At 51.1% G+C, this 60,948-nt stretch overlaps 2 protein-coding genes across 3 annotated transcripts in view; both read right to left on the minus strand.

Moving 5' to 3' along the window:
• The window catches only part of MLEC (malectin), a 14,558-nt gene extending 4,135 nt beyond the window's left edge, over positions 1 to 10,423 (minus strand). Inside the window, exons 1-5 of the mRNA XM_036449456.2 lie at positions 10,024 to 10,423; positions 3,758 to 3,936; positions 3,063 to 3,239; positions 2,900 to 2,957; positions 1 to 1,246 (exon numbers count right to left, since the gene is read on the minus strand). The exon at positions 1 to 1,246 is cut by the window's left edge and continues 4,135 nt beyond it. Coding sequence (XP_036305349.1) covers positions 1,017 to 1,246; positions 2,900 to 2,957; positions 3,063 to 3,239; positions 3,758 to 3,936; positions 10,024 to 10,252 — 873 coding nt within the window. The 5' untranslated portion in view covers positions 10,253 to 10,423 and the 3' untranslated portion in view covers positions 1 to 1,016. The remainder of the gene's footprint in view (positions 1,247 to 2,899; positions 2,958 to 3,062; positions 3,240 to 3,757; positions 3,937 to 10,023) is intronic.
• Positions 10,424 to 24,455: 14,032 nt separating this feature from the next.
• Positions 24,456 to 45,595, minus strand: CABP1 (calcium binding protein 1). 2 transcript variants are annotated; one of them, XM_036449454.2, is made up of 7 exons: positions 37,374 to 37,514; positions 32,248 to 32,427; positions 29,380 to 29,410; positions 29,060 to 29,203; positions 28,022 to 28,131; positions 27,646 to 27,793; positions 24,456 to 24,896 (listed from the first exon to the last, which is right to left on the minus strand). In XM_036449454.2, the coding sequence occupies exons 1-7, from the start codon at positions 37,416 to 37,418 to the stop codon at positions 24,871 to 24,873; spliced, it is 684 nt and encodes a 227-aa protein (XP_036305347.1). In that variant the 5' UTR covers positions 37,419 to 37,514; the 3' UTR covers positions 24,456 to 24,870. The 2 variants fall into 2 exon arrangements, with proteins under 2 accessions (XP_036305347.1, XP_036305346.1); XM_036449453.2 differs by lacking the exons at positions 32,248 to 32,427; positions 37,374 to 37,514 and adding an exon at positions 44,816 to 45,595.
• Between the last annotated feature and the right edge of the window lie 15,353 nt (positions 45,596 to 60,948).

Below are 60,948 nucleotides of genomic sequence, written 5' to 3' on the forward strand. Positions count from 1 at the left end.
CAGCAAGACCCCACCAAAGGGCCAGTAAGAGAACTGCTGGGTCAGGTCCTCCTGCTGCTGGCTCAGAGACCCAGGGAGGGAGGGACCATCAAGATGAAGTGGCAGATGACAAGACATTCAAGCAGACGGAATCCCAAGTCCTCACATCTCCTTCCCTTCTTGGCAATAATTTAGTGAGATGGTTGAGAGAGACAAGAGATTTCAAATAAGCCAGTTTTGAAAAAAAAGAGATAGAGAAGAAATCAAGTCTCCAACAGGCACTGAAACAAAAATGACTTTTTGTGGTAACAAGTCAGAGGCAATTTGAGGACCCGACATAAACTAATCGTCTTGGGTACCAGACAGTCCTCTGACTGGCACATGTTACGGAGACGAGCAATGATAAAGCTCAAACACTGAAGGTGGAACCATCATAGGCTAAAACCAGAAAGGCTTCTAAGTAAGAAAGTATCGACTTTTCTTTCCTTTTAAAAACCCCCTTCTGTTTTCATCTTTATCATACAAATTATACATCTTCACACACACACACACACACACACACACACACACACAAACCGCACATCTGCTCAACCCCAGGGCATCCGGAAATGTATCTGGACATCACTTCAGAACATACCCAACCCCCAGTACTGGTCCTCTCAGTAAGGAGATGGCCTTTCCCTGCGGTTAATTCTAACCTAAAAAGAGGTGTCTGCTCCAAGTTCAGAGTCCTTTCCACTAGGTACACAGACGAGGATCCTTGAACAGGTCGGACCCAGGTTACACTCAGTACCTAGAGGAGAAAGAAACGGCTGGGCCAGCCACAAGCAGAGGACTGGGACTGAAGCAGGTCTGGGACCAGGTGGTGAACGAGGGCTGCTCTCTACTCAATCTGCCTCTTTTTATCTCCTTTAATTTTTTTTGTGGTTTTGTAGTTTGTTTGTTTGTGTTAATCACTATGAAAAATACAGAAACCAAACCAACATGTTGGTTTCTTTCCCACACCCCTCCACCCTGCTCAGGATGACAATGTGCTCTCACAACCGGCAGAGGCAGAAGAGAGTTGGAATGAAGACTCCGAAGGCCACCAGGATAGGAAACATGAGGCTGCTGTTGTCCGAGGCGTAGGGGTTGGGGGTGCGGGGGCCTGATTGCACCCGGTTCTTATTGGTCTGTCTTTTGAGATTAGATCCTTCATCGTATTCTTCTTCCTCCTCTTCCTCTTCTTTCTTCTCCAATCCTGGATGAGGCTGCAGCTTTGGTACATCTGACATAAAAGAGGATATCTTTTAAGTAAGACCCACAGCATCTAAGTGAGTCACAGTAAATGAGTCACAATAAGAAGCTATGGCCTAACCAGGGCCCAAAGGAAGGAGCAGAAGTAGCAGAAATAGCTTCTGGCCTGGAGAAGAGCAGATTCCTAAAAACATTAGCCTTCTTTAGATTTTTTTTTTTTTTTTTTTTTTTTTTGCCTTCTTTAGATTTAACTAAAAAGTAGTAAAATCCCTCACACCAGCCTTAGTTCTCCAGATCCCCAAGAGGACAGACTGGACAGGGATGACACAACACCCAAACTTAATTTTCCCAAATCCCTCCTGGTCCCTCCCATAATCCATTCCCTTTTGATTCACAAAGCAGGTGAATTCTGAGTTCCCACACATACCACCCCTCTGCTCTGTCTCCTCCTTAGGGCCCCGGCTACAAATCTTTGGTAGCAAGACCTCCGTCAGCATGTGGGGGACAGCAGACAACAGGATGCGCCCTGGCCAGGTGGCTCTGTTGTGTGGAGCCATCCTGTGCACCAAAACGTTGCGGGTTCAATTCCTGGTCAGGACACATACCTAGGATGTGGTTTGATTCCTGGTTAGGGCCTCCCATCATAGGGCTAAAACCAGAAAGGCTTCCAAGTAAGAAAGTATCTACTTGCGTATGGGAGGCAACAGTTGATATTTGTCTCTCACATAGATGTTTCTCTCTCTCCCTCTTTTTGTTTTTCCCTTTCTCTCTCTTAATCAATAAACATATCCTTAGGTGAGGGTAGAAAAATAAAAATTAAACAAAGACAACGGATGAGATCCTTAGTGCATTCAGTTTGGAAAAGGTACAGAGGTGGATGGGGAGAAAAGTCACTAAAACACAAGCTTTCTCTGCAAAAATCAGCTTGGGAAACTGGCGGCCAACATAGTCTAAACATGAGAAAAAAATATCCCCTTAGGCCAGATCACAAGGGTAAGGAGACATTGATACATGGACTTTTGTCCAGTGCAGTCTGGCAACGCTGGAGCCTCCAGAGCACCCGAAACCATGAAGAACTCCTTTGTCCCCCTGCCACCCCCCGAGGAAACAGATATCAAAGAAACAGAATAAAGAAAAGTTTTATTTATTATCATTTTTAAAAAATTTTTATTGATGTTTTACAGTGAGAAAGGGAGAGGGATAGAGTTAGAAACATCGAAGGGAAAAACATCAATCAGCTGCCTCCTGCACACCTCCCACTGGGGATGTGCCCGCAACCAAGGTACATGCCCTTGACTGGAATCGAACCCAGGACCTTTCAGTCCACAGACCGAAGCTCTATCCACTGAGCCAAATCAGTTGGGGTTAAGAAAAGTTTTAGGCAATTCCAAATGACTATAAGAGTCAGAGCACACCAACAGGTGCCATTTACAATGAAGTTAAAGGAACTTGTCCAAAACCAAACAGCTGATTAAATGACAGGAATAAGATTTAAACACAAGCTCATGCTCTAAAGCTTATGGCCAGCACCAGGCTACACTTTATCACAGCGATCTGACTCTGAGTCTCCACAATTTGGCTTTAAGTAATAGTTTCAAAGTAGTGAGCAGCTAAATCATTCCTCAAGGGTTTTCTCAACCACATCCTTCAGCCCAAGTCAAAAAGCGGATCAAAAACAACTTACCATCCACTGTCCCCGACATGATGTAGAGTGCACAGACTTTGGGATTGTCATAGTACCCCTAGGAAAAGGGAAACGGTGGTCAGCCCCACACAGCAGCAAACACCCCCCCTGCACCCATTCCTGGAGCTTTTCCTCCGCTGGGAGGGCAGAATAGGGGCATTACCTTGACAAACTCGATGTAGAGTTTTCCTGTGAAGGTGGATACCTCCCCCTGGACGCTCAGCTTCCCTTTTCTGATGCTCATAGGGATGATTTCATCGTGAGCTGTGCTGTGTCCAACACGATCGAAGATATCCAAGTCCTTCACCACGACATGGCCATTCAATCGCACATCAAATACCTTGAAGATTAAAAAGGAGACAGTGTCAAAACCATCAATTTCATGCCCTTTCAGCAGCTGGATAACAGGCACCTGCTTGGGCTTCAAGTTCAAAAATAACTTAATAACAGGGCTAGATTTATTCTAGGGTGACTGGAGTCCTTTACCTGATCCAAATCAAGTCCATGTTCCTTGTCAGGAAGGCCTCATACTGGCCTTAGGAAAAGCAAAAAGTTCAACATGGAAAGGGAAATTCACAGGCAGGGACAGAAAAAGAACAAAGCTAAAAACAAGAAGGTGTTGACAACGAAGAAGGGAGAAAGCACCTGGAGGGCCTCACAGGATCAGTCTGTAGCCAAGAGCTGGGACTCTGGCATTGCTTTCTGTCACCAACCCCATGGAACACCAGCATTTTAGGGGCAAAAGGAACCCAGCTTTTCCTTCAAAGCTCCTCTGTTCTTCCCTTCTGGGAGGCCCACAGCAGACTATCCAAAAGTGGCCATGTCTCACTGTGGGGGCGGGGGCTGACCAGGCCTCACCTTCTGCTGGGACTGTGCAAAGTAGACCTCAGCGAATTTCAACACCAGCACGTAGTCCCCTTCCTCCTTGATGGGCACTTCGTAGCCAAAGGTCTCCTCATTGTACCGTTCTGTTTGATATAGGATCTGGTCCTCGGGGCTGGATCGGAGGATTGGCAGTTTCATGCCATAGTCAGAGGCTGGGGACAAAAGACAGAGAAACCACATCAGAGGCAAAACATAAAAGAAAAACAGAGACTCCAGAAAGGCCAGAGGCATTTCCAGGGCAATGCTAATAACCCCCCAGTGGAAGAGGCAAACCCCCCTGCACCTGGCTCCACACAGACCGGACACAAAGGCACGATGACTAGTATTAAGCCGGAGTAAAATGAAAAAACAACACACCAATCAATCACCCCAACAGATCGCTTCACCCTCATAGCAGGACTTTATAAAAGTTCTTCTTTCAGAAATGACTTTTTCTAACTGTACAGAGCGGTGGGAAGAGAACAAGTCTAACTCATTATTAGAACAAAGCACTATGCCACAGCTGCCTGGTTCCCTGCAAGAGCGCTTCAGAAAGACCTCATAAAACAAGGGGAAGGCCAGGGACTCTACGAGAAGATTAAGTTCAATGAATGTTGTTGTTTCCTCATTTAGAAAAGCTCAGAGACTATAAAAGAGAGTATCTGTTAGGAAAGTTGTTCTTCATTGTCTTTACCACAACCAAGATACAGCTTTAGTTGCTTTGTGTGATTTTTCATTCAAAAAGTTCCAGGGCTGGAGAGGAGAAACATGCTTACATAAAGAAGGGTGTGATGCTCTCAAATTTCCTTTAGGTCCGAGCACCAGGCTCCCTAGACTCACAAAATACAGCCTCGCCCACTCTCTTGAGCATTCCCCAGTTAAAGGAAAAGAACTTCCTGCTGTATCGCCAGCACCTAACAGGACCTGGCACTTGCCGAGCGAACCAATGGCAACAACGGGGGTGCCTGGGAGGCAGCGAAGCCCTGCTCTTCTCCCCGCAGGGCTGGAGCCACCCAGCAGGGAACGATCTGCTCAGGCCCTATGGCACCTCTGGCCGGGAGTTACCTTTCCCACTCACAGACGGACCAGGAAGAAGACAGGGTAAAAGGAAAAGACTTCCTGTGGGCCGGTATCAGACAGCCCCCAGCCCTCCCCTAAACTTGGTAGGCGATATAACTGGGGTCTTTCCTCAAACGTGAGATACCTCCAGCTCCAGGGCGGAAGAGTCCTGCTTCCTCCTTCGGATAGGAGGCTCTTTGACTCGTTTATCCTGTGCCCCCAAAATCCACTTTCCAAACTAGTGACTGAACAGGGATCTTGGTACAGCTTTTGCCCCTAAAAAGCCGGTGTCCCAATACCTAGCCTCTCCCCCAGCGTGGCATTAAGACTTCAAGACTACCTTCCCACGGGGACTCTGAAGACACTGGCACCTGGATCCTTTGGGAGATGCCCAGCAGAGGCCACCCCTGGGCATTACCTTCTGAGTCACCAAAACTCCAAGGGAGAGAATATTTTAAGAGAATAACTGAAGATCCAAAGACTAAGGTCAAGCCCTAAAAGAAATAATACACATAACTGTTAACAGTTCCTGTACGTGAGCAGTAGCCTGCGATCAGATTCGATGAAACTGCACAGGAAGCTCATCGCACTTCTGTCTTCAAACTTTTCTTCTTCCTATTTCTCCTCAAGAAATCAGAGAGCAGCTGAGTAACACTACAGAGGATGTACTGCCATCATGCCCCAGCTCTCTCCCAGGCCTGCACGACATTACACTGGGCAGAAACCTATAAAGATTAAGAGTTCTATTTTTCTTTCAACTGAGTTCTAAGAATTTCCTTCTTCCATGAGGACCAAGATCCCCATAAATTTGGAATGTTAACTAGATTTGCTTTATAGATACACAGAAAATTTTGTGCATGTGTGGGAAACTTTTTTTCTTTTGGCAGAGTGGAAAAAATGAGAAATTAACAGTAATGTAATCTCTGGCAGTTTCAGTCCAACAACTAAGAAAACTCAGCCATGCAAACAAAAACTACTTAACAACCTTGGAATTACCTTTAAACATTTGCCCGTAAAGTCCAAGTGGCATTCCCCGGAGATCTGCCACATGCAAAGTTGAATTTGCCCAAGTCCCAAGAGTTACAGCTGCGAAAAGGGTTTTTTCTTCACTCCTTTGCCTTTATGTATTCACAGCTAAACAGATTTCTCTAAAAACAGTGAAGTGTACACAGCACACTGCTGGAGTTGGCACAATACAGCTCAGACAGCCAGAAAGGAAGGGGCCAAGGGGCCTACGTTATGTCCGCTGTTTCTTAGACAATGGAGTAGCCAGCCCAGGTTTTAGAGTAAGACAAGGGGTAGATTTGAATCCCGGCTTTGCCACCTACTTTGTGATTCAGATCAAGTCATTTTCTCTGGGTGTTTTCTCACTTGTAACATGGGGATTTCACCTACCTAAATTCTCTTATGAACTTCTGCTACATAGAGGGGCTGCAAATGAAGCCTGCATCTTAGGTGACAGTAAAGGGGATAGAATTCTAAATAAATCCAGAGGCATCCTCTTTCTTTTTCTTTTTTCTTTTTTTTAAATATATTTTTATTGATTTTGTACAGAGAGGAAGGGAGAGAGATAGAGCTAGAAACATCGATGAGAGAGAGTCATCGATCAGCTGCCTCTTGCACACCCCCTACCGGGGATATGCCCGCAACCAAGGTACATGCCCTTGACCGGAATCGAACCCGGGACCTCTCAGTCCCCCAGCCGACGCTCTATCCATTGAGCCAAACCGGTTTCGGCCAGAGGCATCCTCTTTCAAGTTATCATCTCACCAAGGCCAAAGTCTGCCCCAGCTAAAAGAAGGCTGCCCCGAGAAGGGTCTTCCTTAGGCAGAATTAGTTTCTGATAGGCTAAGGTTCCCCCCCACCACAGCATGTTCTAACCTACTTTTTTTTAAAAATGTTTTTACTAGAGGTCCAGTGCACAAAATTCATGCACTGAGTGGGGGTGTGGAGGAGAAGTCTCTCAGCCAGCCTGTGCCCTCTCACAGTCCAGGAGCCCTTGGGGGATGCCATCAGTCGGACATTCTTAGCTGCAGTGGTGTCACGGCCGCTGAGTTCGACAACGGTGAGCTCAGCTTCTGGCTGAGCAGCACTCCCCCTGTGGGAGCGCACTGACCACCAGGGGGCAGCTCCTGCACTGAGCGTCTGCAACCTGGTGGTCAGTGCATGTCATAGCAACTGGTTGTCTGCAGTTTGGTCAATCTGCATATTAGCCTTTTATTACATAGGAGGATTTTTTTAGAGCGAGAGGAAGGGAGAGGGATAGAGAAATAGAAACAATGATGAGAGAAAAATATTATTGATCATTTACTTCCTGCATGTCGCCCACAGAGAATCAAGCCTGCAGCCTGGGCATGTGCCCTGACCAGAATCGAATCAGTGACCTCTTGGTTCCTGGGTCAATGCTCAGCCTCTGAGATACACTGGCCAGACTACCCTACTTTTAATTCCATATTAAAGGTCATCAAGCAAAGAAAAAGATAAAGACACTTTAACCTATTCTGAACAGGAGAGTTTTCAGATTCATAACATTGATTTATAAAGCATAATGTTTTATTAAGAAGGAAAATAAGGCTCAGAGAGGTAAAGTAAGTTTAAGGTAATACGAATGATTAGCAGCTACCTTCTATGAAGAGGAAATAGTCTAAAACTAAGCCAAGTGCTATGCCCTCAGGCCCAATAACTAGGTCTTTTCTTCCTTAGAATCAAGAGGAACCCAGAATACGCAAGTTACAAAGAACCGAGAATATGCAGCATGCCAAAATCCCAAATGGAGCGCTTCTGAGAATCATTCTCCTCCGTAGTGGTACTTTCATCTATTGAATCACACAAGTTGAAAAAGCCTTTCCCAAGCTGTCCGTATCTCCTATGAACACTAACTCTCCTCAAGGCAGAAATGAAGTTCAATAAACATTATGAAGGGCCTTTGAAAGCAAAAGCCACTAGGTGCCCTGGGCCACTCACAGTTACATGAATGCTGAACTACAAAGACACCATAGAAAAACAGCAAGTTCAAAAGCAGGCCAAACCCTTATCTGGATTAACTTGGCAACAAATACCTGAATTCATTCAACATAAAATGAACTTTCTTTAGCGTGCTGGAAACAGTCTCCCAGGCCTGGGGAAAGACAGAAGACATGCAGCTCTTACTGCAATCAGTGTCAACAGCTACAGGAGGCAGAGGTCTCCAAGTAGCTGGCACACCCTTCTCCGAACAGTGCCAGCGAAGGCAGGCGGCATGAACAGCTGCACTTCCCTGGGTGGTGCCACTCCTTAGCCCAGAAGAAACTAGAGAGCTGTCTCCTGAGAGTGGAAGCTTAATCACATCTCAGCCCAGACCTAATGCCAGCAAAACGCTCCTCTCAGGCACCCAGAGTGCAATGCTCAACAGGCCGGTCCCAGCTGCAGCGGGAAAGCACCTTCCACTCTTCACCCATGCCTAATGCTGCACCGCTCTGGCCCAGAGGACAGACTGGAGATTGAGTGCCTCAACGGCCATGGTCTGGGCTAGTACGCCAGTACACATGAGCTTTGACAGGTCTCCTGTAATTCTACTTGCTATAATAAACTCCGAAGGAACTGCCACCAGGAGCTAATAACCCAGGACAGGGAGCCTGGTGACTGGTGATCAAGCCCAAAACCAAAAACAACACCTGTACCAGCAAATTAGAACCAGGATTTCTGAAGGATAAGAGGAGTAGCAGGGGACTAAACCTGTGTGGTCCTCACTTCCTCCTCTGCCAATGGACCTAAAAGGAGAATGTACCCCATGGAAAGGCTGGTGTCTGTCTGTGAAAGGAACCACTGGCACAGCTATCTCCAGGGGCAAAGTCCACTAACGGTCTCGTTTCCTCAGGGCACAAGCCCAGGAAGAAAGAGGCAGGGTCCCGGATGGAGATAGCCGTGACCTCATGTGCAAAGTCTGGCTTTGGCGGCTGGTACAGCTGCTAGAGACCAGGGCCCTGACTCAGCTGAACCCAGGTTACTGAGACCTATGTGCCAGGGCTAAATAAATTCCAAGACAAACATGGAACTTCAGAACGCAGCCCTGGTTCCAACACCCTCAGGTGTATGTAAGCCATGAACTCCCCAATGTAACAGACTCCAGGACACCACAATCAACGGGGAATAACCAAATTCAACGCTTTAGTCAAGGCCAAGCCAAATCTGGGAATCGTGGAAAGAGTGCACACGCCAAGCCTGTCTCTGGTTTTCGGGTGGCATGTGGCGCCGGTGGCTGCCTCGGAGCCGGGCATGCAGCATACCTCTCCCAACAGGCAGAGCAAGGAGCTGCTCCTCAGACCCGCTCCCCATCCTACCTACAGAAGACACAGCCTGGAGCAGATCTGCCCAGTGGTCCGGGGATGGCTGACCTCAGAAGCTCCTGGTGCAGAAACCCGGGCTTCATGTTTTAGGTCTGAGGCTTGCATTTTTAACCAACCCCCCTGGCAATGCTTCCTCAAACTTGGAGAACCGTGCAGCTCCGTAAAAACTACTGCTCCATCTGCTAAGTGAAAATCATTTTCCCCAGCAGCTGGAATAGCAGGTATACCTCTCTGGACACTTAGGGAAGGTTCTACACTCAGAATAGTCAGACCTCAGCCGGCTGTCAGCCGCCGGCGCAGGGCGGCTTCGGCATCACCACCCTCCGGGGCGGCCCGCACCGGCTACATTAGGCTCACACAGTCCTCGGCCCAAAGGGGGCGGGGAGGAGGCAGCAACCACACTTTCCCGGTCCATCCTCTTGAAGACCCCTTTCCATTCTGGCCAAGTATCATCCCTGCAGGAGGAGGGAGGGCAGCGGCCGAGGTCCGGGTCGGCGGGAACCCACCGGGACCGGACCGGGTCGGAGAGAGCCACCCGGGCCAGGGACACCCATAACCTACAAGCGCGGGGTGCCAACAGGCCGCCCTCGTCTTTACTTTTTTCTCAGCTCGGGTGCAGGCGAGGGGTTAAGAACAGGCAGGATGCGAGGTCCAACTCTAACTTTTAGCCAACTCTCTGCCTCCATGGCTCTTTGGTAGCTTCTCGAGCCGGTGCCAGGCTGTGAGCCGTGACCGGTCCCTGAGGAAACTGCAGACACAAACTTCGCTCGGGAGACGCGGCCCCAGGAGCGAGGACGGGGCGCGGGGCCCGCCGCCCTCGGCCAGCGGCGCCCGGCACGCCAGGCCCGGACCCGCGGCTCCGCGAGGGGCGCTCACCTCGGCCCACCCGGCCTTCCAAAGGGTCCTTGCGAAAGTGGATCCCGTGCACGTCCACATGCGCCTCGCCGCCCGCGTTGACGGCCCAAATCACTCTGTCGGGCAGCCCGGCTCCCGCCGCGCCGACCACGCCGAGCCCCGGCCCGCCGAGCGCCGGCAGCAGCAGCAGCAGCAGCAGCAGCCGCAGGAGCGCCACGGCGGCTCCCTCCACCGCCCCGGCCCCCAGCATGGCGGCCGCCACCGCGGGGGCAGCCTCCGCCAACCCTCGTCCTCAGCCGGCCTCCAGGCCGCGCTGGGCTCAGAGGAACAGCGCCACGAGCCGCGCCGCCTCAACGGCCGGGGACATGTCGTTCTCAGGCCTACTTCTCAGCCGCCGCGGCCGCCTCCCACCTCAGGAACAACCTACCCCGTCGCCCGGCCCCGGCCGCGGCCTGCAGCCAATCAGCGTCCGCTGCTCATTAATTACCCAATACCCCGCCGGAAAGCGCCCGCTCATTGGCCGCCAGGAGCTGGGGAGGGCGTGGCTACTCCCAGGCGTCGGCCCAACCATCGGGCGCAAGAAGGAGCGCGCGCAGAGGTTCGGCGTTCGGTTGAAACCGTGGTTCAATACGGAAGTGGCGGGGTGCAGCGCCCAGGCGGCCCCGGAATCCCGCAGCTGAGTAGGAAAGGTGGCCTAGGGAGGAACATTTAGGACAGAGCGCACCGACACGTCGCCAGAACTTCCGGTGCTCCAGATCCTGGGGCCGAATAGGCTCTGGAGGGGGCGTGGCCGACGGTCCCTCACCCTCCTTTTTGGGGAGAGGCATGAGCTTAAGCTCTAGAAGAAGCAGTGGACGCTCTTCCGACCTGAAAGTCTTTTTCCCCGCGTGAGTCCGGAGATCCATCCTCTCAACGTGAGGCCACATGCACAGATCTTCAGGACAGCCCCACGAGGAGCAGACCCCGCCCGCCACCCTTAGCAGGCACCCGGCCGGTGGTAGCGTCCACAGGGCCACCCAATCAGAATGCTCCAACGCAGCGGAAATGCGTGGCTTTGTGGGGGGAGGGGCTCCAGGCTACCCTCGTCACCACGGCAACGGCCTGGGGACGGCCCCAGCGTCGGAGGGGCGGGGTCGGGGTTTCCCCAGCCCGGGGGGTGGGGAGAGCTGCGGGCGGAGCGGTCTGAGGTTCCGCCCAGGCAGGACCGGAGTTCCCGGGCTGCTCCTGACAGTCAGTTCTCTCCTCCTCCGGCGATCCTTGCGCTGTGATCGCTGCCGAACTCCCGCTTCACTGATGCAGAAACAGGACCGGAGTGTTGCCCAGAGGGCCACGCAGCAAGCTTAGAGCACAGCCAAGGCAAACACCCATTTCTCTACTTGTTCCACAAACATTGATAGAGACCCTATTACTACGGCTGCCAGATTCAGCGGATAAAATACAGGAAGCCCAGTTAAATTTGGCGAACAAAACCACACCGGTATCCTGCTTGAGAATCACAGTCCCAGGATTCAATTATGCAGTTAGAACAATGGTGAGTGCTATTAAGGAATAAAATGGGATGCCGAAACGGAGAGTATCCATAGGGTTGGATTTTTTTTTTCTTTTTCTTTTTTGCCCTTCCCAATCCCCAAAGGGGGATTTCAATGCATCAGAATTCCTTGCCCAGTCCCCAAGGTCACACAGGAGTAACATGGACTGTTCCCTCCTGGTCCTCCCCCCCCCCCCCCCCCCCAGTTTTGCAAGGATCTGGACTTGCTTCCTCCCACAGACATGTTTCCCCTCCACGCCCTCTCTAGGACCCTGCGCTTGGGTTTCTAATTCTACTCTCTTCTCTCTGAAAACTGTCATCTTTGGAGGAACCTGACAAGTTAGAGCTTAAATAACCCTCAGAGCAGAGGCGATGGAGCTCCCTACCCACCACCGCTAGACAGTTAACCTCCAGGAGCCCCGTTTATTTTATCCTCAAGGCAGTCTAATTCAGAAGAAAACTCACAAAAATGGATTAAACCTTCCTCAAAAGGCCTTAACAGTGGGTGAATTGTATAATATGTGAATTATCCTATCTAATAAAGAGGGAATATGGTTGACCCTCACATTATCATAAAGATGGTGGCACCCATAGCCAAAAAGGAGGGAATATACTAATTGTCCCACCCTCAAAGATGGCGGTGCCCACAGCCACAAGGTAGCGGCACCCAATCCCCTTAGCCCTGCTGGGGCAGCAGGTGCAAGGCAAGGCTGGACCCACCCCCAGGGCCGGCCCAAGGCTGCCCAAGGCTCAGGTAATCAGGGCCAGCCAGGCCTGCGCTGCCAGCAGTGCCAGCAGCAGAGGTTTGATAGGGTGTCGCCTTCACCTGATGGCCAGGTTGTCTCCTGCCCTGAGGGCTCCCAGACTGAGAGGGGCAGGCTGGGGTGAGGTATCACCCCTCCAGGGCATTCATTTTCATGCACTGGGTGTCTAGTATCTAAATAAACTTACTTTACCTCTCTGAGCCTTATTTTCCTTTTTTTTTTTTTTTAATATATTTTTATTGACTTTTTACAGAGGAAGAGAGAGGGACAGAGAGCTAGAAACATCGGTGAGAGAGAATCATCGATCAGCTGCCTCTTGCACAACCTCTACTGGGGATGTGCCCGCAATCAAGGTACATGCCCCTGACCGGAATCGAACCGGGACCTCTCAGTCCACAGGCTGACGCTCTATCCACTGAGCCAAATCGGTTTCAGCCTTATTTTCCTTTTTAATAAAACATCATGCTTTAGAAATCAGTGATATGAAGAAGAGGAAAGACACCTCAGTGTACATTAGAATAGTCATTAAAATAATCCCTGGCACAGGCCAAGCACCCGTCTGGAATTAAAGGACCCCCTGAGTTTTTGCTTTCTGCAACTTGCACCCAGAGCTATATTTTTTAGGAAAGCCTGGAGCCCGTAATAAGTAAAACCACTGAAGCTGTAGCCTCCTCAAAATCCTTTCTACTGAAGGACCCTGTACCCCTTGAGAGCGGCAATGTCTTCCGTACCCTGTACCCTGTCACCCTGGGGCGAGGGAAATCGATGGTGCCAGTTGAGGACTTTCCTAACAGAAGCAGTGGGCCCCTCAGTTCACCAAGCTCTTTCTCTTCCCTTATCTCTCGAGATTTACACCATAGAAAGCCCCATAACTCACTCTCCCCATTTATAACAGAAAACTGAAGCCCAGGCAGACAGAGGCCGGCAGTTTTCAAATGGCAGCCATTGCTCCCGCAAGCAGAAGTGGATCTGAGAGGTCTGGCTCAGGGATAGTCTCCCAGAGATAGGGGTGCCTAGGGAGAAGAAGTCAAGTTTCTCTCAAAGCTGAGGGGATACTGAGAGCAGGACTCAGGGCTGGGATGGAAGTGGGGGCAGGAGACAAAGGGGTAAGGATTGCAGCTGCCAAATCAGACTAGAGGGTCAGACCCCAAGGCAGGATTATATCCAAAGACACTGACCCATAGGAGTCCCTCAAGGGCCCCAGGCCTGCTCTCCGGGCTGGCTCTCCACCCGGCCGTGAGTCTGGGCTCTGGGGCAGCTGAAAAGGTTGTCAGTCCTCCAGTGGCCCAGCCCAGGTCGTTTCTCTACAGTCGATGGGCTCCAGCCTCCGATTTCTCCTGCCAGCTGGCGAAGGTCACCCCATGTGAGAGCCAAGGGCAGGGTCAGTGGCTGCATTTCCACCTTCTTCAGCTGGGGCTGGCTTTACATAAAAATTACTGCAAATCTGTGCAGCAGCTGATGCAGTGGGAATGGTACAGCCACTTTGGAAGACAGTTTGGCAGCTGCTTACAAAACTAAACATACTCTCTTGGCCAGCATGGCTCAGTGGTTGAGCATCGACCTATGAACCAGGAAATCAAGGTTCAATTCCCAGTCAGGACACATGCCCGGGCTGAAGGCTCAATCCCCAGACCAGGGCATGCAGAAGGCAGCCAATCAGTGATTCTTTCTCAGAATTGATGTTCTATTTCTCTCTCCCTCTCCCTTCCTCTCTGAAAGCAATAAAAATATATTTAAAACAAACAAACAAACACCTGGCCAGTGTGGCTCAGAGTGGCAACTTATGAACAGAAGGTCATGATTCAATTCCTGGTCAGGGCACATGACTGGGTTACTGGTTCCATCCCCAATGAGTGGCGTGCAGGAGGCAGTGGATCAATGATTCTCATTATTGATGATTCTCTCTCTCTTTTCTCTTCATCTCTGAAATCAAATTTAAAACATATTTTTGAAATGTTTTTAAAAACCCACTAAATTAAACATACTCTTACCATGAAATCCAGAAATTGAACTCCTTGGTACTTATCCAAAGCAGTTGAACATTTATGTCCACACAAAAACCTGCACATGGTCTTTTTACAGCAGCTTCATTCATATTTGTCAAAACTTGGAAGCAACCAAGATGTCCTTCAGTAGGTGATGGATAAATAATCCTACCGTGTTTCCCCGAAAATAAGACATCCTCCGAAAATAAGACTCAGCGCATGGAAAGATAAGACACCCCCTGAAAATAAGACCTAGCGTAACTTTGGGAGAAAAAATTAATATAAGACACTGTCTTATTTTCAGGGAAACAGGGTATATAATAAAAGGCTAATATAAAAACTTCCAGTTATAAGTCAAGGTGACAGAGGTCACTAGACTTAGTGTGGTGATCACTTGCTAAGGTACATAAATGTCTAATCACAATGTTGTACACTTGAAATTAATATAATAGTGTCTGTTAACTAATTAAAATTTAAAAAAATTTTTTTAAAGATTTATCTCTAAAGATTAAATAAGTTAATTTCAAAATGAACATAAATTATTTTCTGTTTATGGCAGAAAGATAAGCATTTTGTGGAAAACTCAGAAAAGAATTTAAAAAGGATAAAATTCACCATAATTCCATACAAACGGGGACAAGCATGGAAATTCAGGGCCTGATGGAGCAGGTCTCCACAGCACGGGTCCCCAGACACCTGATTCTCACAGCCACGTCAAGGACCTGGGAAGCACAGTTTCTCCATTTTGCAGATGCAAAGCTCAAGTCCAGAAGTGATTTGTCAACATATTTGAGGAACCAGAATCTTGAGAGAGGTTTTTTTTTTAGGGGGGGGAGCTCTTAATTTACTATGTTTCCTCTGAGCCAGACTGCCTGTCAGACACAGCTTGATGAAAACCACAGCTCCACCATTAACCGCTGTGTGGCTTTCGGTAAATGGACTCGCCTCTCTGAGCTGCAGTTTCCTCATTTGTGAAATGGAGAGAATAACTGTACGTACCTCATAGGATAGTGAGAAATACATTTTACACAAGTGAAATAAAAGAGGCATGTTTTAAAAGCACTTGGGATTCTTGAGCCCATAGGTAAGTGCTCAATAGATATTAGTTGTGGGTATTCAGAGACATAGAGACCCGGATTCCAGCCCAGCTCCACTTCAGAGATGAGAAATAACTAGAGCGTGTCCTGTTGGCAAAGGCCTCAGTGAAGTGCTCAGGCTGAGGATTTAGGAAAACTCTTCCACTCAGGGGAGGGAAAAGCCAAAGGGAACCGGAGTTCAAACGTGGAAAATGAACAGCTGCTGGTGAGCTCCCAGAGGCAGTTTCACCTTGACCCACAAACTGAAAAGGGGTGGGTTTTCCTGTTCAGATAAGGATCAGGAGAACAAAGCATGCTATTAATTAGGTCTTGCCTATTTTAAGCTTATGGAATATTTTCCCCCTTAAAGATAAGCTCACAATGAAAGTTCAAAAGGTAAACACAGAAAGCGGGTGGAGGCCTGCCTTGCCTTCTGCTAAGCCAGCCCTGGGACTGAAGTGGGTGGTCTGGTCCCAAAGCCAAGTTTCCTAGCCCAGGGCCTCTGTGGCGAGACACAGGGCGTCCGGCACCACCAGAGGAGGGAGTCGTGGTGTTGCCTGGTCCTGGCCCCAAGGGGGCAACTTGGACCAGGAGAGGCCTGGCTGGGTCTCCAACTTCACAGGGAGAGTGGACTTGGCTTTTCTTTTCTTTTTCTTTTTCTCCAAAATATATTTTATTGATTTTTTACAGATAGGGATAGTTAGAAACATCAATGAGAGAGAATCATCGATCAGCTGCCTCCTGCACACCCCCCGCTAGGGGGGGTTCCCGCAACCAAGGTACATGCCCTTGACCGGAATCGAACCCGGGACCTTTCAGTCTGCAGGCTGACACTTTATCCACTGAGCCAAACTGGTTTTGGCTGGACTTGGCTTTGCTTTCCTTCCCCAGGAGGATGTGAGTCACAGGGAAGACGCCAGCCAGGCCTAGTGCTGCCCAGAATAAGGACAGAAACTCGGGCGCCTTCCCATCTGGATGGCCTTGGGCAAGTCACTTCCCTTCTGCCTCTGTTTCTCACCTATAAAGGAGGTGATGAGAATTTCCCGTTTCCTAGGGGGAGGATGCAGATTACATGAAGCGCCTTCAGGAGAGTGCCTCACATGACCATCATATGCAGGTATGTTAGCTGTTCTTTTTTTTTTTTAATTGATTTTTTACAGAGAGGAAGGTAGAGAGATATACAGTTAGAAACATCCATGAGAGAGAGACATCGATCAGCTGCCTCCTACACCCCCCCTACTGGGGATGTGCCTGCAATTAAGGTACATGCCCTTGACTGGAATCGAACCTGGGACCCTTCAGTCCTCAAGCAGAAGCTCTATCCACTGAGCCAAACCGGTTTCGGCTAGCTGTTCTTATTATCTCCCAGGCTTTTAACTGTGATCAGGGGCACCAAGGACAGTTTTTATTGTCTACTATACGTGTATGCTTGGTAAGTCATCTCTCCTCTCTGAACCTCAGTCTCCTCTTCTGTAAAATAGGGTGAGGTGATGAATAAAGAGGACTTCACACAAAGCCAACAATCACTCACAAATAAAGCATCTGCTTTTTTCCATTCTCTTCCCTAGAACTGGGCGAATTAGGGAAACAACAAGAAGAAATAGAATAACCAGAGGTTGTCTATTGGATTGTCAAAGGCCAGTTTGTCAGCTGTCCCTTTAAATTTTTTAAAATATATTTTATTGATTTTTTTAATTTTTAGTTTTTTTTATTAAATTATTATCTGTGTACATATACCATTGCCCCCCCTCCCATACACCTTTAAATTTTTAAAAATTAATTTGAGAGAGAGAGAAACAAACCAATTTGTTGTTCCACTTATTTCCACGCCCATTGGTTGCTTTCTTGAATGTTCCCTGACCGACGCCAACCACTGGGTCAGCATGTGTCGGGACAACACTCGAACCCAGCGGCCGGCAAACCGAGGCCCGCGAGCCACTTGCAGCACTTTGGCCCCTTGAGTGTTCTAACGCCACTTCTTCAAAAGACTCGCCAAGGTTGAAAACTGACTTCTGCACACGGGCCACAAAGTTTCAATCACACTGGACGTGCCCAGGCCCACATGTGGTGTTTTGTGGAAGAGCCACGCTCAAGGGGCCAAAGAGCCACATGTGGCTCTCGAGCTGTGGTTTGCTGACCACTGCTCTAACCAACCAGGGCCTGTCAGCTGTGCCTTTAGACCAGAACTTGCTACCATCATGGGAACACACCACATCTGAACCATCTAGCTATCAAACATGAATTGTGGCTGGTATGTCTCGGGAACTACACGTTAATTAACTTAAACAGGCCCATGTGGCCAGTGGCTACCATACTGGTCAGTGCAGCTTAGACTGTGAGCTCCCAGAGACCAGTCATCAAATCTGTCTTTTTGTCCCTGACACCCAGAAGAAGACCTGGCTTACAGTCTGTGCTCAGGTAATATTTGTTGAAGGAAAGAACTGACAGGCAGGAACTGAAAAGAGAACATTTCAAGAACCGATTTCCTTCCCTTTCCCCTGTAATTTCCAAGACTTACCTATAAAATGGGCACAATAGTAGTTCCTATCTCATAGAGTTATAATGAGAATTAACAAGTTAATATTTGGGAAGGGATGGAGCGATTGCCCTAGCTGGTTTGGCTCAGTGGATAGTGTCGGCCTGCGGACTGAAAGTGAAAGATGAAACAGAGTGGGGCGGAGACCGGGATGGCAGGACGCAGGCTGTATTGGAGAGAAGAGCACCACTGCCGGCTGCTTCCAGAGAGAGCGCGGAAGACAGCGAGGGCCGGGGTACAAGCACTTTTTAAGGGGAGAATAAGGGATGGGGCTTGGCACTCAGCACACGCTGATGGGTGGTTTCAGGTAAAGCCTATGATTAGAGACCTAGCGACTTAGGAATCGGGGCTTAGGGTATTTGGCAGGTGCTGATGGTGGTTCAATGCTCAGGAATGTCCGGCTGCAGGTGGAGTGTATGTCTGTCCATCAGTTGGAGGAAGGGAGGATCTATCAGAAAGGTCCCAGGTTCAATTCTGGTCAAGGGCATGTACCTTGGTAGCAGGTACATCCCCAGGTTGAGGTGTGCAGAAGGCAGCTGATCAATGTTTCTCTCTCATCGATGTTTCTAACTCTAGCCTTCTCCCTTCCTCTCTGTAAAAAAAAAAAAATCAATAAAATATATTTAAAAAAATATTTGGGAAGGGCTAAATAGAATGCCAGCAACATAGCTGGTTATGTAAGTGTTTATTAATTAAAAATAAAACATCAAGCCTGTGTGAACTTTTCCATTTTGGAGCATATGAATATTTAAATTTGGTTGCCATTGCAGGAAAATTCAAAGTAATAATGGCTCTAACGACACGTTTTCTCTCTCCCTTATAAAGGAGTCCGGACTGAGGCACTCCAAGGCTTGGGGGTTCCCAGACTCAGGGCCTGGCTCCTCCTATAGGTTATTGCACATTCTCAGTACTGACTCCTTCCTCATGCTCCAGAATGGCGGCTCTAACCAAGCCTCGGGTCACATTCCAACTGGCGACAAGGAGGAAGAAAGGCGAGGAGCCGGTCTCTCCTTTTAAGGACACGTGACCAGAAATGGCACATACCTGCTTCTATTCATTAGCCAGAACTCGGGCACAAACGAGGCTACAGCTAGGCGAAGCAAGGAAGGCTGGGAAATGTAGTCCTGATTTGAAATATAGAAATTGGGAGTTTTATTCCTAAGGAAGATAGGGAGAATGAATGTTGGCAGAAATGATGCAGTTTTACCCTAGGATTTGGTTCTCAGTGGCTGTTTCAAACACTGTAGCTACTAACATTAGTGACAACACACACCTGTATCTGGCTGTTAACCCACATCGGACTTTCGTTTTTGTGTCTGTTACCTGATTTGCTCACTAAAACTCTTCCAGGCAGATATGTTGTTGTTGTTGTTGTTGTTGTTAGTGTTGTCGCTGTCCTTTGAACAGAAAACTGAAGCTTTGTCAGCTGGCTCAAGGTCCCAGAGATTGTGAATGATTGATCAAAGACTAGAATCAACGTCTGTCCAGCTCCCAATCCTCTTTCCCATTCCAGGGCCCGGCCTGCGACTTGGAAGCCCCTGCAGCACCAGGAAATGGTCTCCAAAGCCTGGACAGACAGCCCCAGACAGACTGAGAGCGGACGAAGACGGGAGGCCAGGAAGCTGCCAGGGACAGGCCTGCAGCCCTCCTGCCCCTGAGGGTGCAGTCCCGACACTGTCATCCTCTGCACCCGGCTCTGCGGTTGCTGATTCCCCGTCAATGTCTCTCTCTCATGGATGTTTCTCTCTCCCCCTTCTCTCCCTTTCTCTCTCTATCTCAAATTTAAAAAAATTTTTAAACCAATCAGAAAAGTGAACAAATATATTCATTTATGTATTTGTAGATTTTATTCATCTATTCAATAAATAATAGCTGAGTGCACACTGGACACTGGAGTTACACTGCAGTGACAACGTAAAGATGTCTCCCCACAGGGAGCCTGCACTCCAGTGAGGGCGGGGCATCGAACAGCAAGCAGAGAACTAGAAATACATCGCAGTATAAAAGCACATCAGGGCATCGCTTTCACACATGCTTTAGAATACACACGAGGTGTGCAGTGGCTTCCTTACTCAATAGGAGTCAAGGAGACATTTAATCTCAGCCCCACGAAGAGAGGAGGAGCCAGCTTACTCACAGAATGCAGGGCAGGCACTCCCGGACAGAGAACTGTGTGGGAAGGCCTGGGTCAGCCCTCTAAGCATCACACGTGGATTACTTCATCACCCCCCCACCACCCGGGAGGTGCAATGATTATCATTAATGGATAACGAGGCTCCGAGAGGAAGAGGGACTCTCGGCACACACATCCCTTAACTCCCTCTGCGGCAGAGCTGGGGTCAGAACCACGGTTCGCATTACCTCCAAAGCTCACGCCTCTCTCAGGACGCTCTGTCCCTTTGTCCTCGCCCTGGGAAAGACAGGCATGAGCAAGGGAACGGAGCAGGTGCCAGGCCCTCCAGAGGACTGGAGGGTATTCTGTTCCTGCAACCTGAGCCTCAGCACAGCCCACAGGACCGGGGCCACCTTGGAGAACCATTCTGTGGGGACAGTCACTCCCTGGCCATAGAGCCAGGTCCCAGATTTAAGCTGGGACTATCTTGTCACTTACAAGATAAGGCTCTTCCTTCCCCTTTCCTTGCGAGGGGAATCACAGAAGTTTGAGAGCACATGGGAAATAGGGAATACGTAACAATGAAATAATAATTGCAAAAATGTTTACAATGCTTACTGTGTGCCAGGTACTAACTTGCTTAATCTTCAAAACAACCTATAACATCATCCCCATTTTACAGATGAAGAAAATGAGGTCCAGATTTAAAACTTACCCAAGATGATGCAGCTACCAAATGGCAGAGCCGGGATTTGAATCTAGGTGGCTGGCTCCTGAGCTCACTTTAAAATAAAACACAACCCTGCCCAGCTGGGTGGCTCCGTGGTTGAGTATCAATCTATGAATCAGGGGTAGCAGTTTGATTCCTGGTCAGGGCACATGCCCAGGTTGTAGACTCGATCCACAGTGTGGGGCGTGCAGGAGGCAGCCGATGCTACTCTCTCATCATTGATGTTTCTACCTCTCTCCGTCTCCCTTCTCTGAAATCAATAAAAAGATATTAAAAAAATAAAAAATAAAAAAATACTCTTATATTTCTTTTTATTTATTTATTTTTAATACTCACCCAAGGATATTTTCCCATTGATTTTTAAAGAGAGGAAAGAGAGAGAAATATGGATGTGAGAGAAACACATCGATTAGTTATCTCCTACACGTGCCCGACCAGGGCCCAGGCCAGGCCCCGGGAAGAGCCTGCAACTGTGGTACATGCCCTTGACCGGAATCGAACAGGGACCTTTCGGTCTGCAGGCCAATGCTCTACTCGTTGAACCAAACCAGCTAAGGCCCCTTACATTTCACCCAAGACACCATTTAGTTAGGCCCATTTTTTCCTAACTTGATAACCTTAAGTCTCTTTTAATCTACAAGTCCTCCATCTCTTAGTTTTTCTTGTAGTTTCTCTGTTGAAGAACCACAGCCATTTGCCCTGTGGAGTTTCCCAGTCTGATTTTGCCAGTGAAATACTCACGGTACAACTCCATGTTCCCATTCTCTGAATTTCCTGCCAATTGCCCGCTGGCTCCAGGGCGTGATCAGACTCAAGCTGTACCTTTTTGGCAAGACCCCAAGGCTGTGTTCTTCTGTCAGGGCACAGAATGTCTGTTTTTCTGTCTTTTGATCACAGCCGAGCTCTTAACACATTGCTGCATGGACATTTTCAGGTCCTAGCAACTCTGCCCCTTCCATATCACCCCCACCAACCAGATGGGACTGGGTGCCTTTTACGTGCCCTAACTTCTCCTAGGCCAGTGGTCGGCAAACTCATTACCAACAGAGCCAAATATCAACAGCACGACGATTGAAATTTCTTTGGAGAGCCACATTTTTTAAACTTAAACTTCTTCTAACGCCACTTCTTCAAAATACTCACCCAGGCCGTGGTGTTTTGTGGAAGAGCCACACTCAAGGGGCCAAAGAGCCGCATGTGGCTCGCGAGCCGCAGTTTGCTGACCACGGTCCTAGGCTAACCTTGGGAGTAACTTAGTACCATTATGTTATACTTGTCTGTTTTCTTATGTTTTCCCTCGAGTCTGAGCTCCTTGAAGACAAGGACCCTGGCACAGGACCCGCCCCATTACAGGTGCTCAGCAAATACCAACTGAATGCATGTCTGAATGAATGGACTTCATGAGTCCCAGGAGGCAATCCTGGGCTTCGTTTCAGACAATGAGAGCTATTCTAAGATGACATGCACCGAGCTTCCCACCAGAGGCATTCAAGCCATGGTGCGGTACAGGTTGCAGAAAGATTCCTGTTGCAGGTTTGATTCCCAGTCAGGGCACATACCCAACATACCTAAGTTTTGGGTTCAATCCCCAGTCAGCCTGCATATGGGAGGCAACCGATTTCTCTCTCACATCGATGTCTCTCTCAACATATGTCCTTGGGTGAGGATTAAAAAAAAAAAAAGAATTCCTATCTCAAATAGGTCCTTCTAGAAAACTGAGTCTGTGTCTTGGAAAGCAACAGAGCCCTTTCTGTCAGCAATCCTGCTAGGCACCCTAAATATAAGACATGTCCAAGGCAAGGAGTGCAGTTCGGCACTGCAGGAGGCAGAGGCCACCCACTCCGGGCCCCCCTGTCCCCAGCAGGTGGGTTCCTCTGAGCAATGGCCTGGCTATATTGCTGAGTCATTTGATCAAAGGCACGGAGTTTTTTTTTAAAGAGGCCATTCTAGGGACAGGAGTGTCATACCTAACACCCTAGCTCCTCCCCACTACTGTGCCTGCGGGGGCTCAAACGGTCAGCTAACAGGTGCCCACAGAAGCCCTCCGGAAACACGGCACCTCTGACAGCGTAGCTCTGGGTCTCCGGGCAGAGGTGAGCAAGCACGGGGGCAGGCAGTACAACAGGCTGCTGCAGAGCAGAGCCAAGGGCTGAGTCCCAGGATTGGATTATTAGCGAATTTGGAGCTCCCAGCCCTGCTGCCCACAGGGTCACGGGAATACCCAGGCCTCTGGCAGGGGCCCACATCCCCTGCCAGGTCTAAGACCAAGGATTGTCCCTGAGACGCAACATATGGGCCCGGGATTGTTCTCCCACCTCCCATTTCCAGCCGTTAGCCCTCAGCACCCACCCCAGCTGCCGGGAAAGACACCTGCCTCCCACTCTAGGATTTGTAACAGTGTAATTTAAATCGTGGTCCGCAGCCCCGGGCTTGTTAGAGATGCGAATTGATGGGCCCCAATCCTAACACTGAATCACAAGCATCAGGCCAGGGCCACATCTGCGGCTCCACAAACGCTACAGGCGACTCTTCACACACTGAGGTTCGAGAACCACTGGCGTGGATACCCGCCTGATTATGCCCCACACCTAAGATCCCGGGCAGCTTCTACCCAGACTTCTCCTGCGGCTCCTTCCACCCTTCACTGGGCCGCATTAACGGCAATGATGATGATGGGTTAACACTGTAGGTGGCACAGTTCCACTGCAGTTATGGCCACGGCCGCCTAGAGGTGTGTAACGTATGCCCTGAGGGTCCTTCCTGTGGACTTCATTACCTTTATTACCTCATGTTACATCTCAGTGAACTGAGGTTCGGAGAGGGGACAGGACTGCCCAAAGCCACACAGCAAATGAACCCAGATCCTAACTCCTCTGCTCTCTGCTTCCTGCTCCTGGAGAGGTGGCAGCTGTTTCTACATCTGTCACCACACACGTGTGCGCACACACACAGAGAGACACTCACACACACAAGCACAGACACACACACACGCACAAAGACACACACGCACACAGACACACGCACAGACACACGTGCACAAAGACGCACACGCACACCTGGAGAGGTGGCAGCTGTTTCTACATGTCACCACACGCGTGCGCACACACACGCACGCACACAGACACTGGCATTTCCTCCAGGGCACAGCCCTCATCACTTCCTCAGGAAAGCCTCCTGACCTCCCAGAGGCGTCCAGGTCTCCTGCCTGTGTCCCACCGAAGGTCTCTGCCTTTTTCCCTAATGGCAGCACCAATCTGTACCCGACCAGTGGGAAAGCTCCATGAGACAGGGAGTGGGGCAGACCCCTTCAGATGTGCACCCAATACCCATTCCCTTTCTTACACAGCAGGTCCTGGAATCACGTTTGGATTAGATGCTCGGGAACTTAACTCTTGCTCATACCCGTTAGCCTATGGTGAACTGATCTCATTCTCCGTTGTTTCACTTGCAGCAGCAGAACCTGTTGGCACCATTAGGCAGGGACTCACCATAGAACTGTGGCAGCTGCGTACCCAGCCAAATTACTGCACCCACATCTCCCCTGCAGCTAACGGTGCGAGGTGCTGGCTACTGAGGTCAGTGAGGAGGTGGCTGGGTACCTAGCGGCACCCACTAAATGCCTGCTGAATGCAGGGATGCCCCGCCAGTGCCGGGTGCAGCTGGTACTCAGGAAACATCTCGTCAGCTAACCAGGCCCAGGAGGCAAAGACCCGACGCGGCCTTGCTCTGGGAAATACTTTTATTGGTTCTGAGATAACAAGGCTGAGGCGAGCTGGGATGGGCACAGCGCTGAGGAGGGCATCAAGAGGCTTTGCCCTAGGCAGACATGCTATGTGGGCTCTGCTGGCGGGCTCCCTGGCCCATCCAGCCGGCAGCGGCTGGGTACATGGCACTTGGCGCCTTGCATAACCTCTGTGGGCTTGGCACTGCGGCCTCCTTGTCGGTGGGCGCCCCACTTTCCAGTTGCAGGAGTTGTGGATCTTTCACATTGCGGAGGTGGGGTCCGGGTGGGCACTTCCCCGGGGTGCAAGCAGGCCCCTCCACCGTCCATCCTGGGCTCGGCGGCCGCAGCAGCGGGCGACAGGAGCTCTGGCCCCGCCCCCGCCGGGGGAGCTTGGCAGTCCGGGCCTCCGGCCTCAGCGGGACATCATCCGGACGAACTCTGGTGGGTACAGGGGAGGGGAGAGAGCAGCAGTCAGGGCCCTGCTCAGGACCCCTCCGAGTCTCCCTCACTTGTAGCCCTCGCCCTCGCACTGTCCTGATTCCATGGTGGGCCCCACCTCCATCGGCCTCTACAGCCATCTTCTACACAGCAGCTAGTGCAAGCTTCTAAGCTGCATATCTGACCCCGTTCTTAACCTCTCACACTCCCACGGATCATGTCCCACATGCTGACATGACCTCAGGTCCCCCAGTTCTGGCCCCAGCTGACATCCCGCTCATCTCTCCCACTCACCCCAGTCTCATGCTCCAACTCCACAGCTCTCCCTCCCTTTCAGCACCTTAGGTGCCACTGGCTCCCTCTCACTCCTCACTTTCCAGCTTTCCTGCAATTCATCCCCTCTCCCTTCTTTTTTTAAACTAGACTTTCCTTTTTAGAGCAGTTTTAGGTCCACAGCAAAATTAAGCAGGAAGACAGAGTTCCCATATACTCCCAACCTCCACACAGGCACACCCTCCCCCATTACCAACACCCCCACCGAGTGGTACACGTGAAAACTGACAGATCAGCACCACCAAGCCCAGCCACATGAGGGCCCACTCGTGGTGGTGTCCATTCTGACACGTACCCACCGCTGTAGTCCCAAACACCGTCACTTCCCTGCCCTGAGAATTCTCTGTGCTCAGCCTTCTTCCCGCTCCCTGCACAGCCCCCCAGACTGCTGGTCCTTTCACTCTCCAGTTTTGCCTTTTCCAGATAGGATACAGTAGGCAGCCTTTTCAGATTGGCTTCTTTCACTTAGTTCTATGCATTTAAGTGTCCTCCATGTCTTCTCATGGCTCGATCGCTCGTTTCTCCTCTCTGATAACATTCCATTGTCCGGGACCACAGTCCATTCCTCTACTGAAGAACTTCTTGGCTACTTCCGGGTTGGGGCAATTATGAATGAAGCTGCTGTAAACACCCATGTGCAGGTTTCATCTGGATAAACAGTCCCTCCCTCTTGTTCCCTGGCGGCTCCTGCCCATCCCTTAGGCTCTGCTTATTCAGCCTCCTCCAGGCAGCCTTCCCACATCCCCCTTCAGCTTGGCATAGGGCCCTCTGTCCCCACAGCCTGCTATCCACTCCCTCAGAACAGCAGGGATATACTGTTGGCTTCCGTTTCCCTCGCTGGTCTTAGGCTCCTCAAGGTGGGGTCAGGTCTCAGCCACAGAGGGGTGTGCTGCGCACTGGGAGAATGAATGGGGGGCCTGGGCTCTCAGGGAGGGGCAGGCACCTGTGAGGGGCACTTACCTGGACCCAGGACGTCTGAGATGTTCAGATCTTGTGGAAGCAAAGCCTTCCCTCCACCTAGCCACATTCTACCCATTGAGGGACAACTACCCCATAAAGGGCCTCCCTTCTTTGTGTTCTGGACACACTTACCGTCTGGCACACACTTATCCCGCCTTCCTTAGAACTCAAGTGTCTGGGGTACAGAGTCACGTTGTACCATCTTTTCCCTGTATCTCAGTGTTGTGAATGGTGTCGTGCACAGTGTTACATGTGGTTGAGGCTCCAGGCCTGGGTTCATGACACAGCTCTACCTCTTAGTGGTCAGGTAATCCCAAGCAAGTTGTATTACTTCACTGAGCCTCAGTTTCCTCATCTCATGAGGTGCTAATAGTGCAAGCCATAGAGTCATTATGAGAATTAAATGAGATAAAATGCGTGATGCTAATCAGAACAGTGATTCATACACATATTTACAATAAATGGTAATTATTATGATTGCAACCGATTCCTTAGAAAAAGCTTTCATGTAGCATTAGCCAAGTACTGAGTTATGTGGGAAATGCAGAGATAAAAAGAGGAGGTTCCTCTTCTGGAAAAGTTCAGAGTCAGTGGAGAGATAATGGTAGCATTGGAGGGCATTGTGAAGAACAAAGATGACCCTGAAGGCCCAAAAGTTTAATCTGGAGAATCAGGGGAGAAGGGCTGAACGAAGTGTCCCACTGCTGGATCTTGAAGGATGAACAGAATTGGGCCCAAGTGAACAGAATAAAAGGCATCTTGATAAGAAGAACGGTGTGTTCAAACAGGAGCCCAGCAGGTTCATGGACCACGAGTACTTTGGGGCAGTTGTAAGGTGCAGGGGAGTGAAGGAATGGTAGGAGCTGTGGTCAGATCTTAGGGGCCTGAGTGTCATCTGGAGAATGTGGCATTCAGAAAATCCTCTCCATGGATGGAGGGATGTGGACAGATGGATAGAAGTGGATGGGGGAAGATGGACACAGGAATGGATGTATGGATGAGTAGATGGGTACTGATAGGCAAACGACTAGACAGACAATTAGGTAGAAATATAGGCAGGTGGTTAAAGATATATAAATATTTGAACGAATGTAGAGAAGCATAGATACATGGAGAGATATACATGAGTAGATGGGTGCATGGATGAATATATGGGAGAATTATAGAAGAATTAGGCATGGGTGGATAGATAAGTGCATGGATAAATGGTTCTATGGATAACTGTCAAGAGATGGATGAGTGGATAAATAGGACAGATGCAAAGATGGATAAAATAGATGGTATAGGTGGATGGATGGGTGGGCATAGAGATGGGAGGCAGATTGAAGTGGTGCATGGATGGCAGGATGGAAGGGTAGGGTATGGGAAGTTGAAATGAATGATGGCTGCATGATGGATATATAGTTGGAGGGCTCCACGAATGGTCACTTTCTCTCCCACTTTCAAGCCCACCTACCTTCAAAGTCCACGTGGCCATCCCCATTGAGGTCCACATCGCGGATAATCTCCTCTATGTCTCGGTGTCCCACCTGATGACCCAGGAGTTTCCTCATGGCCTCTCGCAACTCACTGGTGCTTATCTCCCCATCACCATTGGTGTCAAACTAGACAGGGCAGGAAGGCGGGAGAGGCAGCTGTAACATGGAGACCATCAAAAGCAGATCCCAAGGTTGAGCTCCTCCAGAGTCACTGTCCCCTTCTCCCCAGAGAACCTTCTCTGTCCAGCTCCTTCCTGGCCTGGGACCCAGGGTTCAGGTTCTTTTCAAAGTGCCACGCTGGGGTTGGGATTCTCACAGCCTCCCTCCCCTGCCTGTCCACTGCCCGTGACTCACCTCTCGGAAAGCATCTCGTAGTTCCTTCACACCAATCATGTCCGCCGTCTCCGCCAGGAGTTTAGGTCCCATTAGCTCCACAAAGTCATCGAAATCCACTTGGCCACCCACTGGGGACAAAGGAAAGAGCTAGGTCACCATCTAACCATCCCCCTCCGAGGCAATGGAGGTCTTACCAACCCCACGCTGACTTGCCCAGGGCCAGGTCCAAAGTTTAACCAGAGGCCAAATGATGACAGAGAGTGACTATGTACAGGTAGTTGGTTAAAGAATGGCTCAGGAGAGTGGCCAGGGGTTGACAAAGGGGACAAACCAGGAAGTGGGCAGAGATGGATATGGATGAGAGAGAGAAACATTAGGTCACAGAGACAGGCAAATACTTTCAGAGACAGAAACACATCAGGAAGGCAGAGAGGGAAGCAGAACATTCTGGGTGCCTGGCCCACATGCTCCAGCCTTCCTTCCCCTTGGGCAAATGGAAGCTCAGCTTCCAATAGGCTCTCTCAGGAGGTACGAGTGTCGGAGGCCTGGCCCCCCACTTGGCCTGCTAACAGCAGCTTTCGCCAGTGCCTGGCAGGAGTTGGGGATGTAGCCCAGGTGAGGGCTACCAAATAGCTGGAGGGGAGCTGCTACACCTACTCCCCAAGTTCCCAGCGGTGTTAGGCTTCAGTCAGTAGTAGCTGCCTCGAGAATGCACCCTTTGCTGGCTCCTCCTCTTCCCTGTCTCACTTCCCTAGTCATCACCTATTAAATAAACGTCCTGTGCTTTTAAATTGGTGTCTCAGGCTTGCTTCTGAGAGAACCCAGACCAAGAGGAAAACAGCAATAACAGCATCTCTGCTCAGCTCACGGTGGCCGTTTTAAATATATTCTCAAGCTGACTTCCTGTGCCCCACTCCCCCTCTGCTGCACCCGTTTCCACGTGGTTTTCCCCAGGTCACAGAGCTGCAAAGAGGTGGGCCCAGAATTTGAACCCAGGCCGGTCTGACTGCAGAGGGCTGCATGGCGAGGAAGGAGGTGCCCAGTGGAGTGACGCACGGTTCATGTTGATCTGCTGGGACAGCTCAATGAGCTCCATCTCGGTGGGCATGTAGCCCATGGTGCGCATGCAGTTGCCCAGGTCTCGGCAGTTGATGTAGCCGTCCTTGTCCTTGTCAAACTCCCGGAAAGCCTCTCGGAGCTCTGGGGGAGGGAACAAGGCGGACATGATCGGGGGGGGGGGGGGCTGCAGAGCCTCCGGAGCCGGAGCCAGAGCTGCCGGCTGTACACTCCTCTGAGCCCGGCTCCAGACCAGGCTGTCCCCTTCCCTCAGCCTCCTGGGTGGCGGAGTAACCCTTCCCCTTCAGGGCCGGTCTTACCTTCAATCTCCTCTGGCCGCAGGGATCTGTCCTGAAACAGAAGAACGAGTCCTGTTAGCAGTGCTAGGGCCCCGGAGCCACACAATGCCCAGCCTGAGGGCCATGCATGTGAGTGGCAGCAGGCTGGTGGAGGTGGCGGGCTGCAGCAGAGCATGCCTGGGCTGTGTCCTTGAGGGGAAAAGGCGCACCCCCACGTCTCCCACAGCATGGCAGATGCCCAGGGACCCAAGCGCCCCATGCAGCCGGGCACAGCCCCCCTGCACCCAGCCCCTTGGTTTCGACACAAGAACATGTCAGAGGACAGAGCTGGAACAGAGGCAAAACCTGTAAATGAAACAGGGTCAGCGGGAGGTCACCAGAGAGGAGGCCTGCAAGGGAACGGGAGCAGAGAGGGCGGAGGGGAGAGAAAGCAGGGGCTAGGCAGGCAGCCCAGAGCGAAGGCAGGGGAGGACCCAAGGTGTGGAGGCAGGATTAGGGCTGTGCCCTGCTTCCCGGGCACTGCCCTACCTTCTCCAATCCGACCCCATGCTACACCGTCCTGCCGCAGGCACAGCACGGGGCCTGGGGCTGCCAGAGCCTCGGCCGCCGCCAGGCCCCAAAGCACAAAGCCAAAGCTCCAGCAGGCCCGGCTCTCCTTGGGAACCAAGGAACTCGGGGTCTAGGCATCACCACAGATGGCAGGGGAGGCTCGAAAGAGCAGGCCTGGAGGACGCATGGGGCACTCCAGCTGGTGAGGGGCCCACTGCTCCGTGCCTGTCCCGGAAGGACAGACTGGCCCGAGATGGCTGCCCAGCTGGACCTGCTTAGTAAGCTCCCAAACTGTCCACGGGCTCCTCCTCCCCAGACGGCACAGGGCTCTGCCTTTGGGCAGGGAGAACACGGGACCGGTGTGCCGCCTGAGGAAGCATGCCAGGTACACACACCTGTCATGAACACAGACGCGGTGTGCCATCATGAGCGGGAGGCAGCTCAGCTGGGCACAGGCTGCTTTAGCCACCAGGGCCAGCGTAGGGAGAGATGGTTGCTTCCCGCCCACTCCAAACTGGCCCCAGGGCAAGGGACCCTGCCTCTGGAAAATCTGAGAATCTTCTAGAAAGGGGCTACTGAGCAACATCCAGTGGAACAAGCAGGTGCACAGGCCCGGGGCTTAGAAGCGGCTGCATGTGGCAGGACAGCGTGGAGTGTGTCCATGTGCTCGGGACAGGCAGCTGCCGGCTCCGGGTCCTGCAGGTGGCGTTGTAGCTGAGGGTGGGACTCGTTGGAGGATGTCTATCTCTGCTGGGTGGCTTATGCTTTCGTAGACCTAATTGGACCTCTGTCCCCCAGTAGCTGCTCCAAGTCAGACTTGGCTCCTGGGTTTCGCAGTGCCCACGCCCCCAGGAAGTGAAGTGACGGAGGAGGTGAGGAAGTGCCGCGCGCACACCGAGGACTCTCGCTGGGACAAGTTACTCAGATGTAACAAGTCCTTCCCCCGCCAGGCTCCAGCGGCCCCACTTCTCCAGACCCAGCTCTGAGGCCCGGAGAGGAGTGAGGTGCTGCTGCCCCCCCCTGCACCTCCTCAGACATCCTGCAGGGACAGTCAGGGAGGGAAAGCTGCAGCGGGCCTGTGGGCTGGCTGAGTCCTGCTGGCTGGGGCTTGGGTCGCACCCCCCCCCCGCCCCGCCCAGAGTGGGGGGTATGTGTGCTGTGCTTAGAGGCAGACCCCTCCCCCCCAGTCTGGGTGGCAGGAAGACCATGAGCGATTGGGGGTGGGGCAGGTGGAATGGAGCATACACATACTCCTTTCTCTCCAACATATCTGTCGGGGGAAGAGCTTGCCTCTAAAGTCAGACTTGAGTGCAAAGCTCAGATCTGCTGCTTCCTAGCCATGGGCCTGGAGCAGTCACCCCTGGGACCCAGCCAGTCTCTCCGTCTGTAAAACAGGTCAATACCAGGACCCAGCTGCAGGGCCTTTGTGAGCACACCGGAAATGGAGCCCACAAACATTTCTATCTGTAACACCATCCTTGTTCCCCTCCGCCCTGTGGCTGTCCAAGGCCTGCAGGAGGCTGACCAACAGAGTAGCCACACGTGACTATTTAAATCCAAATGGGAATTAAGCAGAATTAACAATCCAGTTCCTCAGCTGCACTAGTCACGTGTCAAGTGCTCCACAGCCAAGCGTGGCTAGTGGGTGCCACACCGGACAGGACAGATACAGGATGTTTCCATCCTGGCAGCAAGGCCTGCTGGACAGAACTGTGCTCAGCACTGTTGCTCAGAACTCAGGAGGCCCTGGTCAGGCTCCCGAGTCTGAATCCTGCCTCCATCACCCACAAGCTGTACCTTCAGCAGGTTACTTCTCCAACGCACTTTCCTCATCTGTAAAATGGGAATAACAGTACCTACCTCTTAGAGTTGCTCTGAGTCTTAAGTGAGGCAATGGACCAAAGCTCTCAGCTCAGTGCCTGGCACACGGTAAGAGTTCAAAAAATATCCCAGACATGCCCTGGCCGGTGTGGCTCAGTTGGTTGAGCGTAGCCCATGCGCCAAAAGGTCGCAGGTTCGACTCCCCGTCAGGATGTGGTGCATATAGGAGACAGTTGATATTTCTCTCTCTCCCTCTGCCTCTCTCTCTAAAATCAACAAAAACATGTATTTAAAATCCCCAAACAATGTTGGCTGCTGTTATCATTTCTTGCTGTTGGAGGTGGACTCAGCAGTGTTTTGCAGCTATGCGTGGGAAACTTCAGGGGTCAGATGTGCAAACTGAGGGTCTGAGGAGTATCTGCTGGGGGTGCACACTCGGTGTACAGAGCCCCTTCTTCCCACAGCTTCTCACCCCGTGAAGCCAAGGCGAGCGCAGCTCCACCAGGGCCACTTACGTACAGGCTGCCTGTTCTCCGCGAAGCCCTTGCGCAGGAAGATGCAGGCCGGGCCCAGCAGGTTGTGCATGACGGCGCAGTTCTGGGCCAGCGTCAGGAGCGGTCCGGGCAGCTCGCCGCTGGCCGCCAGCCCCTCCTCGCTCGTCGGCACCACTCTGTAGCTGGCAGTCTCCTCCTGGCGCATCTTCAGCCAGCGCCAAACAAATGCGAGAGAGAGGCAGGCATCACCCCCCTGCCCCACGGGCTTCCTGGAGGGGCACCCTGGGGGCAGACCCTTGGGAGTCCGACAGCAGATCAGAGCGCCCTCAGGTGCACAGCTGCGTCATACTGGTCCAACAGATGGAGTCTCCGATCCTTGACTGAAACAGATGCTCCGGGGAGAGCTGGGTGTGGTATCCACCATGTGGCACGCGTGCACCACACACACACACACACACACACGACACATGTGTGCCTAGAACCACACTTACACGCATGCAAAGGCTCAGAGAGAAAAGCAGGCAGCAGGAGGCTTCTGTTCCCACCAATGGGACGTTTTCGTTAAGAGATGAATGGAGTACATCCTTTTCCAACATTGCCCCAATGTCCCAGCACAACCCCCGGGCTAAGTTCCCAAACTGACTTCTGACCCGCCCCCTGCGGACCCCGCCGGAAGGCAGCGAGGACAGCAGGCAGCACGTGGAGAGGCTCGGCTGGCCGGAGGGCCACACAGCGGGGCCACGGCTGACAAATGCAGCACAGGTGTCAGAGTGGGAGACCGGACTGAACGATGCTGCGGGTCCGTCTTAAGGAGCAGCACTATGTGACTCCGGCCCCAGGCTGCCAGGGACCCTCCGGTGGGCGGGTGATACAAAGCACATCTGTGGGTCAGATCCCACCATTTGCAACCTCAACACTAGACACTCTCACCAGCAAGTCTCCCTCCCGCTCCAGCCCTCCCTGGCTCCCTGCCTGGCCCGGCCTGCGACCTCTGAGGCTGGGACAGGGGCCCGCTGCTTACCGAATATAGCTGTGCCCCAGGCCCGGCCAAGCCAGTCTCCTCCCTGACGGTTCCCACGCAGCTATAAAAAGTCAGCGCTGCCCACAGACTGCCCCCGCCCACACAGGACAGCAGCAGCAACAGACACAGCTTTCTGTCCCACCCCGACCTCCCCAGACACTCAGGCCCACACCCACCCTCTCGTCTCTCTGTGCTCTTCTTCCCGCCACGTTCCTCTGGCTCCAGGAAGGCCGTGCCCGGGGACGGCCCTAACCTCGGGGCAGCCTGTCCTCCCGGCTGAGAAGTAGAACCACCTGCCCTGTCTACCTTGTCCTCTCACGTGACCTCTCCCCAATGTCCGCTGTGCCTGGAGGGAGCCCGTGTTCTGGCTCCTCATTGAGCAGCAGTGGCTCAAATGCGCAGTGAAGAACTCAGCCCAAGGCCCAGGTGCAGTGAGAGCAAGAAGGGCCAGTCTCAGAGAATCTCGGCGCTTAAGGGGCCACTCGGATTTATGCCAAGTGAGGTCAGAGTCTCAGCCACACTCACACAGGCCCCAGACGTAGCTGGAGTGAGGGCAGAGCCAGAGGGAAGCCTGGATCCAGTGGCTTCGCCAGGACGCAGTCTCAGAGGTGCTTGCGGAGAGGCAGCCTTTAGTCCTGGGGACTCGCACACACGTGGCTCAGTGACACAGCCCAGGGAGGGACACGCGGCCGGTGCAGAGCTCTGACTGGTGGTTTTGCACACAGACTTTGGACTCACAATTCTGGCTCTGCCATCTGCTTGCTGTGACCTGGGGTGGGTCACGTCACCTGCCTGCACTCTAGTTTCCTTCTGTAATGCAGTGGGCATGATCATGGCGACTCACAGGACTCTTGTGAGAAGTGAATGGCTGTTGCATAGTGCCGAGAGCATGGAAAGAGTGGGAGAAGTGGAGTTGCCACGGTGATGACAGGATGATGACGATGATGGTGGCAGTGATGCAACTTAAAGAGATGCTAGTGCAGAAGGCAGTTACTGTGGCCTCAGAGGAAGTGGGAGAATATGTGCCAATCAGGAAAGAAGTGAGAAGGATGGAGAATTTGCTCCCACAGAGAATGAGCCGGTGGTGGCCGAGGAATTTCCACTGCCTCTTGATCATAATCCTGCCTGGCACCACTGCCCCAGGGAGCGGCTGTTCCTCCCCGGCCAGTGATGGCACCTGACAGCCTGCTCTGCCCTGCTCAGAGCCCGGAGCGGCCGCCTCTCACCATCACCGGTTCCCCGAGTGCCGCTCAGGAAGCCAAGTGGGCAGCGGCCCACAGGCTGACCATGTCTTCTGGCACCAGGGCACGTCTCCTGCCAGGAGGGCCCAGCATGCCTCCTGACCTAGCAGCTCTCCAACAACAGACGCTGGCCAGGGCTGCAGGTCAAAGCTCCCCACTCTGGGGGACTCGGGGGAAGTTGAGCGAGTCAGCATCTGGTGAGGTAGGAGAGCGCACTGCGGTGGCCGGTGGGAATTTGGACCAGATGACGAGTAAGGGCAGACTCAGGGATCTAAGAATAACATTTTTGACAGCAGGAAGAAGAGAAAGGCAAAAATAAAAAATAAAAATACCAGTTCTGGATTCAAACAGACCAGGGTTTAAATCCCAGCTCAGAATCCAGTTGGCTGTGTGACCTCAGCCAGAAGAACTATCTGGTGGAAAAGAGGAAATAATATAACAAGTTGGATACACTAAATATTCAGGAAAAAGAAATTATTATTTTTGTAGAAAACATGAAATTTCCCTGGCCAGGTAGCTCAGTTGGTTAGAGCATCATCCTGAGATGCCAAGGTTTCGAGTTTGATCCCTGGTCAGGGCTCATTCAAGAAGCAACCAATTAATGCACAAATAAGTGAAATACCATGTTTCCCCGAAAATAAGACCTACTTACAGGTTTCCTTCTGAGTGAAATATAAGGCATCCCCCTGAAAATAAAGCCCCCCCTAGGCTAAACATGAGAGATTTGGTCCGCTGATTCTGAAAGAAATGGAGTCACAAGAAATTCACCAAGAAATTCAAGAATTGGATTGTTATGATGATATCCCAGAAGATGATGATGTGATTGTCATTGAATAAATGAGTAAATTCTTGATACTGCAAGATTCACAGGTTTGTCTGGTTTGTGTTGACAACTACCGTACTAGCGTACCGTATACAGGTAATAAATTTCCTTTATTTTCATTTAACAATAAATGTGTACCGTATTCTTCTTCATGGAAAAATAAGACATCCCCTGAAAATAAGACCTAGCGCATCTTTGGGAGCAAAAATTAATATAAGACACTGTCTTATTTTTGGGGGAACAGGGTAACAAATAGATGTTTCTCTCTTTAAAATGAATATTTAAAATGTTTTAAATTTAAAAATATGAAATTAAATGCAACAAGTTGTATGATCTTTAACCTTACTGCATGGACTCAAAACCTTTCCTATATTCTTTTTCCTCCATCCCCCTTCTCAGAAAACCCAGAGTGGAAAAATTATAACAATATTACTAGCTAACATTTGTCTAGTACTATATTCCAGGCAGTGAATATAGTGCACAACACTCTTAGTTCTCACAATCACCTTACAAGGTGGGCATCAGTATATATTCTTTTTTTTTTAAATATATTTTATTGATATTTTACTGAGAGGAAGAGAGAGGGATAGAGTTAGAAATATCAATGAGAGAGAATCATCGATCAGCTGCCTCTTGCACACCCCCTACTGGGGATGTGCCCGCAACCAAGGTACATGCCCTTGACTGGAATCGAACCCAGGAACTTTCAGTCCGCAGGCCGACGCTCTATCCACTGAGCCAAACCGGTTTCAGCAGTATATATTCCTGATGGACAAAAGAACTGAGGCCCAGCGAAGTCAAGCGACTTGCCCAAAGTCACACGGCTGGAAGAGGAGACCGGAGAAGTCTGACTCTGAAGCCCTCTGCTATGCGAGGAAGACGGGTGGGGGAACCAAGGACAATTGTTATTCTTAAACTCTCCTCTTAAAGAGCCAGGGAGGGGCTTCATTGTGTCCCTTAGACTAACTCCGGCCAGTTTCTGTTTCCCTGCACCAGCGCGGAGGCCACTTCTGGTACAAAGACTCCCCCAAGAAGATAGCAGATGGGGGGAGGGTGCACAGGAGAAACAGTCCCCCCCAGAGGGATCTGAGGCACAGCAGAAATGAAAGGGATTTGATGTGAGCAGCTTCGCCACAAGAGGAAGCCAATGAGCAACAGAAATATCCTGAACGAAGAGGCTGTCAAGCTGACGAAGGAGTGAGGGTGGGGCTGGTGGCAGAGGTGCCGTTAGCTCACCTGAGATCTCGGGTAAGTGTCACTCAGCCTCAGTGAGGATGAGGCTCCTTGTGTGGAAAGGAAGCTCTGCAGGAAATGTCCCTCTCACCCCTTCCCTCTGAATAACATCGAGGAGTTCCTGACGGGCCTGCCTCCGGAAGGCCAGGCACACAGCAGAGCAAACCCTATAGGTGCCAGCCAGTGTTCCCTGCTCTCCAAACAAATTCTTGCAAAAAGACACTATCCTGATGTGGAAGCAATAAACCTGCTACAGAAAGCGACACACAGACGCTCTGACTCCAAACAGTTCCGGTCCCTGACCCAGTCTGGTCCTAGGTGAGATTCTCTGACCTGGTTCCTTTTAGTGGCAACAGGATCTACTTCACAACCCGCAGCCCTGACGGCTTCGAGACCACCAGAGAGGGTCAGCGGCCCTCCAAGAGGCGACTAAGCCCAGCCCTACTGCTGAGAAGGCGGCTTAGCAGCAGCAGGGCATAGCTCAGCCCCCTTCCAATCCTGCCAGCTCCCAGGGGTCTGTCCACTCGCACATCCTAAGGATCCATGCTTTTCACTTACATCCCCACAGCCCTGTGGCTCTTCCCTAAATCTGGTAGGTTCTACAGTCCCCATGCAGCTCCCAGTCCCAACTCCAACCCAGAGGCTGGGACATAGAAACGGAGACAGGAGGCCATCGGAGGTCAGACCCGGAAGCAGCTCTAAGGCAGAGCCCCGAGAAGGGAAGGCGAAGGGAAGGCGACAAGTCTCAGATGCCCCCCCCCTCTGTGCCCAACCCCTGGGGCCGATGGGAAGTGCCCCACCCCCAGCCCAGGTTTGGGAATCCGGGAACATACCTTTCTGGAGAGATTTCTCAGTGGAGACTTGACACAGTTGCCCATCCTAAGCTGAGGCAGCGCCTCTCGGGATCCCAGGGTCCATGGAGGAGGCTCCCGGAGGCTCAGAGACCTCAGTCCTGGTCACTGCCCACTGCCAACCCGGCCTCCCTCTGCCCGAGATCTTCCTCCAGGACCCAGCCGCTCCCCTGCGCGCGTGCTCCCTCACTCGTCTGCCCGCTCCTGCTGATTCTGTGTGTGTGGATTGTGTGTGTGTGTGTGTGGACTGTGTGTGTGTGTGTGTGTGTGTGTGTGTGTGGTTAACTTTCTGGGCACTTTCTTAAGGAGATGAAGGCAGGAGGGAAGTGTGCAGGGCACAGAGAAAATCGCCCAGACAGCTGATGGCAGAGGGCAGCCGGAGCTGGAAAAGGCAGTCAGATTAGCGCTCAGTCCTCTCCGCTCAGTCCCCTTCCCTCAGCCAAAGCTGCCAAAGCTGCGGAGGGAGGGGAGGGGGGCAGAATGGCAGCTGCAGCTGGGAATTAGGCCAGCAGACCCAGGAGGCAATCAGGCTAGTTTGGTTCCCAAAGCCAGGGTGCCTCCCAGCTTTGTGCTTGCGCGCTCTCTCTCTCTCTCTCTCTCTCTCTCTCTCTCTCTCTCTCTCTCTCTCTCACACACACACACACACACACATACACACACACGAACGCACACAGGGACAAGCACATCCACACTGCCTCCTGGCGTTGCACTGGGTGAGAGCAGGCAGCTCCAGTTGGGGGCTTGGGAGCATCGGTGCGTCTCCATCAGGCTCTGCTCTTCACACCTGCCTGTCACTGAAACGGATGAGGCTCCGGGGACTGGGAGCACCGCAGAGCCGATAGCAGTTAGCAGCGACTTCTGCTCCCTTCCCGGTGACCTTGCAATCCCCCGCCTGACCTGAGCCAGGGTCTTCCACCTGCTTCTGGGGTGTCGAGCAGCCGTCATGGTCCCACGACGGACTTTTTAGGTGCCTGGCTCTTCCTCTGCCCACGTTCCAGCTGAGACGTCAGTCATGTCACACTGGAGACCTGCAGCCCCGGCCTGATGCCCGGGGAGAAGTCCCATTGCCGGGCGCCCGCTTTGCCCAGCAGGGGGCACCAGAGGTAGGTCTGCCCCAGATGAAACCACCCTCACACACATGCCTGAGCTTTCGTCCAGAGAGGCTGCTCTCCAGGGACTTTTGTCCAGTTCTGAGTGGCTGGTCAGATCTCCCCTTAGGGAAGACGAGAAGGCTTGGTCCCAGGGAGCTGGGAAGGAGGTCCCGGATGGGTCTTGTCGACAGAGCTATTGCTGAAGAAGTCAACATGGGGAGGGTTTAATCAGGCTAGTTATTCAGCAGCCCATGTGGGGGCCAACTCTCCGGAGAAGGATATGGAGAAGGAGGGGTACCCCGAGGACCGATGAGGAGGCTGGGGAGTTGTTTTCGCCGAAAGGGCAGAAAGGAGTGAAGACACTGGGGAGTTGGAATTCAAAGAGCAAGCAGCCAATTTAAGCGCCTTCTTCAAAGATGTGTTCCTTGGAAACAGCTTAAAGCAGCATCTGGGGTCTGGGGTCAGGGGTCAGGGGTGAATGGACGCAGGTGAATGAAAGGATCGGCAGGACTGGGGTTGAGTCCTGGCTCTGCTGGCTTCTGACTTCTTACGTTCCAGAGCTTCAGTTTCCTTGCCTGGAAAATGGGGTTTCCTCTCTCTTCCTTAAAATGCCCGCATGGCAAAGTGCGTGGCACATGTGGTACTCCATAAGTAATTATTAAAATGGAGAAAGAAGGATCACTTGTCCAGTACTTATGTGCTTGGGAACAAGAGAAACGTAGTCCCCACTTTCAAGGAGCTGACATTCTAGCAGGTGGGGAAGAGATATTAAATAGCCAGGAGCACAGGACTAATTACATGTTAGTTACATGCCATGAAGGGGAAGCACAAACACTCTAGGGGTGTGATTTAATTCAAGAAGATCCGAAAAGACTTGCAGACCAAAGCTAGAAAACTGGCTATCTGCAGATTCTGGTGAAAAGCTAGGCTCACAAATGAAGTATTATATAAGTGTTGCCCTGAAATCTATATAATTAACCAGTCACCCCAATAAATTCAATAATAAATTAAAATGGAAACATTTTAAGTAAAAAAGAAAAGAAAAGCTAGAACTCGCCAGGGACCCCTTAGGGAAACGCATTAGGCTTCACACAGGAACCCAGTTCGTAAGAACGACACGCGCAGACACCAGTGCGTGAACAGGCAGGCGCCAGTGTAAGGCAGCTTCCCGCCCCGGGCCGCCCATGGGCTCCCTGGGAGCTCTGCGGAGACGCTGACTTATCGGGCACAGGTGGGCTCCGGACATGGCCAATGAGAGTGCTCCAGGCGACGCCCACCTGCAGCCAGTGCTGAGAACTGCTGGCACAGAACCTAAGAGCTTGGAATGCAGAGTCAGACTTGGGTTCAAATCTTGCCATACTGCCTAGCAACTACTGGATGATGAGGACATGTTAATCTTTCTGAGCCTCAGTTTCTTTATTGATAAAACAGGTACTCCAATAACCCTTCCCTCAAGGGCTCTTCTGAGGAGTTAATGCACGCAAAAGGCTTAGCACAGTGCCAGGAACATAGAAGATACCCAGCATTGGTCTTAAATGGCCACGGCACTCACTCCTGCCCCCTGCAGGCCATCCCAGAGCACAGCACCCACCTGTCAACCTTGTCCTTTGGACCAGCAGACAGACAGCTGTCTCCTGTAGAAAAGGCACGCGCTTTGGATGTAGATATTTGGATGTGGGTCAGAGGTTTTGCTTGTAATGGAACATGTGGACAGTTAAATAAGATAATAAACCATACACCTCAACATGAAGCCAGGCACATAGTAGACACTCAATAAGTGCTAGTATGATATTTAAGAATGTAGAATGTGGGGTCCCAAGGGCTGGATTTGAGGCTCAGTTTACCATTTTCTAACCACATGGCCAGTATAAATGAGTCAATTTCTCTGGATCCCAGTTTCCTTAATTATAACATGGAAATAAGACCTGACTTTTCAGCTTTGGAGGATTATGGTGAAGACCATGAGCTACAGATATGAAAATACTGTTAAGTAAAGGCTTTGAAAGATAAGGCATTATTTCTGCCCTCCTTTGTCACCCGAAAAAAAAAAAAAAGATTAAAACAATAAATTCCTGATCTTGTTAAGTGAAAAGCCAGTTCCTTTGAAGAAATCCATAATTCTTCAGGGAGGAGGATGCAGTATTAGCTTGCGTATTAAGGGTAGCAAGGGGTTCAAGGATTCAAACGTAGAGCTTGCTGAAGCTATTTTTGGCTCTGCGGGAGGGGTACTGATGATTGGAAGGGGCAGATGGCTTGACCTTTAGCAGAAACATTTTAAAGGGCTGAATGTGGGAGCTTCTAGAAGGGGCAAAGGCATCACACAGGCCCAGCCACCCCCATTCCTACTCACTTTGGCATCAGGCCCAGGCCTCTGGAAGCCGCACTTTGAGTTCTGGAATGGAATAATAGGATCAGAGGGATGAGAAGGATAAACCCGTTGCTGATTAGGAGGGGGACTGGTCTTCAATGGCCCTGATCAGTCCTATCGCCAGCACTTGAACTTGGATGGCAGCCCAGTGCTAAGACGCTCAGGGAAAGCTGGGTCGTAACTTGAGAGGTACTTTGTGGTTGCTTCTGACAAACAGGAAACACACAGGTGACTTCCCACCAAACCAGCACGGCTGGCACAGACAGGCCGTTCAGAGAGGCAGACCACAGCACAGTCCAGCATGACCTCTGTACAAGCCACTTCCCCTCTGAGTCTCTCTCCTCATCTCTAAAATGGAGGAAGACAGTGCTAACCCTCACAGGATGCTGTGAAGTAAGATAATGAGAAGATACTTTGACACTTGTTTAGTGGGCTCTAGACTAAGTCTCAAGTACCCTTGTTGCTTCTCCAGAGCAGCAGAGGCAAATGCAGACACCTGGGGACTCTCTGATTTATGTTAGCCACAGCTGGCCTCCTCAGGCCCCAGGATAAGGCCTTTAGGGCTCTCAGCACTCTGAGAGAGCAGGGGAGAGAGGGTGCAGGCAGGAGTGAGTACTCTACACAGTCCTCATCCTAGAAACACAGGCCTGCCCTAGCGGGACTAAATCTGGTAGGACCCAAGCCATCCTAGCCTCTCTCCCCATCTAAACGATAGGTGCTAAGAAAAGAACCCTCTGCAGGCTGGAGATATCAGTCATTCTCTCACCGATTCCCTCAGAGGATATAAGATCACACAGGTCCTACTACGTGCAAAGCAGTTTGGGAATTGGAATAGCATAGCCACCTCAAAAGAGGCATCTCTAAAGCTAGGAAAGGAAAGGTGGGGCAAAGCTCTGGGTTTATTTGTTGCCGCCTCTACAAGTGGTGTTACTCCCAAATTTAAGGTAAGGAGCAGAAAGACGGTTCCAAGACCCAATGCCAAGAATCGCCCTAAGTCACATCCATTCTGAGTTAATTTCTGGTACCACGTCTTCTCTCCGGTGGCATGTCCACTAAGGCGGTACTAGGCAGGGTCCTTTGCCATTCAGCCCTTCCTTTAGTATCCTGGCTCACCTGGCTCAGAGATAGCTTTTAAAGGACAGGCCCTCATTCGGGCACTGACTCTATAAATAACAACAACATTACTGAAGGCTGCCCTTTTTCCAGCACCCTCTCTGAGCCAGGCCATTTGACATACTTAGTCTCGTATACTTCATACAACTGTGCAAGGTAGTTTTTGTCAGCCTGGATGAGCCCAGACCAAAAGAGGAAATAAGAGGCCCAAGTTCACAGCAAAAGGCAACGGCGGAGCTGGGATTGGTACCTGCAGCTCTACCGTCTCCCAAGCCACCATCCCATGCTTTAGTCTTAAAACCACATGGTCTCCCTACAGGCAGTGAGGATGCCCCACGAGGTCACTGGAAAAATCCTAGTTGCTGTTCCTCCTATTTTAGGAGCCTATCTTGGTACCTACACTTGAAATCCTTATTCTATTGCAAATATAAGGAAAACGGCCTGACCCAGCCCTTGGTGGTTAGTCAACAGCAGCTGCAATAATAATGACTTAGCATTGCTAGAGCCTTTGATCTATCACCTGATTTAATCTCCCCAAAACCTGGTGCGGTACTATGAATTATCCCTATTTTGCAGATAAAGAAACAGGCTTCATGAGGTTGAGTCACTGAAGGGTAAGAGATATGAACTTGCTTCCCCAGGGTTACATTTTGCCTAAGCAGATCCGACCTGTAAGTTTCCGTACTCAGAAGCCCATTGACCTTCGCTTGGTCCTGACCCGTCTCCAAGGGCAGAAGTCTGAGTGCAGAAGGAGGGGAAGGAGCCTGGTTTCCCTCCTCGCAGGAGGCTGACAGAGCCCCAGGCTGGTTTCGTTGCTGCTGCTGCTGCTGCTGCTGCTGCTGCTGCACAGCACATGCCTGGGAGCTGTCAGCAGGGAGCCCAAACCGAACACCCGAGCTTTAGAGAAAACGTTGCAGCTCCAAGGGCGAGATCCTCCAGAGGCGGGTGGTAAATATTTGATGGGGCCTCCCAGCTCTTCCTGACTCAGATGACTGGTGACATTTCAGAACACTGGGCTGGAGAACAGTCTTCGTTTAATGAGTGAGCAAGTAGAAGTGGGAAGAGAAGCAGGTAGCTGAGATGCTCTGAGCTCATAAAGGGCCTATGCAAACAAATTCTGCAAGACTTGGAAAGAAAGGGCTCATTTTCCAAGAATGAAGCCAGATCGCCAGCAAACTAACCAGAAAATGAGCGATTCTGGGCTAATAACCTACCTTTCCACACTGCTCAACTGTAAGCTTTAAAACAGCCCTGGCTGGTTGGCTCAGTGGATAGAGCACCAGTTAGCAGACTGAACGGTCCCAGGTTGGATTCCAGTTAAGGGCACATACCCCAGCCCTGGTCAGGGCGAGTGTAGGAGGCAACAAATCATTGTTTCTCTCACATCAATATTTCTGTCTCTCCCACTCCCTTCTACGCTCTCTAAAAATCAATGGGGGACAAGATCCTTGGGTGAGGAAAACAACAACAAAAAAGCACACACATGAAATATCCGGAATCAGCTACCTCGTTCACTGTTGTCTCCGGAGCAATGCCCCATGCCCTGCACCTGCTCACTAATACACAGGCCACTGCAGCGACTTCTCCCTCAGCGTGTCGGCACACTGACTCTTACAGCTCTGCACCCAGATCTCTGCGACGGAGAACTGTCTGCAGCAAACTCAGAGGACTCCCCGCAGGAACAAAGCCACACACTGGAGCCCCATCACCCACCACAGCAGCCCGGTGCAACCAAATCCATGAGCAGCTGCCTTCACTTAGACCTCCACCGGCACCAGCCGCTGCCAAGTAGTACTTTGAAAAGGAATGTGCGGATCTGAAGCAAAACACACACCGTCTCCTTGGAATTGTGATCCAGCGTGGCAAGCCAGGAGCTTAAAACGCTTCTTTACACTACTTCCTAGCACAGAAAGGCTCAGTCTCCCCCCCCACACACACACACACCGTGCAAACAGCCTGACCAGACCTCTGCATCCCCCCCCCCCCACCCCCCGCCCCAGCTGCCGCAGAGCTCTCTCAAGGCTGCGCAGTGAGTTTGATTCAGAACCAGAGGCTATCCTGGTTTTGCTCAGTTCACGGGTTTCTTTCCGCCGAGCCTCTCCCCAGCAGCACACCCTCAAACTAGATTATGGCAAGGGGTAGTTTTTAAATGGTAGCTGCCCAGCTGCCCCGGACCCTTGGGAGAGAGGCCCAGAGGAAACCAAAGGAGCCACTGCTGACTCCTTAGTGACCTTTCTGACCCCATAATGCACACCACCTCGAGCTAGGAGTCCTCTGACTCACAACTGCCCAACTGCCATCCTGATGGCATCCCTGAACCACCTCCTTCAGACACCCCAAAGTTCCGGTTTGAGCAATGGTCGGCACAGCCTCATGCCTACAGACACTCTCTCGGCTGTTTTAGCGCCCCCCGTTTCCCCAGGTCTCTGTGGCCACCACAGGCCATGGTTAGGTCCTTCCTCCCCAAGGTCCCCCACTCCTGACTACAGGACTCCAAACCCTTTGCTCTCCTGAGTTGCTCACTGGTGTTCTTGGCCAGAGTCCAGAGGAGTGGGTTTCGCGCCACCTGCTCAGAGCGCCCCTCCGGGACCCCCTCCAACCTCCAGGCGGCTTGCGGAGGTCGATTCCCTACCAGGACCGGCCTCTCTGGCAGGGAAGGCGGCTTCGCAGTGGTGCTCGCCCCGAAGAGGCCAAGCGTGGACAGCGCCCGGGGTGCTGAACCAGGCGCGGGGAGGAAAGCGCAGGCAGGGGCGCGGCAGGAGGACGGCGGAGGGTGCGCAGCCCGCGGCAGGGTCCCGAACGCCTCTCCAGCGAGCACGGACGGACGGACGGACAGGAGGTGCGGCCCTTACCTGGCCGAAGGCGGAGCTGAGCATGGGGTGCAGCCGGCGGAGGAACGGGTCTGCCTCGGGCGCGGCGGGTGGAGCGGAGACCCCGCGACTAGGGGCTCCCTGCGCGCACCGGAGGCCGAGCGCCGGGGACAGCCCCCGCTCCCCCCCATCCCGCCCGCGGGCCGGCGGCAGCGGCGACTGCGGAGAAGGGCGGGACGCCGCGGCCGCCCGCAGCGCCTCCCGGGGCCTGCAGTGCGCCGGGGGCAGCCCGCAGCGGCTTCCCCGCACGCCCTCCTCTCGCGGCGCCGGCCGGCACAGGGGCCTCCGCAAGCTGGGGTCCCCGGACGGCGGCGGCGTGCCAGGGCAGGTGCCGGGCAGCCGGCGGCTGGGCAGCCCTGGCTCCCGGGCCGGGCCCTGGCGGGGAACCCGGCTGCCCCCGCTCGTCGCAGTCGCCTTCAGCAGCGACGTCTTGGACTCGCTCTTGGCGATGTGCGAGCTCATCGCAGCGGGGCCGGCGCTCGCATGGCCGGGCAGCGGGGTCGCCGGGCGGCACCGAGCGGGCCCTCCGGGGGGCAGAGAGCAGGGCGTCCGGCGGGAGCCGAGCCCGAGGACGCGCTGGAGGCGGGCGCCGTACCCGGGCCGCTTAAATGCGGCCCCGACTCCGCCACCCATGTGATAGCGCAGCCTCTACCCCGGAGTCCCGAGCGGCCAGGCGGCTGGCGGTGCGGATCCGCGGGGGTGCCCGCCGGCTGTCCCGGAGCCCGCCCCCAGCTGCGGGCCCAGGTGCTGCTCGCCCCGCCCCTCGCCCCGCCCCGCGCGGAGCCGCCTCGCCTGCGGGCGGCCCCTGGCGGTTTAGGAGGCGCTGCGGCGCGGAGCAGGGAGCACAGGGAAGGGGTGTAGAGAAGGGCGCCCAAGATGTCCCGTCTTTGGTATCGCCGGAACTGACCCTTAGCGCGCCTGGAGGCTGCACAGGAACCCAGAACCTCCAGAACTGCAGGCGGGTGCACTCCCCAGGGGACACAACTTTGGGACGGAGGATGAGGTGCAGTGCGCTAAGAGCCAAGGACAATGAAGCACTATGACATCACCGCTTACAACAAGAGTTCAGAATGACGTGGACGGGCAGGCTCCGCTCCGTGGGCTCTTCATCAAGTCCCAGGCTCACGGAGTGGGGCCTGGATGACCTGGTAAATCAGCCACAGAACTCTCAGTTCTCAGAACAGAAGAGAAGCCAGGTGCATGTTTAACCTGGATTTGCAGGCCTGGTGATGATCAAGTCTCAGGTAGGAGCCATGTGCTGCCCTCAGCTCCTGTGTCCCTCTTCTTGTCCTTCTGACAGAGAAATCTTTGCTCTTGGTATTGGTAGGCAGCCAGGGAGTCACAGAGGCCTGGTTTTAATCTCCAATCCCAGCTCTGCCACTTACCATCTGTGTCACTCGGCAAGTGTCAGCACCTCTCTGAGCCTCCTTTGCCTCTTCTGTTAAATGCAGGCCGAGCCCGTGCTCAGCACAGGGCACCCCGGCAGTGAGGCTAGTTCCCTGCCCTGCGCACCTTCTGAGGACCCACCCACCACTCTTGTTTGGTGATCGGGGACCTGAGAGTTAAAGGGGTTGGGAGTGAACTTCCCAGGCTCTGCCTGTTCTCGTCTCTGGCCCTGACGCCACCCATGCACGAGAATAAGGCAAGTCTGGTCACCACTCAGCCTCAATAGGAGGCCAGGTGCGCTCACCCTTTTCTCCACTGCCCTCTTCTGGTACATACCCAGATACAATGAATTAAAAAAAACAGAATGGGCCTGGCCAGTATGGTACAGTGGATAGAGCATCAGCCTGCAGACTGAAGGGTCCCGGGTTCGATTCTGTCAGGACACATGCCCAGGTTGTGAGCTCAATTCCTAGTGGGGGTCATGCAGAAGGCAGCTGATCAATGACTCTCATCATTGATGTTTCTCTCTCTCTCTCCTATTGTCTGAAGTCAATAAAAACACATTTAAGAAGAAAAATAGGATGCGCGGGAAAAACAACTGCCCAGAGGCTAAAGTGAACAGGAGAAGCATAGCAGATTGTTCCCCGGCTCCCCCACTACAAGGGACTGAACTGCCGTCTCCAAGCTGCTCAGGTGCCCATCGCACAGATACTGAGGCAGGCTGGGTGCCACCGCCCTGACGCCTCAGTGCCACTGCACTCGGATTGGAAAGATTGCCCCCTCCCCCTCAGAGTCTGGGATCAATCAGTGTCTCACCTGTTCCGGCCTCGGAATAATCTGTGTTGGGCAGGATTAACAACAAATGTACATTTCGTGTAAATCCCAGGAGATAAAGTCCCTATCAGAATCCCCCAGGAGCTGATGCGATGCAATGGGATGAAGGTATTGTTAATCCCTGCTGTGCACTAGAGGTTATCTTTCTGAAATTCCCTAAATAGTCTTGGGCAAGATCTCTGTCAGTAACTGATTCCTGAAAAAGTGAAAACCCTGCTTACATCACCTATGAAATTAGAGAAAATAAATCAAGATTATCTTCATGGAGCAAATGAATGAGGCATATGCACACAGATCCTGGATGTGTGCCAAGATTCCATTTCATTTATAAATGTGTTAATTTGGTCATTCACTAACAAATATTTCTAGAACTAGGCACTGTGTTAGATACCGAGGAACAAAGAAAAGACTTACCCAGTCATTCAATAAACACTTGAGTGACTGTTATTTATCAGGCACTGTCCTAGGCACCATGGACATGCATGGTGATGAGCAAAACAGTCTACAGCCTCAGCAACAAATAACTCTATAAACACACGGAAAATTAATGGTGGCAAACGGTGGCATGTCGTGCTGGGAGGAGAAGTAAAGCAGGCAGGAGAGGAGGGCTGAATGGTGAGTGCTGCTTTAGACAGTGATCAGGGAGGGCCTCTCTGAAGAGCGTAACTTTGAGCAGAGACCACAGTGAAAGAAGGGAGCAAGCCATGCATGTACCGTGTTTCCCCGAAAATAAGACATCCTCTGAAAATAAGACCTAGTGCATGGAAAGATAAGACATCCCCTGAAAATAAGACCTGGGGCAACTTTGGGAGAAAAAATTAATATAAGACACTGTCTTATTTTCGGGGAAACAGGGTATATCAGGGAAGAGCTTTCCTGGCAGATAGAAGGCAGTCCGTAAGACAGTTCAGAGGAGGGAACATCTCGGCATATTCAAGGAGAAGCAGAGAGACAATGAGGCTGGACTGAGCAAGGGGGGAGGGGTGGGAGAGATGAAACTGGAGAGGAAAGCACAGGCCAGAGCCAGAGCGCCACGCCGCACCCGTCTGAAGGGAAGCCACCAGCAGGTGTGTGGTGAGGAGAGGCATATGGCTGTTTACATTGTTAGAGGATCACTGGCTGCTTCACAGCAAGTCCGCTGCAGGACGGCAGTGTGGCAATACGGAGCCAGTCAGGTGCTGTCACACTGAACAGCTGAGAGAGAGTGATAGTGAGGTGGGTGGGAGGACTGACCAGATTCAGGAGATATGTAAAGAATTACAGTAAGACTTAGTCCCTGCTCTCAAGGAATTTGCAACAGCAACAACAAATAACAAAACCCACCATGATATAATGGGAATGATATGCTAGGTCACATGGAATCACCAATGCAGAACCTCTAAGGAAGTTGGAGAAGGCTCAGAGACTGTGAGTGACATTTGAGCTGCATTTTGAAGAAGTGAAAGTCCACCGGATGAATAAGGAAGGGAAAAGGAAGGTCACTTCAGACAGAGGGAACCGCTCAAGGGAGGCTTGGGAGAGAAACTGCATAATGTGTGTGGGAACAGTTAGGGCCCGGGAGGAGGGGTTATGAAAGTCAGAGAAAGATGGTTGGAACCAGACTGTGAAGGATCCTGAAGGTGATATTCAGGAGTTTATCCTTTTTCCTATAAACAACAGTCCTTGAAGGCTTTATCAGTGTATTGTTGAAGATAATGCTGACTCATTGTGGAGTAGACTAGAAGGATGTTGAAGACAAAATCAATTAGGAAATTAGGTTCATTCATTTAACAACACTGTCTGAGTACCCACCATGTGGCAGGCACTGGAAACAGGGCAGTAAATAAGTAAACACGGTGCCTTTCTTTACAGATTTCCAGTCTGGTGTGGAGATAAGGACAATGTAGAGGCTGGGCCAGACTCAGGAATACTTCAGAAATGCCATCATTAAGGCAAAGAAAGTCTTGAGTATGGAAATGCGAATGGCTTGCCTCTCTGTGAGCTATAATGGGAATAGACCTGCAAAGTGTCCTGCCACGAAGAAACAACTTTTAAATAATGTTTGTGGGTTATATATACCTTTATAGCTTTAAAAGCATTTTCACATAAGCCTCTCATTTGCCTTTAAGTGTTACACAAATTGTAATTATTTTTTTTAATTTTTTAAAATATATTTTATTGATTTTTTACAGAGAGGAAGGGAGAGAGACAGAGATCTAGAAACGTTGATGAGAGAGAAACATCAACCAGCTGCCTCTTGCACACCCCCCACCGGGGATGCGCCCTCAACCAAAGTACATGCCCTTGACCGGAATCGAACCTGGGACCTTTCAGTCGCAGGCCGATGTTCTACCACTGAGCCAAACCGGTTTCGGCCACAAATTGTAATTATTAAATAACTGTCATTATTTGACTATATAACCTTGCAGATGCTGGAAAGACATCCCTGTAGATTAATAAAACGAAGAAGATGGACCTGGGACCACATCATCGGTCCAGAGAGAACAGTGTCTAGCTGTCTTCATGTCTCCTTCCTAAGAGAATCCATTCAGAAGAAGTAAGACAGGGTTAAGGACAAAATTCCTAAAATGTACAGGGCGGTCTCATTGAACAGATCTGTTTAATAGTGTCACGGCCCTGCAGCAAACCCCTTTAAAAACCGATCTTTCCTGGCCAGTAGTACTGTACATCGTGTTGAGAGTCTTGAAAAAGGTTATGGAGCATTCGCACGCTGGTGCTTGAATTAATTCTCTGTGACGTTTCTGGTCTAGCTGGTCCTTTCTGCTGTTGTCAGAACCAAATTCTGCACTAATCTTTCCCTTGTTTTCGGATGACAAAATCTCTGTTAGGTTTCAGAAAGCTGGGATTACAAAATGTTCTTATGGCTTTAAGCCCTCTGTGGTGATTGGGGAATTCAGGAAAAGACTAGATAAAAATAATTTGTCAGGAGGGGGGGTGAGGGGCAGGGGTGGGACAGTCAGTGGACTGAATAGGGGATTCCTTTCCAGAAATCTGCCTTTGGGCCCAAATGTTCACCATGTAAGAGGATTCCAAGATTTTAAAAATAAAATGCAAAGGGATGTGGATTACAGAATATATGCATGTCGCCGAAACCGGTTTGGCTCAGTGGTAGAGCATCGGTCTGCAGACTGAAAGATCCCAGGTTCGATTCCGGTGAAGGGCATGTACATTGGTTGCGGGCACATCCCCGGTAGGGGGTGTGCAAGAGGCAACTGGTCGATGTTTCTCTCTCATCGACGTTTCTAACTCTCTCTCCCACTCCCTTCCTCTCTGTAAAAGATCAATAAAATATATTAAAAAAAAGAATATATGCATGTGTCAAAATTGAACTCTAGGCCAGCCACTGTAGCTCAATGGTTGAGCGTTAGCCTATGAACCAGGAGGTCATGGTTTGATTCCATCAGGGCACATGCCCAGGTTGCAGGCTCGATCCCCAGTGTGGAGCGTTGGAAGGCAGCTGATCAATGATTCTCTCTCATCACTGATGTTTTTCTTTCTCTATCGGTCTCCCTCCCTCTCTGAAATCAATAAAAATACTTTTTTTTTTTTTAAACTGAACTCTACACTGAAGACTGTACATCTCACTGTGTATAATTATAATTCAATAAAAGGAAAAATCAAGCAAGCAGGACAAACAGAGCAAAAATAATTAATACTAACAAGTAGAGCCAACTACTCTGGACTGTCTTAGAGATATGAATTATAATTTTCAAAACAGGGTGGCTGAATTCCACAGGTAAGAAACTGACAGTGAGGCCAAGGTTGTCAGAAGCTAATTTCCTACGTAGGCCGTTAGCTATCCATGGTTTTGTGGGTACAGTTCATACCCCTCATCTGAGCTAGCAAGTTGTGTATTTGTGTCCTGGTTTCAAGGACAAAGGAGAGAAAAGGCATAAATGAAGGAAATTCTACCTCCTACAGATAATTGGTCACAGTTTACCATCTTTCAGAACAGCATATCTGGTCTCCAAATACTAGAATAGAATCTATCATCGCCATCATTCTTATTCAGAATATTCCTCCCTTTTCCTAATCCAGAGCAGTTCTCAGCCTGAGATCTTGACTGGAGGTAGGAAGTGGTCACCCCCAATTCCATTACTCCTTTAATACAGATGCCACACCCTGAACTCTAGCAATGTAGACATACGGGATTAGTATACTACCCACCAGAAGTCACCATTACACCCATGCAGTTTCCATGAGTTGAAATGCAACCATGTTCAGTGAACTAATAACACTCTAACTACAGCAGCCTCCTTTATTATCTGTCACCCCCACTAGACTGTACACTCCAGGAAAGCAGAGACAGGGTCTGTTTTATTCACTCCTTAATACCCAACACCTAGCACAGTGACTCACACATAACAACATAGTAGGTGCTCAACTAACAGTTAGTGATTAACCAATTAAAAGGAGCAAAAAGATATTGTTTTTATAAAAATTAGTCCCTTATGCTTAGACTCAGTGAGAGGGAAATTAAATTGAAAGAAGATTCTACCTAGTTTGGTTTTTTTTCTCCTTCAGACAGATCATTTCTGTTGTACAATCTGGATGCTGAGTGACCAGCCGGCATAGAGGTACTTGTGACCTTTAAGGACCAGGCATGTTTTTGTCACAGCAGGAAGGTTCCATGTTTTAATTGCCTGGGGGTTCCATAAAAAAATAATAATAATAAAATAAAAAAACGGAGTCAGCCAATGGTGCAGTCTGTGAGCAGGGCGGTGACATCTGTGGCACTTGGCATTGTGCCTGGCCTTGCACCAAACAGACCTCCTGGTACCACATGGTTGGAAACAAAATGGGTTCAGCAAAGGAACCTCGTTTTGCTTCCCGGAAAGGCACAGCTATATTAATGAGGTTACCTAAAATAAGACCCTCTCACACACAGGGATTAGCAGAGGGGTGGAAGGCACTTGGGAGTGCAAGGGTATAACTGTTTTCACTGATGTGAAAGTATTTCAGCAACTGAAAGGCAACACTGGAACATGTCGGCTGATTTCCAGTTCCAAGTACCAGTAGAAATACATCCACTACAGAATGTCCATGAAACCTCTGCTTCCTTGGAAGTTGCCAAAATATATTTTATTGATTTTTTTACAGAGAAGAAGGGAGAGGGATAGAGAGTTAGAAACATCATTGAGAGAGAAACATCCATCAGCTGCCTCCCACACACCCCCTACTGGGGATGTCAACCAAGGTACATGCCCTTGACCGGAATCGAAACTGGGACCCTTCAGTCTGCAGGCTGATACTCTATCCACTGAGCCAAACCAATTAGGGCATTTTTACTTTTTTATTTTTAAAAATATGTTCTTATTGATTTGAGAGGAAGAGAGAGACAGAAACATCAATGATGAGAGGGAACCACCAATTGGCTGCCTCCTGCATGTCCTGTACTAGGAATTAAGCCCACAACCTGGGCATGTGCCTGGACTGGAACTGGTTCATAGATTGATGCCCAACCCACTGAGCCACACCAGCCGGGCCATTTCTGGGTTTTTATATGAGACATACAAGCAATGTCTTTGCCTGGACATCTAAACATTATGGCTTTGGCTGACGGCTCCTCACCGCAGTTCTGAGATGATGCTCCTTTAGCAGGGTGACATCTCAGACCTGAAGGTGTATTCTAGACAACCGCCCTATCTGGGGAACTATCAGACATACGTCAGCAGGTGTGTGACTCACTGTGGGGAGAGGAATTCAGAGACCTGATCAACAGATCTCTAATCTCCCGGCTCTGTCTCAGTAACCCAGCAACGAGGACGTACAGGAGGGACCAGGCTGGATGAGGAAGTTGAAGGCCTGGAGCTAAATCTCAGAGAGGCACAGCTTTTCACAGAGGAAGGCTTTTAGAAAAGATCTGGCAAATTCTCTGCCCTTTCAACTTCACTTTCTGTTCTCTTTTTATCTGCATTCAGCATTTCCAATTAATTCCGATTGAGAGCCCAAGGCAAGGAGCCAGTGGTGCCTGAGGAATGCTAAAGAGCAAACTGATCCAGGGAAACAAATGCCAGCAAGGGACCCCACAGCAAAGAGACAGGCACTGTGAGCAACTCCTGTTGCCATGAGGCTTGCGAGGCGTGTGCGCGGGTCTCCGCATTGGCACCATCTGCCGATTCCTCGGGAGGACGGAACAAACCAGCGAGGCATGAAGATTAGATTATGTAACGCTCGGGGACTGCTGTTTCCAAAGAGGAAACAAATGGAACGGATTGATTTGCTTGTCAGAGTCGTGTCACTGAAGAGACTCGTTCCCCTATCTTCCAAGAGAACCTCATTAAAGAGAATGGCCTCACAGATTCAGGATATGGGAGACCACAATCGACTCCATTCATAAGAAAGTGAGTCCAATTTCCAGAACTGCACTGATAAATCCTATTTTGATCCCCTTGCCTGAAAAATGACTATTTAACTATTACCTAAAAGGTACCAACATGGCAAGGAACAGAACTGTCAGTTGTCAGTTCATAAACAAGATTCAGAACCTGGGTATTTGACATGAACTGAACTCACCTGCTTTTGGGGGGAAAGCATCTGATTTTGAGACCAGTGGGGTCCTATTTACTAAAGCGGTGCTTTGATAGAAGTTTGTTCTTTAAAAAGACATCCATCGGGAAAGAGATTCATTGCATTTCTTGGAATCTTTTGTTACTGCTGGGCTTCTCTCAAAATGCCCAGAATAATACTTATTATTGTACGTTCAGGAGATCTGAAGAGTGAGCCAACGATGACCCTGAACCTGCTGCCATAATGCCATTCCTGAAGGTTCCATTGTCTCACTAAGGTAACAAGATTTAAATGTCAAGTCTTCATTCAGCATGAAAATGAAGCCTCCTGTACCAGACTTCTCCCACTTGCTCCTCCTGATCCAGTCAGTGTCCATCCTGCTCTTTACCCCGGGTGCTAACCCATCTGGACTCCACCCACCCTTTGCTCTCTGGCTTCCAACTGGGCCAGCCAAGAATTAGAGGGCAGAAGGAGAATGCAGTGAAGGATTTATTCATTCCCCAGTTCTCTCCCTGCCAGATTGCCTCAGGTTGGTTGTGTCTTTTAATAAAAGGTCACAGCTCCTTCTCAAGGAAGCCCTCTCCACACACAACTCTCTCTGGGTTCTGTTATTTCTCCAACCTTCAGCTTTCAGATCTAGAAGTAGTGAAGGCCCTGGCTGTAACCAGCCCCCAGGTCCTGCACTACCCTTCTGGCTTCCCTACACCCTACCCACGTCCTCATAAACCTTTCTCTAGTGATCCAACTTGAGCGTGCCATCTGTTTCTTATGCAAACCCTGACTGATACACCTACCACATGTGTCAGTCTGTTCTCAGCCCTGCACTGCAGTTTAAAAAAAAAGCAGCGAAATTAATAATACAATATGCTACTACTTTATAGCTATTCTTAATGTTCACCTTATCCCAAGGCTATAATAACAACTTAAAGATAAAACCTAATCCTCTTTACAACATAATTGTGCGGTAGAGTTTGTATGAGCTAAATATAATTCAGAGAACAAGCTTTTCCATGCCATCAAAATTCATGTTAACTGTAAAGAGAGAAATGCAGAACTGATGCCCCTGGCTTAAGATTTTGCAGAAAACATATTCCATTATTTAAACCAATCCCACAAATATTCAAAAGCTTCCTCTGTGGCCAAAAAGGAGGTGAACTTACAGTAAGGGTTAACAAACAAATGGGCTTATACTTTGTGAACCTTGGTCTTGTTCTATGCAGTAAATGTGCTCTTTAAAAGTTGAATTCAGCCTGACTTGGCTCAGTGGATAGAGCATCAGCCTGCGGACTGAGGGATCCTGGGTTCGATTCTGGTCAAGGGCATGTTCCTTGGTTGCGGGCACATCCTCAGTGGGGGATGTGCAGGAGGAAGCTAATCGATGTTTCTCTCTCATTAATGTTTCTCTCTATCCCTCTCCTTTCCTCTCTGTAAAAAATCAATTTAAAAAAATAAAACATATATATATATATATATATATATATATATATACACATATATATATATATCTCCAATATATAAAGTTGAAATCAGCTCTAGAGTGTTGGCTCTGGGACTGGAGGGTCTGAGGTTTGATTCTAGTCAAAGACACATACCCCTGTTGCAGGTTTGATCCCCAACTATGGTCAGGATACATGTGGGAAGCAACCTAACGATGTCTCTCTCTCACATCAATATCTCTCTCCCCCTCCCTTCCACTTTCTCTAAAAGTCAATGGAAAAAATATCCTCGGGTGAGGTTTAACAATAACAACAAAAGATGAATACAAATATTATGTTTATATATCAAATATGTTATATAATTGTGAGTAGCTTACCACTTGAATAATAATTATGTAAAATAATCACCATTTGATCTTTGAACCAATCCAGAGTTTTCATCCATCCAGTGCACTTCAAACGAAATGTTTCTTCAGTCTGTAGGAAAGATTAAGTCTCCTCCGGTGCTCCTGGAATAGCAGAAATTACAAAATTTAGAGGAAAGATAAGGGAACTACTATTTATAGACCCCATATAGAAGCCTAGGCAATTTGCATCTGTTAGCACATTTAATCCTGGAGTAACTACATATTCTACCATTCCCTTAGTTTCTACTTATGAAAAAAATTAAAAAAATAAAAATTAGTAAGGCATGCCGGTTTGGCTCAGTGGATCTACAGCGTCAGCCTTCGGACTCAAGGGTTCCAGGTTCGATTCTGGTCAAGGGCATGTGCCTTGGTTGCGGGCACATCCCCAGTAGGGGGTGTGCAGGAGGCAGCTGGTCGATGTCTCTCTCATCGATGATGTTTGTAATTCTCTATCCCTCTCCCTTCCTCTCTGTAAAAAATCAATAATATATATATATTTTAAATTAGTAAGGCAGGTGTAGAATTCAAATCCTTTTTTTTTTTTTTTTTTTTACGAGAAAGTCAGGCAAAAATATTATTCCTTACAGGACTGTAGAGATCACGTTAGCCCGCTTGGCTTGGCTCTGTGGTTGAGCGTTGACCGATGAAGCAGGAGCTCAGGGTTCCATCCCGGGTACTGGGGTTGCAGGCTCGGTCCTCAGTCCGGGGTGTGCAGGAGGCAGCCGAGCAATGATTCTCTCTCATCATTGATGTTCTCTCTCCCTCTCCCTTCCTCTCTGAAATCAATAAAAATAAATTTATATATACCACAGTATGCCCCAGCTTCAAGGGCTTCCTACTGCTCTTAGGCTCAAGTCCAAGATGCTTCCCGCGGCCTCGGTTCCGCCCGAGTTCCCTCCCCAGCCAGGCCTCTGCCCACGCCGCGCCGGCGGTTTCCAGATCGCGCTTCCTTTTCTCCTTTCTCCCCCCTCTTCCCCCTCTTTCCCCCCCTTTCCCGGGCCTCAGCCCCCCAGTTCTCACCTTCAGGGAAAGTTTACACCTCCAGGGAAAGGCTGCTTCTCAGGCGGGCCTGTGTCCCCCTCCCCAGCGCCTGTCTGAACATGGGACGGCGGCCATGTTTACCGTTTCCCTGGTCGGGGTTCCTTCGCTTCCGGGACCGCCAAGCCTCCCTCAGAGGCAGAAAGGCCGAGGGAACCTGGTGGGGATTCTAGAAGGTTTCGCGTTCTGTCGCCACCTCAGGCGTGCACCCAGGGGCTCCGGAGAGCGGAGCTCCCGCATCGGGACGGGCCCACGCGCCCCCCCGCAGCCAGCGGCCCCCCAGCCTCGCGCCTGCGGGCTGCGTGGCGACGTGGCGCCGGCCACGTGCGAGGCGCCGGCCAGCCACGTGCCTTGCAGAGGCTGCGCGTGCGCAGAGGGTTATTTATCGCGCGATCGCCCCACGGCAGCCTGGCTCCTGCGGCTGCACGGTTCAGCCTGGGCTGTCTGAGGGCAGGCGGTGGTTTTGGGGGGGGGAGGACGACTCAGGAGGGCACGGGCTGGCTTGGGATACCTTGAACACCGCCTAGAGCCAGTCATTGGAATGAGTTATCTCACAGAATACTCTCAAAGGCTTAGTGTAGTAGGGATTGATGTGCCCATTTTACAGATGGGAAAACTGAGGCTCTTCTGGTTTTTAGGACTTGTCTAAAGGTACAGTACTTCCCCCCACCCTCCCACCCATAGCTCAGTGGTTGAGCATAGACCTAGGTCAAGGTTCAATCCCAGGTTAGGGCACATGCCCAGTTTGTGAGCTTGATCTCCAGTGTGGAGCATGCAGGAGGCAGCCAATCAATGATTCTATCTCATCATTGATGTTTCTCTCTCTCTCTTTCCCACTCCCTTCCTCTCTGAAATCAATAAAAATATATTTTATGCCGAAACCGGTTTGGCTCAGTGGATAGAGCGTTGGCCTGCAGACTGAAGGTTCCTGGGTTCGATTCCAGTCAAGGGCATGTACATTGGTTGCGGGCACATCCCCGGTGGGGTGTGTACAGAAGGCAGCTGGTCGATGTTTCTCTCTCTTCGACGTTTCTGGCTCTCTATCCCTCTCCCTTTCTCTCTGTGGAAAATCAATAAAATATATTTTTAAAAATTATATATATATATAAACAACAGATAACAAAAACACACAAAGGTACAGGTAATGATAGTCCTGGGATTTGAACCCAAGTTTCTCTGGCTCTCAAATGCCTAAGCTCTATCAGGACCACGCTCATCTTTCAAAGGTTTGTTTCCCCCAATGTGGTTGCCACTGGAAGGAAGTTCCCTCTCTCCTTTCCCAGTAGCTCCGAGCCCCCTGCCTGCCCAGGTTCCTGTTCTTGCTCTTTAAGTCATGTCCCCACTGAGCCTCAGTTTCACCATCTATAGGATGACAGTACTTCCTGCTGCCCATTTCTTATGAACAAAAATGTGGTGAGGCCTACCAGATGCCAGGACTATGCTGGGTAGGCCAGGATGTGCCAAAACAGAAGAGATCATGTAATTAAATGAGACAGTGTGTGAACATGCTAAAAATTCCAAAAACCCATTAATAACATATGTAATTTGTTATATGGTGGTGTCATGGAGAAGATTAAGCAGAGAAAGAAATAAGGAGCGTGTTGTATGGGTGTAAGTTTAAGAAGAATGGTCAGGGAATGCCTCGCTGAGAAGTTTGCATTTGAACCGGCTGATGTGGCTCAGTGGGTGTCAACCTACGAACCAGGAGGTCACCGTTTGATTCCAGTCAGGGCACATGCCCGGGTTTTGGGTTCAAACCCCAGTGTGGGGCATGCAGGAGGCAGCTCATCAATGATTCTCATCAGTGTTGTTTCTATGTCTCTCTCCTTCCTTCCTCTCTGAAATCAATAAAAATACGTGTTTTTTAAAAAGAAGTTTGCATTTGAGCAAAGACCGGAAGGAGGGGATGGAAGACAGGCCAGGGGTTGCTGTAAAACCTGCACGAGTTTGGACCTCTTTCCCGGGAAGAACAGATGAGATCTAAAAACGGCCTGGCATCCCCATGAAGCCGCGGCTCCTGCGGGCTTCCCTCATTGAAGGCAGCAGCTCCACGGCTCCCTCCGCACGGCTGGCTCCGCAGGCGGGCGGCGAGCAGCCTGCTGCAGGTGCGAGGACTCGCAGCCGGCCAGTCTCCCTTTGCAGAAAGCCCCGGAGCAGCGGGCGTTTCCGTCAGGGCGGGAGGGTCCCCGTGCCCTTGGAGATGTCTGCTTCCTGCTCCGCTGCAGACAGAGAGGCAGGAAGGCAGACACAGAACCCCGGCTCACGTCTTGCCGGATGTCCCATCTCAGCCAGGCTCCCAGACACAGGCAGAGGCTCGTTCACACAGACGCAGCTGCTCAAAGCCCCTCACGTGGATGCGAGACGGGTGGAACATGGCTGCTCACAGGCTTGAACGCTCACAGGGAAGGTGAATCTGGCAGAAACATGTCCAGCCAGGCCTTGGCCAACTCTCCCTTTAGCAAATGTTGTGGGGAGAATCCCGAAAGTGAGGCTGAAGGGAGAGAGCCCGAGGCTGTCTGAGCCGGGAGGCGCTGAGTCTGACGGACTCCGGTCCGGAGCGGTGATGGCTGTCCGAGGTCCGCGGCCGGTCCCTGGGCGCCGGTGAGGTCACCCAGCCCCGAGTGTCCATTGGGCGCCATCTGTGTGCCAGGCGCTGTCCTAGGTGCCAGGCTTCCAGCAGAGATCAAGACAGACACAAAGTCCCGTCGTCCCGGAGCTGACATCCTAAAGGAGTAGACAGCCATGACCGTAGTCTCCCTTTGCCCACGGTGTGCTTTCCACAGCTTACCGTGGCCACCTGGGGTCTGAGAATATTACATGGAACGTTCCAGAAACAACCCCTATGTTTTTTTTTTATATGTTTTTTTATTGATTTTTTACAGAGAAAAAGGGAGAGAGAGAGAGAGCTAGAAACGTCGATGAGAGAGAAACATCGTCAGCCGCCTCTTGCACCCCCCCCACCGGGGATGTGCCTGCAACCAATGTACATGCCCTTGACCGGAATCGAACCTGGGACCTTTCAGTCCGCAGACCGACGCTCTACCGCTGAGCCAAACCGGTTTTGGCTGGAAACAACCCCTATGCTTTCAATGGCTCGCTGCTCTGAACAGAGTGATGACCTCGCACTGCCCACTCTGACCACCAGGACGGGAACCATCCCTGTGTCCAGGGTGTCCCCGCTCTGGCTGTCCCCCACCCGCTAGTCACTGAGTAGCCGTCTCAGCGATCGGGCACACTGTGGTCCTGCGATGCTTGTGTTCAGGGAACCCTCATCTTACTGTTATTGACAAGGACCCCAAAGCACAAGAGCTGTGGCCTGGTCATGCCGAAGTCACTGTGAGCAGGAAAAACCTGGTGCAGAGGGTCTGGTCCTATTGGTGGGGTTAGCCCTCCACAGGGCGGCCTCGGGATGTGTCCCCTCTAGATAAAGGGGGGCTGCTGTTACAGGTACTACCTTAGAGGATGGCAAGTGCCATGGAGAAAAATTAAAGGGGAAAGCGTCCGAGGAGTGTCACGCGTGAGTCTAACTAGAACGGCCAGGCAAGGCCTCCTGACAAGCCGGCACTGAAGCAGAGCCCGGAAGGAGATGAGGGAGGCGGACATGCCAGCGTCGGGTGGAAAGAGTGTCCCCGGGGGTGGAAGGCAGGAGCAGGCCCTGTAAGTTCCCAGAAGCAGCCAGGAGGCCCCTGAGGTGGACAGGGGGGCAGAGGCCTGTGCGAGCTCTGTAGCCGCTGCGAGGACCTTCTTTCGCTTGTAATGAGAGGGGGGTCACTGGAGAGTTGAGGTCGGGAAATGACCTGCTCTGACCTGATTAAAAGGCCGGAAGCTACTGCCATTCACTCACTCACTCACTCACTCACTCACTCGCGCCTCGCAGGTGCAAGGCCTGCTGACAAGCTGGACCTCCGCAGGGACCCTCAGGGCAGGGGCCGGGGCTGACGGGAGAGGCCAGAGCAGGTGAAGGGCTCAGCCACGGCCCCACTCCTCGCCCAGGAGAAGGGCCAGGTGCAGGCAGGCTTCTTGCTCAGAGGCGGCGAGAACCTGCCGGTTATAAACAGCATCTCCTGTGGCTGGAGCCGAGCGGCTCCGCCTGAATGAGTCAGAGGCTCCGAGCCGCGGCCCCCAAACTGCGGCTTCACTCCCCACACACCTCTCTGCCCGGATGCCCTGGACGATCTCTCTTTATTTTTTTAAACATATTTTTATGGATTTCAGAGAGGCAGGGAGAGGGAGAGGTATTGTAGAAACATCGATGGTGAGAGAGAATCATTGATCAGCTGCCCTCTGCACGCCCCCTACTGGAGATCCAGCCCATAGTCTGAGCATGTGACCTCTTGGTTCATAGGTCGACTCTCAACCACTGAGCCACACTGGCCAGGCTCTTGCTGACTTCTTGATGGAAGCTGGGCCTCTGCTTCTCACCAGGACCCTCTCTGGCCCTGTCACTTTCTCCTTACCTTGGTCCACCTCCTGGAGCACAGAAAGCCCTTTCAGGCGTCTTCAA

The sequence above is a fragment of the Pipistrellus kuhlii genome, unplaced genomic scaffold (genome assembly GCF_014108245.1).
Source record: "Pipistrellus kuhlii isolate mPipKuh1 unplaced genomic scaffold, mPipKuh1.p scaffold_m20_p_20, whole genome shotgun sequence".
Taxonomy (NCBI): domain Eukaryota; kingdom Metazoa; phylum Chordata; class Mammalia; order Chiroptera; family Vespertilionidae; genus Pipistrellus; species Pipistrellus kuhlii.

What these genes read in the sequence shown, in the direction of transcription:
- CABP1 (XM_036449453.2), bottom strand. Translation starts at nt 45,466, where the DNA reads ATGGGTGGCGGAGTCGGGGCCGCATTTAAGCGGCCCGGGTACGGCGCC. An exon ending in GCGGCCAGAGGAGATTGAAG is followed by an intron (nt 29,204 to 29,379) that starts GTAAGACCGGCC and finishes TCCCTCCCCCAG; the next exon opens with AGCTCCGAGAGGCTTTCCGG. An exon ending in TGGCCACGTGGACTTTGAAG is followed by an intron (nt 24,897 to 27,645) that starts GTAGGTGGGCTT and finishes TGTACCCACCAG; the next exon opens with AGTTCGTCCGGATGATGTCC.